This window comes from Perca fluviatilis, chromosome 13 (genome assembly GCF_010015445.1).
Source record: "Perca fluviatilis chromosome 13, GENO_Pfluv_1.0, whole genome shotgun sequence".
Classification (NCBI taxonomy): Eukaryota; Metazoa; Chordata; class Actinopteri; order Perciformes; family Percidae; genus Perca; species Perca fluviatilis.
In genome coordinates, this window is record NC_053124.1 from 9,310,193 (window position 1) to 9,377,150 (window position 66,958).

The 66,958-nt window shown below is 41.5% G+C and overlaps 1 protein-coding gene across 1 annotated transcript; it reads left to right on the forward strand.

Moving 5' to 3' along the window:
* The first annotated feature begins 22,937 nt into the window (after positions 1-22,937).
* On the forward strand, positions 22,938-53,785 carry LOC120570824 (hippocalcin-like protein 4). The gene is made up of 4 exons (XM_039819392.1): positions 22,938-23,145; positions 50,688-50,863; positions 52,834-53,049; positions 53,563-53,785. Exons 2-4 carry the CDS (start codon positions 50,702-50,704, stop codon positions 53,758-53,760), a joined length of 576 nt encoding a protein of 191 aa, XP_039675326.1. The 5' UTR covers positions 22,938-23,145; positions 50,688-50,701; the 3' UTR covers positions 53,761-53,785.
* The last annotated feature ends 13,173 nt before the right edge of the window (positions 53,786-66,958 follow it).

Sequence of the window (66,958 nt, forward strand, 5' to 3'; positions counted from 1 at the left end):
TGTGTCGGCGTTCTAACCTCCGGTGGATTTCTGAGGACTATGGTTAACTGCTCCTCAGATCTCTGCAGGGTAAATCCAGACAGCTAGCTATAGACTATCTGTCCAATCGGAGTTTTCTGTTGCACGACTAAAACTACTTGTCAACGTACACACGTTCCACCAAAACAAGTTCCTTCCCGAGGCTGTTTTGCAGCGGCTCCGTGCGGAGCTTAGCGCCGCCCATGACGATTGTGATTGGTTTTAAAGAAATGCCAATAAACCAGAGCACTTTTTTTCTCCCATCCCGGAATGCTGTGTGGACTAGCCAAGACCCTCCTCCGCAGTGCTGTGGAGGAAGGTTTGACAAAGCGAGACTACTATCAACCAGACTTTGAGATGCAGATTGATGGAAAAAGTACAAAAACACCTTTTGTGGCATGGGACTCAGTCGTAGCACTCCATAATGAGAACTTCAAAACTTTGGCTGATAAAACTTCTCCATTTATACTTCTGCACAATGCGTGACTTTTACTGAAGGAGCTTTTTCATTTATTGTTGTACTAGTTATTGTTGTAATAGTTAGGCACCAGTGGTTTTTTTGTGCAACACTATAAAAGGCTCCTCAAATGTTACGGTTGGGACACTTCTTTTATCTCTGACAAAAACACCATCACGTCGAATGTCCCGAATCGCACAGACAAAAGCAAAGAGAGCAAGAACCAAGAGATGTGTTGGGAGGGATAAGAAGTAAAAATATATACGCTCTCTCTAACACACACACACACACACACACACACACACACACACACACACACACACACACACACACACACACACACACACACACACACACACACACACACACACACACGAGGGGGACACCTGTGTGTTGCCTGCCACCTGAGGCTCTTTGATTCCCGGTATGCTTTAATCTGTGCTGTGCTTTTGCTCGTCTTTGAAGTGGAAATCCCTGTCCCCTTTGCCTCTCTCTTCCTTCCTTTCACATACACATACACACACACACACACACACGCGCACACGCACGCACACACACACACACACACACACACACAAACAAATGACCACCACCTGTTATCATTGTCATAGTAAATACAGACTTGCAGCTCACCCAAGAGCCCGGCTCTCATTCATATATTCTACTGTACTGCGTCGGAGGCGAGCTCTGCCTAAATTTACCCCAGCAGTTATTTTAGGGCCGTTGTTAACATACATCATCTTCTGTCTGCTATAATACATTTATATCTACAGGAATAGCTTTGTTTCATGTCTGGTGGACGGAGCATGCAGGGTTTTAGGTAGAGAGCACTAGAGAAGAATGACAATGTCTTTGTATTTGTTTGTAACTTACTACCTCTTATAAATTACATACATATAAATATTGATTTCACCATAGGGAAAACTTTGAACGCTTGCTGAGAGTTCGACGAGAAGAAAGAAATTGCTCGGCACATAACCCGCTGCAAAAAGGGCAAATAGTCATTTTTACTCTTTGGTTTATGTACGGAATACATAAGAAATATAACGTTTAGTGTGCTTTAGTGGTACCTTTGGAGAAAGCCAGACTGTTTCCCATGTTTCCAGTCTTTATGGGAAGCTAAGCTAGTGCCAGTGGCTAGTGGTATCGATCTTTTCAATCGGCATGAGTGTAATAAAGGGAATATTGTCAAAGTGTCAAGTATTAATACGATTCAAAAGAAAAAAGGTACAAGCCATAAAATTAAGAAAACAGTGAACACTTGTTCTGAATTAGTGTGTGTGTGTGTGTGTGTGTTGTGTGTGTGTGTGGAAATCTTTTCATCCAACTTTGGAAGAAAGCAAATAAGCGCATTTCCCAAAATGTCAAACTTTTCCATTGAACTAGTCTGGATCAACAACAGTACAATGACAGGATAACTGCCTGCATAAGTCACTAAAAACATTCGGGTTTGATATTGGTTTAATGAATTTCTGCAAGAGCCACATATAGCTTGCTTCCCTACGTGCACATGTTGCACCAAAACAAGTTCCTGCCGGAGACTATTTCGCAGATCCACCGTTGCTTAGCGCCGCCCAAGACAATTGTGATTGGTTTAAAGAAATGCAAACAACCCGGAGCGTTTTTTTTTTTCTCCTATCCCAGAATGTATGTGTGGAGGAACCAGACCTTACTCCACAGCGCTGTGGAGATAGGTCTGGTAATGCGATACTGGGGTCATATATACACACACACATATATATATATATACATATACAATATATATATATATATAATATATATATATATATACTATATATATATAAATATAATATATAATATAAATACACACACACACACATATATATAATATAATATATAAACATACATATATATATATACACACACATATTATATATATATATATGAACATACATATATATACATACATATATACATACACACACACACACACACACATATACAACATAAACAAGAAATAAATCCCAGCCACGACACACAGCCTTCATTTTCACAGCTGGATTTGGATGGACAACAGAGCCAACACTGGTCCCAACCAGCAACAGACACGAACACAGCTGACCACATGGAGTGGGGTTGGGGGACTGCTGGCAGGCCATTCCATCCCTCTCCCCACATCTCCCACATTCTGGAGAGGTTGGCTGACCAGCATGAAGAGGAGGTGCAAACGTTCATGACAACCCTCTAATAGGTAACTAATCCATCATATACATACCCCATTTTCTGACATTTTTTTTTTTTTTTTTTTTTTTTTTTTTTTTTACTTTTATATTTTTTCTTTTTTTTTTTTTTTTTTTTTTTCCCCCTCTTTTTTTTTTTTTTTTTTTTTCTGCCCAACTTCCTCTGTCCCTCTTTTTGAACTGCTTATCCCTCATCATTTCTGCATGTGCCTCTCTTCAACTCTTCCATCACTTCATTCCTCTGGCTGCATTTTACTGTCTCACTTCCATCTCTCCATCTCTATCTCTCTCTGTTTTAGTGAAAAAAAAGGGCGTGTCCTGGGGATCAGCAGCCAGAAACCGACCCCTGTTTCTGTCGCCATGGAAACTGGGTCAGCTTCACGGTAGCCATGGCAGTGAAATGTGCGTGTTCTCCTGTGACAGGTATGTGTGTATGTCTGTGTGTGCTCATGTGTGTTTGAACAGTTAGGTGTGTGTGTGTGTGTGTGTGTGTGTGTGTGTGTGTGTGTGTGTGTGTGTGTGTGTGTGTGTGTGTGTGTGTGTGTGTGTGTCAGTAATTGACGTGTGTGCAGGTTGGGGCATTCTGGAAATAGACAGGGAGATGAAAAGCAAGTGCGTGAACACGTGTGTGTGTGTGTGTGTGTGTGTGTGAAAGTGTGTGTGAAAGTGTGTGTGAAAGTGTGTGTAGGTATGCTTATTTGTGTCCATATGTGTCCGTTTGAGAAAATGTGAGTACACATTGCATCATAATATAGTAATTTCTGAGGATATTGACATCACATTGCAATCACATTATTCTAACAATAATAGATTATTTCATCATTTCATCACAATACCATTGGCTGTTGTAAGAGAGATACTAGGCATTTAAAGAGTTTTAAAGGGTGGCATATTATTTTTTTAATTCCAGCCTTTCCAAGACCAAAAAAACGAGCAAAAGTGTAAGGAATGGGTTCAACAGTGAGTTTATCTGCTCTAATGTTAACCTCAATTGTGAGCATGCCCAGCTAACTTTACAAGCTTACTACCTTCAGTCGTAAGCAAGCGTAACATCCAAGTTCAAGTTCATTGACTAACTGGGTTATATTCGTTTTTGGGGTCACAAGTTGCGTTCATGACTAGGCCGAGCTCCGACAACTAGCAAGGCTACCGTGAGCACCATGAGAAAACCGCATTGACATATATATAATGGACCAATAGACCCCGTTGCTCTGGACGGAGACCAGTGAAGGATATTAGAAGCACTTTTCCGGTGATCTCTTGCTTTACTGTGCAAGACAACGTAAATGTGACGTGAGCGACGTGTCTGAAAGTTGTAAGTCTTCTAGTAGCTGTGCCAAGAGAAATCTCAATCATTCCCAATCTTAAAGAGACAGAGAGTGTAGGTATATGTAAGGAGATAACATAAGCACAGGCTAATTATTGCTAACTAACATGCTAGTTAACATTAGTAATTAAACGTCGAAAGTGCCTGCGAGCTTCTTCTGTACTATACGGTAATTCTTCTACTGTGCGACAGTAAGTCGCTTGGTTATGACACAATCGTTAGCCTATTTTTACAAAAACGTCTGCTACCCGAGCCATAACGTGAGGTACAAGGTAATGGAGCCTTTTATACATTGTCGTGTTTCTTTAGAACTAAACAATGGACAAATAGAGTCTTTAAACATTTCTGATGTAAAGTTATTCGCTGTCAAAGTGGCGCCAAAATGTATGCTAGTCAGTGGAATGCTAACGGGAGGTGATCTCTTTGTAGCGTCAAAATGGCGCCATAGGAGGTTTGAGTTCTGAAGCGAAGCTTACCCCCTTGGAAAACCGCAGCTAATGTTAGCGGAGAGAAAGTTACGTTCACCAAACACACATGCTTTTCATCCTGAAAGCATTTTCTCTTGTAACAATAAAAGGTGAAAACATTCTGCTCTGCATTATTACAATAGGACTTACTGTACTAGCTCTATACAGCAATACAAGAATAATACGTTTCCATGTCTTCTAAATGGATAATCAACAGGTGGGGACGCTGACTTTTTCCTAGGACATGTTAGCTTTAGCTAAAACTTTTTGCATACTATCATGTATGGAGACGTCATTCGCAGACCATTTAACAGGATTCTCCTTTTAACAAGTCAGCTAGGAACATTTTAAAGTAAACCAGGGACAGCTTTTTCACTCAACTCATGGAGCTAGCATTAGCTCAGCCGGCTAGCTACAGCTAATAAAATCTGCCAGCAATACGCTATTATGGATCTAGTCTTTATTTACAAGGTTTTATCTCTTAGCGCCGCCCATGACGATTGTGATTGGTTTAAAGAAATGCCAATAAACCAGAGCACATTTTACTCCCATCCCAGAATGCTGTGTGGACTAGCCAGTCCCTCCTTCGCAGCGTTGTGGAGGATGGTCTGGCAATGCGAGGCTATTATGGATCCAACTGCAGTTCTATGCAAGACCTGACCCTTGTCTATGCTTGCGCGAGGTAACGGAAGCTGATGTAGGATAGACCAATCGGCTATCCTAACCTTAACTACTCAAGGTCAATGCCTAACCTCAAACAATCGGGCTGCTTCGTAGGACGGGTCTTGCCTAGAACTGCAGGGTCATTACGGTCGACAAAAAACATTACAAAGAAAACGAGAAGCCTGCTTTTGTCTACCTCTGTCGGAAATCAAGAACTCATTGTTACACAAAAACACGTTTGAAAGGCGTAGCAACAGTAACAATTGTAGGCATATGGCCTGCTTGAATTGTGCATAGCAGATTCCTGCAGATTCATGAAGGTGTTGAGGATCCCACTGCCCCCCCCCCCTCCCTCTCTTACTCATTACCACAGCTAATTAAGGATCTGTCAGACTACCGCTGTCTCCTCTCCCTCTTTTTTTCTTATCACCCCCTTGCGCTTCTTCTCTCTCCGTGTGACGTCACTACAGTGGAAACATTGTCCGATTCGAGGCGATTGTTATGGGTGCCTAACACTCCCCCGGCCCCCACCCCTTCCTTTCCCCTCACTTCATCTTTCCCTGTCTGCTTCCTTTTTATGTCCCCTTATGATTAAGTGGTTCAGTGCCCAAGGTGGTACATCCATTTGGTCTGCTTACAGACAGGGTCATTAACACCAGCAAACTCCGTCCACAGAGAGGTGAGAGTAGTTAGCCGTCTGGAGAAAAAGTTCATACTGTAATATGAATTACCAATGTAGAAAGCCAAAGGTAATATTGGATTTATAAGGCCGGCGGTGATGTCAGAGCTTTTGGACTGAAGGTGCTCATAGCCAACATTTTGTACTTTGCACTCATAATATATTTAAATGTAATTTTCGTTAAGAGGAGAACTTGCCTGTGACACACAAAAACCCACCTAAAAGAATACGTTAGATAAACAGATGTTTGCTATAAACGGCAGCTATTTCTGTTTTATGTGACACCTTTAAGGGAGGTGTTGTAGTGGCATGGTATTGGTTTTCTCAACAGAAATGAAATGTGTGTAACTGGGATAGAGACATTACTAAGATAATGAAATGCAACAAGTGAACTGGGAATTGCCAACAGCTTGTATTGACTATTATATTGTGGATTCTGCCCACCAATGTGCACATAAACAACAAACATGCTGTCGGTAGACTGTAGGTGCAATTTTGTTTACTTATGGTGATAACGGCGCACAATTTCTCTTGGAAGACATTCATAGTGTTGCACTCAGTTGTACACTTAAAAAAGTGACGGAAACACTTTAATGTAAATAATGAAAAAAGAGAGCCAGAGTTGGAACCCTGGCTCCTTTCTCACCTCAGTGGCTTGAAGTGGGTGTTTTTGTCGAATTGTTGGGTTCGGAAACGGTCAGACACAGCCCCCCCCCCCACAATCCGGCGTTGGAAAGGTGGGCAGGGAGGGGTGTTCCGGAGCTATTCTACCGTCCAACAAGCAGCTCTGAGGCAGTATTCTGGCAGCTTATGGGCCTTATTTTAACGATCTAAGCGCACAGCGTGAAATTAGGGCGTGTCCAAATCTACTTTTGCTAGTTTGACGGCGGAAAAAGGGTCTGTGCGCCGGGCGCATGGTTCAAAAGGGTTGTACTTAGGGTCTTCATTAATTCATAGGTGTGATTTGGGGGTAACATGCAATAAACCAATCAGAGTGTCCTCTCCCATTCCCTTTAAAAGCCAGGCGTGTTTGGTGCATTGGTATGATGATGGCGGATTTGCACTGTAACATTTTTATTTGTAATCTTTTGCATGTTTGTGTGCTGCTGCACTTCCCTGTGTGTGTGTGTGTGTAATAAGCATATTGTGCGCGCGCTGTGCATAAGCCTAGGCGCATTTTACTAATGCGCTGTTAAAATAACAATGAAATGCTGCGCTATTGACTTTAGACCAGGTTTTTGTTGGTCAATGGCGTGATCACTTCCCGCTGCCTCAAGATAGCAATACGCCCAGAATGCACCTGAACACACCTCCCTGTAAGACCAGCACGGGCGCTGGATGGGAAATGGACAGCAAAGACACTTGAGTCAGGCTTTGTGCCGCGCTGCGCCGGGTGCAAGATAGGGCCCTAAGAGTCTTCAGTGAAAGATGCCTTCACAGCCCTGCCTCCTAAAAATTACATTCCCACACAATGAAACTGCATCCTCAGCTACGTTACTTTTCAAAGTCTGCGAAAGTCCGCGTAGGTAGGAGGTCGAAGTGGATGGATGGGTCACACAGACAGCACTTTCAAACAGGAGACTGCTGCTTGTGTCCCTGTGAAACCAAAAGTCAACGTTGCCTTGTGTACGTATTTATGTCATGCATAATTTACTTAAGTTAATTTGATAGCATTTTGTAAAATACATACCGATTTGAACCTGAACATGGTCTTTTTCTAAACCTAACCAAGTATTTTGTTTCAATTCACAATGTTAACCAAGTGTTTACAACAGCGACCGTTTCACAGCGTGCACCAATGGAAAATACGTAATTGAGAATGCAGTTTTGTTGTATTGGAACGGAATTATTAGGAGACAGGGTTGCTTTTAAAGAATAACTTAATAATAGCACAAGCTCATCAATGCATTTGCATTTCCGTGGTCAAACCAGCCGCTGCTAAACTTGGAGACGGACACAGAGCAGAGCGAAGTCTCAGTGACATTGTCCAATTATTTAAATGAAATTAGTTGTTTTGAACATGGACATGCAAGGAATTTGCACTAGTCTAAAACACAGGACCTTCTACTTCTTGTATTTACTTTCTTGCTCCTGCCCCCAGACACATCCGACCAATAAGAGGAGTGGACGTTCTTGCGTGATTCGTAATGACGCATTTTGGTACACTTGGATTTTTCTACGTGTGAAACGAAACTGAACGAAGGTGAAATCATTCCAAGTTTACAAACTCATCAACGGATTCAGACAAGAGCAAACGAACTATACGCGTGAAAAAGCCCTTAGGTGTGATTGATCCTCCAGCGATTTAGTATTGCCCTTCCAAAAAGTTGGGGGAGAAGTATTCAAAAACAATTGATACAGCAGTGGTATTCCACATGCTTTGCATATGAGAGACGGTTTCCATGCTATACAACATAAATGTTGTCATAATGAACGAATGTTTGAGCACTATTTGAGCACAAAACAGTCCTCAGTATGTATTTGCTTTAGTATACTTTGAGATCTTAAAAGCGGGTTTTGCTGCACATGTTATAAATTTGAGAGACTTAGAAAACACTGGAATGAGTTCTCTCGTTAGCAGATTTAGGATTCCAGCTCATTTTAAATGACTCCCCCGCTTCTCCTGCCTATCTAGAAGAAGGAGGCTGAACTCAGTCAACATAATAATACATAATAACTTCTGCTGCTCTGATGCTACAGTACTCATATTACCTAAGGCAGCATGACTCAGTTTGTATCTATACCAAAACTCTCAAACAAAATTGCAGATGTTAAAGGTTTAGTGCGTAACATTTTTTATATTAAAGGTCCAGTGTGTAACTGTGTGTGTTTAGTTGTTCAGTATCAAAATCTGTGGACTTATTCATGAATATTTACCTCCACCATCAATTCCAAGTATTCCTTTTGGCTTAACATTTTACATTGGCATTCGCATGAACTGGGGTAGACGCTCCATATTCATGCGCCGTCTTATACAGGACATACTGTTCACGTTTTCGCTGTCACGTGATAAACTCACAGGTGCTGCTAATGCTGCTAATGGGTATCGTAGCTTCCCGGCCCCGGCAAGTTTGAAGAAGGAAACATGGAGGACCACACGCATTCAAAATCCAAATTTCAGGAACAGGAGTCTTCTTCTTCGCCCAGAAAAAGAAAAAGGCTATTGAAAAGAGCAAGAGACCGGCTTTTTGAAGGGTGAAGGCTACCGTAGTTGTAATACGTACTTTGAACTGCGTGGCGATATACGATCTCAACGCTAGATGGGAGAAATTCCTACACATTGGACCTTTAATGAGCGTCCGTTACATTCAAGCCATTGCCAGATGAGTTGCTACAAAGCTAATCAAGACTATCAGCTCCACACAACTCTCTCTGGATTTCTCAGTATGGCTGTGTTCAGAAACTGATGTCCTCCGTTGACTTTCGCGTGCGGAAACTCGAGTGAAGATAATGACCTTCATGCTTTTTTCAATCCTCCGTGTCCTCCTTGGCTACTAGCAACTGCGTGGAGGAGGGGTGGTGGGGCTGTGCGCGATCACTGAAGGCTTGTATCACGACAGTTTTGTTGTCATTACTTAGAATTCCTCATGGGGGGAGACAGAAACTACGCAGTATAGGTTTAGCCTGCGATGGAGAGGTCATCACAGGACATTTTCCCTCATCTCACTACAACGCCACAGACAGGAAAGGGAAGGAGAAGTAAAGAGGAGAGAGAGTAAAGGAAAGAAAAGAAGGAGAGATGGCTTCCGTGTTCTTTGAAAGGTCACTGTTTCACCTAAAAGTTGTCGTACACTGCAGGCTTATGTAAAGCAGACTGACAAAGCCTTGGGACTTTTTGAAACACACACAACACACACACACACACACACACACACACACGGTTTAATCATCAGAGCTGGTTATTAGCTGTTAGGACACATTCCTGTCTCCTAGACACGCACTCATCATCCCTCTCACATACCCACTCTCTGACAATCTGGAAAGCCAGTGAAAAACAGATGAAAGAAAAAGCTGAAAGAAGATTTTTGGGGGGCATTTCTTTCCCTGTGGGTATATAGACAGACAGAAGACAGAAACAAGAATGCCAACATTGGACAAATGCTGAAATTCTTGGAACAACCCGGCTACAATGCCAATGTTTTAAAAAAAATCTTGCTTTCTATGATATCCATGCATGGCAACACCAATAGGGTTAAAGTTGGGAAAAGAGAGTAGGTGTGGCAAATACCAACACATTCTCACTCCCAACTCGTCAAATATGGCAGCTTGGTCAGTGGCCCTCAGCTTTTGATAGCGACACACAAGGCACCCTGATGTGTCACTGAGATGTACCAGGATTTGACAGCCGTGCTGCGAGAAGATAGCCTGGGTGAACCCTGAAGAACTTCCGGCAAATTTCAGATTTGCTCTGCAAGTCAGTCTGGCGAAGAGCCCGTTCAAACCCATTTCCAATGTCCCCAAAATCGAGGCACCAATCACAACCGTTGAGGCGGGCTTTACACCAATAACAATCGTTGAGGCAGGCTTTACACCAATCACAACCATTGAGGCGGGCTTTACACCAATCACAACCGTTGAGGCGGGCTTTACACCAATCACAACCGTTGAGGCGGGCTTTACACCAATCACAACCGTTGAGGCGGGCTTTACACCAATAACAACCGTTGAGGTGGGCTTTACACCAATCACAACCGTTGAGGCGGGATTTACACCAATCACAACCGTTGAGGCGGGCTTTACACCAATCACAACCGTTGAGGCGGGCTTTACACCAATAACAACCGTTGAGGCGGGCTTTACACCAATCACAACCGTTGAGGCGGGCTTTACGCGACGACGATAGCGGAGCGACGGCGAGCAGCTTTTTGTTTACATTTAACATGACGGCTACCGAAGCGCAGCTTCACCCGGATCGTTGGTCTGATTGGTTGAAGGACTATCCAATTGCGCCCAGAGGCATTTGAGCAGCATCCGTTGGTGCCGCCCCTTTGGAAATGAACTGTTAGAACTGAGAGGGGTCTGGTGTCAACCAGGCTAGCGAGAAGACGTAGTATGAAGAGTAACGAAGACTCACTGTGTTCCGGACACTTTCGACACAGTAAGCACAGTAAAAGTCCCATAAGTCTCTGGGGGGACAGGTCTTACACACATACCAAAGTTTGATTGACACATTTTGGGCAAATTAATCGGAAGAAATCTTGAAAAAACAGTCAGTAGACACGATGTCCGGATTACCTTGAGGGCTCACAGTATTCTGGACAGCTGGGAATTTTACGTTGGCCAAAATGCCTCTGTAAATGTGTATATCCCTTTAAGAAGTCAAAGTATAGAGAAATAACTAAAATATTATATGAGACGTTAAGAACATTTCTGTCATTTTGATGGCAGGTTATCATACTTTGAACAGATCTTCCCATCTGCCTGTCGTCCTGGCCGAAAACCTTCCCCTCGCCATTTTCTCAACGCTTATAGGCACACTTTGGAAACGTTGATTACTCCTAAACGATCGGCTCTGGAAACTGGAGGTTGGTCCTAGTCGAAAGAGGAGGAGACAAAAATGGCATATATGTATATATTGCCCATAAATCTAAGTATTTCTTTATAGAATTTGCGGTCAAAAGGTCAAGTGTCCAGAATACCGTGATGCGTCCAAAGTATCCGGAATACCAACATGGCATCAGGACTTTGCGTAAACATACAAGCCACTTTCCTAAAGCCAAGTGGTGTGTTATCTGTACGCATTATGAGCTATCCACGTTTATGTCTGGCGATGCCACGTGGCGTCTTATCGCGAGAACGTGCAGTACTATTGCGAGAACAACGTCACACACGTGTAAAAAAAACAAAAACGGTTGGGGTTAGGAACAGAACATTGGGAAAGGCTTTGGTAACACAAAAAAACGACAAAACCACGAAAAACACGACGGTGACCAACGTCATATGCTTAGAAAAACAATAAATTGTTGGGTTTAGGAAAGAAACATTGGGGAAGGCTTAAAAAACGGTTGAAAAACGCCACACGCGGGACACGATCCCAGCTTTCCTGGGTTAAAGTCCTGTGTTCTACCCATCCTCCACCCCAACCAACTTCCCTCTGCAGACTTACGTCCTTTCAGACTACTCGCTATGGCGAAAATTCACACGTAATGTAGGTCAATGGCGGCCGAACGGCGTTGATAAACACGCTAAAAAGCGAGTATACATCTTGATAACAAGCAAAGACGGCATACGAATTGGCGTGTCATACATACGCCACTTTATGAGATCAGTCTGGGAATACAGTGAGCCTACGTTAGGGGGTTGACCCCGAATACTCGATGCTTCGATCGAAGGAGCCTGATTCGACTGCCAGTCTCCCAGTGGAATCTTCGCAGAGGTGTATAGCTCCAGTTCAGACCAAAGATTGGCGATGAGAAAAGTTAAAACTTGCAACTACTTGCAACGCGCCAGTCTGCAACTTTTGAGGAACCTGCCAGTTCACACCAATGAGACGAGACGGTGCACGTGTATCATCCCCATTGCAATGACTCTTTGTACTTCCGTTTTAACTTCCGACTTTTAGGCTTTTTTTTGTAGCGGGATATGTCTTCTGTTGCATCGGAATATGAATGTGAATTCCGTGAGTGAGAGTGAGATGCTTGCTACGGTTACATTTCTGCGACTCATTGCTTTGTTCTATCGCCGCTCACTCTCTTCAGTCACTCTCTACCTCGCTCGACCACGATACCATGCTCGTGGGCACTCAAAGCTTTAGCTAGCCTCTGTCCAAAACTGACATTTCAACCAGTTGCCAGTTTGTAACATAACATAACATTTGCATAGTTCTGAAACTAGGGCTTTTTTTTACCAATAAGTTAAGATACAGCCTATTATGATACACAGTAAATAACATATTGCTGTAAATTAAAATGTGAAAAGAAAGAAGTTTAAAAAAAATTTAAAGTGCCTGAATAAATCCAACCGCACCATGACAGATTTAAAGGTCCCATGACATGGTGCTCTTTGGATGCTTTTATATAGACCTTAGTGGTCCCCTAATACTGTATCTGAAGTCTCTTTTATATAGACCTTAGTGGTCCCCTAATACTGTATCTGAAGTCTCTTTTATATAGACCTTAGTGGTCCCCTAATACTGTATCTGAAGTCTCTTTTATATAGACCTTAGTGGTCCCCTAATACTGTATCTGAAGTCTCTTTCCCGAAATTCAGCCTTGGTGCAGAATTACAGCCACTAGAGCCAGTCCCACAATGAGCTTTCCTTAGTATGTGCCATTTCTGTGTCTGTAGCTATTGAGGAGGAGAGAGGGCGGGGCAAGGTGGAGAGTGGGGGTGTGGCCTTGACCAACTGCCACTTTTCTCGTTTGAAAGCCATGATGTCTCTCATGGGTTGGCCAAATTCTCTGGGCGGGTAAAGCAGAGAAAGGGGAGGTAACCTTGCTTGTTATGACCTCATAACAAGCAAGATTCCAGAACAGCTCATCTGAGCTTTCATTTTCTCAAAGGAAGAGAAGGATACCCAGCGCTCGGTTTACACCTATGACCATTTCTAGCCACTGGGAGACCATAGGCAGGCTGGGGGAACTCATTAATGTTAAAAAACCTCATAAAGTGAAATTTTCATGCCACGGGACCTTTAAGTTTCACTATCCATCATCTGTGACCGAGGGGCTACAAAATAAAAGCCACCATTTTCACATTCACCCATGCAATAGTTACAATAGAAAACATTTCTACATTTGGAATCCGATCAGCAATGTCAGAGATATTGTACGCACCAACGACGGAATGAGTGAATGCTGAAGAAGGGTAAACATGAAGGGGAGAAACTAGAGGACAGGAGGAGCGGAAGTGTCAAGGGAAAATGGAAAAGGAGGATGGGAGAAAGAGGAGAAGGGAGGGAATAGCAGCCGGAAGGCGGCGGGCGGAGTTGCCGTCCTTGTGCAGCGTGCAAAAGGTCAATTAGAGAGTTTACAGGCCGCCATGGCATGGAATTACACACAGCACACATGCGAGCTCGACGCACACCGAGACGTGAATGGAGGTTTGAATTTCATTATCGGGCTGTCAACTTGCCCATTAATTAGCATGAATAAGATTGTATCTCTCGCTGAGGGAATCGGCCTGAGATCACAGCTACGTGCTGTGATCCACATGTACTGTATACTATAGGTCTGCCATCCATATTAATGAGTCATTTTACTGCACTAAATCAGCCTGTGAAGTAATGATTCCACTTGTTTCTTGTGGAAGATTCATTTATTTGGAGAATAATTTGAAATCAATGATATGAAGCAAAAAAAAAAAAAAAGCTGCAGTGTCAAAAGAATAAAAGAGGAGTGGAGGCAATTACAACACCGAACAGTGCCTATGTGCGGAGATTAGTGGCAGGATGGTGACAGAGGACTGGAGAGATGAAAGAGAGGAGAGAGGGATGAGAGGATGAGAACAGGCCCGATGGCATGTCTCCCGTGGCAACCCTCTGTTGCCGACGGACACACACACGCACACAGCCATGAAAATTCACTGAAGTAAAAGGGAGAGAGAGCTTCATACTATATTCATGCCATTTTCAATAAAGCATATTTCAATTAGAGAGTGAAAGATTAATTTTATATCAAGTCATGTAGTTTCAATTATACATATCTGAATTAGAGAGTGGAGGAGAGAAGGAGCGGCAGAAAGACAAATTGGAAAAAAAAGGAGAAGAATTTGCTATAATACTTAAAGGAATAGTTCTTCATTTTGTGAAATACACTTATTTGCTTTCTTGCCTAGAGTTAGATGAGGAGGTTGATGCTACTTTTGTGTCGATACAGTAAATATGAAGCTACAGTCAGCAGCGGGTTAGCTTAGCGTAGCACAAAGACTGAAAATGGTGCAACAGCTAGCCTGTCTCCAGCAGGATCTCACAGAAATATGTAAAAATGACCATGACCTCTTAACCGCATTACGCTAGGTTTTCACTGGCGGCTTTTTTTCAACTGCAATTCCAAGCGGCGTTGTGTCACCACAGCATGATGCCGACGGTGTACATGTTTTGCTAACAATTTGTAGTTGATGTTGATACGTTTCGATCCATTTCTATCTAGCCTATCACAAAGTATTTGGTACATTTTATACTCCAGTCACACAATTTGAATGTTGTGTTAAGTTTAGTTCAAATTAACGTTATGTATTGCCAGCAACCAGCTAGCTAGTCATTGCTACATTGCTAACGTTACTACAATGCTAATACTGATAAAACAAATTCGTAACGTTATAAAAACCCACCAGGAATACCAACTCCCTCGGCGACCCTCTGCCAATCTAGCTAACATCCATAGTCATACAGAGACGTATCATAGTAGGCTTCATGAAAATGTTTTGATTTGATCGTAATTATAAATATAGCGTATATATGTGTGTATACATGGGAGAATATATTTGAGCCGTTATTTCAGCTGCCAGTTAAAACCCAGTGTTACGTGGTGGTGGCACGAAATGTGTTTAATTACGGGCCGACACCACGGAAACAATGCCAATGGAAAGTCAATTAGGATGCTTTGTTGTGGTGGACACATGTATTGGGGTTTATGTGTTAAACAAACAATATAAAATGTGTTAATTGGTTGTTTTGTTTAGTGTTTGAAAGTGCTGGCAGGCTAGCTATTTCTCCCTGTTTCCAGTCTTTGAGCTGAGCTAACGCCAGCTAGCTGTATATGTATCCTACAAATATGAGAGCGGTATTAGTCTTCTAATCTAATAAGTGTATTTCTCAGAATATAAAACTATTGTCTGTCTCTGAATACCACTTATTGAGCTTTGGTACTAATCAGCAGCGACCATTAGAATATTTGGCTTTGTGAGTTGGCTGTTAGCCAGCGCTGTGCCAGAGTGGCATAAAACACGGCTGTTCAGTGTTTATTCTCATTAAACTGTTGGAAAACAGCCTAACCACACAGACCTGTACACACATCAGACTGGTTGGTTATAACTCGACATTTCTCCGTTCTCCGCTGAGATGGACGGCGCAGCGCTTTAGTGTTTCAATGTTCCCTGTACACTGCATTAATTAGCCAGCGGCTAGCGGATGTTTATATTAATGAACGCACGTTAAGTCCGTAATCAAGCCTATCAGCTCCACAAAACACTCTGTATTTCGGTCATTACTTTGAGTTCCTCATGGGGCTGACAGAAACTACGCACTATAGCTTTAATCAGAACCCCACAGTGAATTTCAACGTGCACATCTTTTTAACCAGGGCAGCTCAGGCCTTGACCAACTGCCACTTTGCTCGTTTGAAATACATGATGTCTCTCTCTCATGGGTGGGCCAAATTATCTGGGCGGGCAAAGCAGAGAAAGGGGAGGTAATCTTGCTCCTTATGACCTCATAAGGAGAAGATTCCAGATCGGCCCATCTGAGCTTTCATTTTCTCAAAGGCAGAGCAGGATACCTAGGGCTCGGTTTACACCTATCACCATTTCTAGCTACTGGGGGTCCATAGGCAGGCTGGGGGAACTCATATTAATGTTAAAAAAAACTCATAAAGTGAAATTTTCATGCCATGGGACCTTAAAAAGTGTTCCTTGAACTACACTTGGTTTCAGCACAATTCCCCTTTTATAATGGATATGTCATAAATACTGTGTGTGTGTGTGTGTGTGTGTGTGTGTGTGTCTGTGTGTAAAAAAGCGACCGTAAATGACAGCATAACGCTGTAGAGACTGTCACACTGAGCTAAAAAGGAAACACCGTGCTGCAACATGTCTTTCAGTGAAATAAAAGCCATTCATTTGTAAGGATTCTGTACAGCATTTAAAGAAAAAGACATTTGAAAACCAAATACCTGCCCAATGAATAAATATTCAGGTCCTGCCCTTCAAACTATTCCTATTAAAATGATAGAATGATCATTGTATCCTGCATGAATTCATTTGCCTGCATATTGCTGTGTTACACATTCAGGCTGCAACTGGTTGTTTTATGTGGTTGTCTGAGTCTCTTTCAGAGTGACTCATGCTTACCTTGGATTGAAGGACACACCATGGCATCCAATAAGTGTGTGTGTGTGTTACGGTGGCCCCGCAGAGTGATGGACGTCTACCTTGTGCTCGTAACGGTGTAACTCCCAACGAGCGACTAACCCTGGCTGACCTTGGCTAATCAGACATATTTTCCCTCCTTTCTGTTATCTGTCTTTCCACTATTGCCTCTACAATCTTATGTAGGCACACACGCACACACACACACACACACACACACACACACACACACACACACACACACACACACACACACACACACACACACACACACACACACACACACACACACACACACACACACAGGCAGGCCCACACTAACATATCCTTGCTGCAGAAACAGATACTATCACAAGGAAGGATTTCTTGTTTTTCTCTTATTAAAAAGGTGATATGCGTTTTGCTCTTTAACTTAACTATAAATTGCAAAATATGAACAGAAATCAAACTGTCCTTGTTGTCTCAGTGTTGTTTATGAGAATAGGGTTAGCCCTGTTCTCCTAAACTGACCCTAACCCCATAAACTAGCCCTCACCCCACACACCAAAAGCCAACAGTGAAATCATAACAGCTGAGATTATCTCAACCATCATGTGCACATTAACTGTGTTATCTCATAAACGCCATGAACTCAAATTTGCTTTATTGTTTTAATATCTACTGTATATTATATGATATCTTGGATACAATAATAATGGCTGCTATAATCAATTGATGTTTGCAAAATAACCAACAGAGTGTGAAACCATGTCAGCACTAAAGAAATCGATACATGCACTACAGTTGAAATCATTAAAGGTCCCATGGCATGAAAATTTCACTTTGAGGTTTTTTAACATTAATATGAGTTCCCCCAGCCTGCCTATGGCCCCCCAGTGGCTAGAAATGGTGATAGGTGTAAACCGAGCCCTGGGTATCCTGCTCTGACTTTGAGAAAATGAAAGCTCAGATGGGCCGATCTGGAATCTTCTCCTTATGAGGTCATAAGGAGCAAGGTTACCTCCCCTTTCTCTGCTTTGCCCGCCCAGAGAATTTGGCCCACCCATGAGAGAGAGACATCATGGCTTTCGTGGCAGCGATAGAGGCAGTGATCTTTACCGTTTACTGTACGGGACGCTCTCCCACCGCCTCAAACCACACAGACCAGTCCGATCGCTGGTTACATGATTGGCCACCCCAGCGTGACGTCGGGTTGCGCCGGAGGCTGCCCCCCCCGTTCAAAATGATTGGAAAGACCTGTGTTTTCGCCGCACCGTCCGGCGGCTGACGCAGGCAGTGGGAATGCAGGCTTAGTCTTTGTCAGTTTGACTTGCAGTGGAAGTCATAAACATGTGAAAAAAATGTATTTGAGTTCTGAGGTTAAAGTCAGAATTCTGAGAAAAAAAGTCAGAATTGTAAAATAAAGTCAGAATTCTGAGAAAAAAAGTCTGAATTGTAAAATAAAGTCAGAATTCTGAGAAGCAAGTCGGAATTCTGAGATTGACATTCGTCTCTGAAGTAAAGGCTGGACTACAACAGAGCAGTTTGGAGCAGTTTGTTTTCTGTTGGAGATGGTCTTTTTTCACTTTGTAAACCTATAACGTGCACAAAAAAGATATATAACACAATAAAGGAAAGGGGAAAACAACCAAAAAGCATAATATGAGCACTTTAAATCATATACAAGTCCCAAAAATGGTGTGGAAGATTGACATTGCAGGCCAGTAAATACACTGTTTTTGGTCCACTCCCTGTATTTGGATCGGATCGCGTTCTCACCTGAAGCGAACCGAACTCTGGTGCACCGTTTGTTTGATCCACACCCGAGTTGGGATGAGTTTTCGCACCAGCCCAAACCAACCGGACCATCCGACGAAACGCTCCAGGGTTAGCTTTAAACGGACCGATAGAGGTAGGTGTAAAAGCAGTGCTGTAAGGTAACAAACAAGGTTCAAAATTAGCACCATCTACCAGACAAATGCTTGTTAAATCTGCAAGTGGCTGGTAGATCTGTTTCACTCACCGGCCCAAAAAAACCCAATGGTAATCCATTGAGTGGCTGCTGAAATTTGAACATTCACTAGGCATTTGGCTGGTCAACGAAAAAGTTAATTTTGAACCCTGGTAACAAAGTACAAATACTTCACTACTGTACTTAAGTAGAATTTCCACGTACCTGTACTTTACTTCGTTATTTATATTTCTGGACACTTCTACTCCACTACAATTCCTAAAGAAAATGTATACTTTTACTCCACTACATTTCCCCTAAGCATCTTAGTTACTCGTCACTACAAAATAAAATCAGAAGAAATTTGTTACACCCAAAAAAGTTTGGCGAATCATTGCTCCTAGATTGTAAGTTAAAGCCCGTTCCATTCCAGTTGGTGACCTGATGCCTGTTTGTGGCCAAGCGGCAATAAAAAAACAAACCAAAGGCCAAAACTAAAGAAAAAGAAGAGGAGGAAGCATAATGACTGACAGTGTCATGGAAGCACCTGGTGCAGGCTCTGCCGCCATGGTAACAGACGATGACCACCCCGACGACAGTGGTGACTAAGATTAACGTTACACACCTTTGGCCATAAAGTTCATAATCAATTTACTTTGACTTCTAATACTTAATATCAGAAAATTGCTATGGATACTTAAGTACAGTGAATGTCAGATACTTTGAGACTTGTATTCAAGTCGGGCGGTGTTGGCGCAGCGGATGTGACACACGCCTTTGGCGTGGGAGACCTGCGTTTGATTCCCACTGCGATACATCAACCAACGTGTCCCTGAGCAAGACACAAGCCACATATAGCAACTCTAAGTCGCTTTGGATGAAAGCGTCTGCTAAATGACATGTAATATTCTAAAAGGAGACTTTAACTTCTACCAAAGTCATTTTCTGGTAAGGTACTTTTTACTCAAGTATTGCTTTCGAGTACTTTGTACAAGGCTGTGTAAAAGCAACATAAGAAAAAAAAAAGTGTGGCACACTCTGGCTCCATATGCATTTGATTTTGATGACGTTTTCGGCCCTCAGGCCTTCTGCAGAATCAACAATCAAAGTCAAACCGATGCACTGACCTTATATATAGGTCACACCCTGGTCACATATCTGACGGTGGTTAGATAATCCTGTTCCACCATTCGGGTCAGCCAATCAAAACTTCAAGCAGACAGTGACAAAAGCTGCAGCCAATCAAATGACTGCAAACTAAATGACAAGAGCCAATACAGTGCCTTGCGAAAGTATTCGGCCCCCTTGAACTTTTCGACCTTTTGCCACATTTCAGGCCTCAAACATAAAGATATAAAACTGTAATTTTTTGTGAAGAATCAACAACAAGTGGGACACAATCATGAAGTGGAACGAAATTTATTGGATATTTCAAACCTTTTAAACAAATAAAAAACTGAAATATTGGGCGTGCAAAATTATTCAGCCCCCTTAAGTTAATACTTTGTAGCGCCACCTTTTGCTGCGATTACAGCTGTAAGTCGCTTGGGGTATGTCTATCAGTTTTGCACATCGAGAGACTGACATTTTTGCCCATTCCTCCTTGCAAAACAGCTCAAGCTCAGTGAGGTTGGATGGAGAGCGTTTGTGAACAGCAGTTTTCAGTTCTTTCCACAGATTCTCGATTGGATTCAGGTCTGGACTTTGACTTGGCCATTCTAACACCTGGATAGTTTATTTGTGTACCATTCCATTGTAGATTTTGCTTTATGTTTTGGATCATTGTCTTGTTGGAAGACAAATCCCGTCCCACTCTCAGGTCTTTTGCAGACTCCATCAGGTTTTCTTCCAGAATGGTCCTGTATTTGGCTCCATCCATCTTCCCATCAATTTTAACCATCTTCCCTGTCCCTGCTGAAGAAAAGCAGGCCCAAACCATGATGCTGCCACCACCATGTTTGACAGTGGGGATGGTGTGTTCAGGGTGATGAGCTGTGTTGCTTTTACGCCAAACATAACGTTTTGCATTGTTGCCAAAAAGTTCGATTTTGGTTTCATCTGACCACAGCACCTTCTTCCACATGTTTGGTGTGTGTCTCCCAGGTGGCTTTTGGCAAACTTTAAACGACACTTTTTATGGATATCTTTAAGAAATGGCTTTCTTCTTGCCACTCTTCCATAAAGGCCAGATTTGTGCAGTATACGACTGATTGTTGTCCTATGGACAGAGTCTCCCACCTCAGCTGTAGATCTCTGCAGTTCATCCAGAGTGATCATGGGGCCTCTTGGCTGCATCTCTGATCAGTCTTCTCATTGTATGAGCTGAAAGTTTAGAGGGACGGCCGGGTCTTCGTAGATTTGTAGTGGTCTGATACTCCTTCCATTTCAATATTATCGCTTGCACAGTGCTCCTTGGGATGTTTAAAGCTTGGGAAATCTTTTTGTATCCAACCGGCTTTAAACTTCTCCACAACAGTATCTCGGACCTGCCTGGTGTGTTCCTTGTTCTTCATGATGCTCTCTGCGCTTTACACGGACCTCTGAGACTATCACAGAGCAGGTGCATTTATACGGAGACTTGATTACACACAGCTGGATTCTATTTATCATCATTAGTCATTTAGGTCAACATTGGATCATTCAGAGATCCTCACTGAACTTCTGGAGAGAGTTTGCTGCACTGAAAGTAAAAGGGGCTGAATAATTTTGCACGCCCACTTTTTCAGTTTTTTATTTGTTAAAAAAGTTTGAAATAGCCAATGAATTTCGTTCCACTTCATAATTGGGACCCACTTGTTGTTGATTCTTCACAAAAAATTACAGTTTTATATCTTTATGTTTGAGGCCTGAAATGTGGCAAAAGGTCGAAACGTTCAAGGGGGCCGAATACTTTCGCAAGGCACTGTATGTTTTTATACCATACGTAGAGATTTCAATTCTGTATGCAACGTTTGAAATAGCCTACGTAGATAAGCTATTGAAAACAATTCCTAATCTAGCAAAAAGTTAAACAATTTGTCTGAATATGCAATAAGTTGAGGTACCTTACAGAAAACTTTTCAAGTCATGACCAGTTTCGAGCTCAGTCGATCTTTTGTATAAATGAGGTGAAACTGAAGGAGAGGTGACTGGCAACGACAGATATTACTTATGTAACGCGAGGGCTCGATATGTGGTGGTTTTCTCACTCTAAACAAGAAGAAACAGCTGGACGGTTTAGTAGTACGTTACTGTTGACACGTCACACTTCATCAGCTCCACAACAACAACAGCACTTCCTTGTTTTACTTAATCACATGTAGCTGGACTAACCAATCATGTGCTAGCAGAACTTAGCCTCAGGTAGGCTACATGTGAAGAAGGTAGATTCTTAACTGCTGATGTAAATAATAAAACATGTATATATATATATATATCATTATAGTAAACTAACTCAAATATATTAACTTGTAAATCTTACAATTATATTGAGCAATTATCATTTGTATTTTCCTGTTTTGACTGCTGTTTGATTTTCCTTTTTACAATATTGCCCCTCTCTCTCTCTCTCTCTCCCTGTCTCTGTCTCTCTGTCTCTCCCCCTGTCTCTCTCTCTCATATTTCTCACACCACTTCCTCCCCCTTCCTTGCTCTTTTTCTTGGAAACCCTCATTATTGCTTTTCTTGATTCTCACTTTTTTATTTTACAGATAGAACAGTTTCCTATGCAGAACAGAAAAAGAAAAGATAAAAAGATTAAAAGAGGCAAGCAATGAAAGACGTTGAAGGAGAAAGGAAACATAAATTGTTGGTTACACTGATGTTAAGACAGACGCACGCGCGCGCGCACATACACACAAAACTGACCTTAATTGAGCAATTAACATTTGTATTTTCCTGTTTTGACTGCTGTTTGATTTTCCTTTTTACAATATTGCCTCTCTCTTTCTCCCCCCGCCCTCTCGCGCGCGTGGTCGGCCGCGCCACAGAGAGGACGGGAGGGCACAGGCGCGCGCTTTTTTTCTTGTCTTTTTTTGATTGACAAGCCGCTCCGGCGAATCAGAAGAAAAAGTATCCACCTTTAAACAGGCATCCTAGCTAATGGTCGCGCGGGGGGGAGGCGACCTCTATGCAAATGTGTTGGCAAGGGAGACGCAGCGGTTCATTCATCATCTTCTTCCAGAGAGAGAGAGAGAGAGAGAGAGAGAGAGAGAGAGAGAGAGAGAGAGAGAGAGAGAGAGAGAGAGAGAGGTGAGCCAACGCGAAGGTTATTTTACATGAGGGAGAGGGAGGAACTGCTCTGGACCAAAAACACTGCCGCGAGAATATCCGCAAAGCAAAGAACAGGCTTTGGTTTCAGAGCTGCAAAGGAGCTTATTCTTCTTCCAAACACTACAGGGTAAGTGGAGGACATTTCTTTTTTATATGTGAATGGAAATCCTCTTTGTAGCATCATGTTAATGTGTACAAGTCTTGGTACAAAATGTGTCAGCCATGCCTCATCTTACCTTTAGTCCCCAACTAGAGCAAAGAAGTGATGAAAGAGGAAGTGAGGAAGACATTATTTTACTGCTCTGTTATCAAAAGGTGTCTCACCGTGAATGTAGCCCTTAACCCGGCCAGTTGTAGTGTGTTACACTTATATATTTAACACTACAAATGAGTCCAGGTTTTTTAAGTCTACTGACAGTTAGGGTTCTCGGTGTCTTACTCAAGGACACCCCAGCACTGTAGAGTCACTTGAACCTGGGACCATGATCTCCTGTTTCAAAGCAAAAAGGGGGCACTTTGTTAATTCCCATCTGCCGTGGTGGCAGCAAACATCATCATGCTGGTGTTGTGCTGCGATTTGTTACATCTGGTGGTGAGTAATTTGTAGAGAATTCCCTATATACAAAAAAATAAATAAAAAAATACAGCCAGGGAAGTCAGTGACAGGATGTCCTTCATGCTCTGGGAGCAGTGGTGTAGTCTAATGTATTGTAGTGGGTATACTGTAATGTATATGTATATGTATGGGCTAGAATGGGACTTTAGGGGGGGGGGGTCTGGGTATCCTCCGCCAGGAAAATTTTGAGCGTCAAAAGACTTCATTGCCTGCATTTTGATACACTTTTATGCACCAATTCACAGCTGAAATACCTTTATTTAGCCTATGCAAAGAAAGAAAAAACACATGACAATTCAAAATATGTCAAAAATTATGATGGAAAGTATGTTGTTGTATGTCATTGCGCATTTTTAAGTGGGTATATGGAAATCCTGGAGCTGTCTTAGTGGGTGTACTGCGTATACCTGCGTGTCACGTAGACCACACCACTGTCTGGGAGCAATCAGTGGATGAACAAAATAAGGCTCCCTGTGTGTCGCATCACTGAAACTGGACTCTTGCTCCCTGTTCTGCACATGCAGCGCGTGCATAAGCACGCGAATTGAATCAAATACGCGTTTCTTTGTGCGTGCCTGTGCTTGAGGACTGCAGTTGTAGGGCTGGAATGCCTTCAGAGTGGCTGGGAGTTGTACCAACTATAATAAGTGCATAATGACTAGGGCTGCACAACATATTGTCTTTTCAAATAGTCATCGCGATATCAACTGGCGCAAGATACACATCGCCAAAGGCCGCGACACCTCGTGAAAGACACCGATTTTTTGCTAGTTGAAAGAAAATATCAGTAAAAAACTGCACTTTGAAATGTAGTTCTTTTTTTTAGTGGTGCCTTTTATATTCAATTCAATGTTCAATAAAACAAAAGAAATTCAACAAGCAATTTGTTGCATTTAAGCAGAATACTGAAAGGACGGAGTACACTTTAATATCTGCTCATTTATCGCAAGTGATTATTCAACAGCGCTATCGCACATCGCATATTTTTCTTATATCGTGCAGCCCTAATATAGAGTTAGTGACCAAAAGGAGCCTGTGGCTGCAAGTCTCACCGTTTAGCCTTCCGCATCATTTTAAATTTGTATGGATAAAGAGTGAGGAAGATACAGACAGCGAAATAAAACAGGCCGAACAAGTCTTATCTGCATAAACAGGCTGAACAAGTGGTTTAGTCCTATCTGCATAATCCAGTCCTCTGTGACTGACACCAGGCCCCAGACAATCAATAGGACCAGCTTCCAATGTGTGCTGTGTGTGAGCTTGTCCACATTACCGGTGGCCTTCAGGCAATGGGCATCAGATAGGATCCTATCACATGGGTTATTACATCATAGCAACTGACCGTATGTGTCTGCATCTTTGTATGCCGTGCTGGGTCTATACAGTACATCATGTTCATTGATTGCGTTCTTATGCAATACAAAGCAAAGCAATGTGCCTTGATTATGGAAAGACACAAACAAATGCACAAACACACACACACACACACACACACACACCGGTGATAGGCACATTTGAGAGACAGCTGGTCTCAGTGGCCCTTTGGCTGCCAGCCTTTAACTGAACAGCAGCAGATTTTTAGTGCAGGGGTGTCTCGTTTTACTGCATGGGCCACATACGGCCCACTTTCATGTCAAGAGGAGCCGGATCAGTAGAACCATTGCATAATAAATAATAAATGAATAAACCATGTTCATACCATGAACATTTTATTTACAAAACAGTTGATGAACAGGCCTAGGTGTCTAGAGCAATAGAAGTGCAATTTCAACAACATGTCTCGGTTTTCAACTGTTTTCTGGTCGGGATGGAACAGGAAGTGAGTCTGATTGTGGCGATACATATTCCTTGAGGACTGAAAGGTGCTGTAAACACACCAAGCCCGCTGGTCACTGGTCACACGGCCCATTTACCTCTGAAGAAAAAGGAACTGGTGTTTTTTTTCTTCTTTTTCTTGGAAAACCCGACACTCTATGTCCACTTTTCTCTTCTTTGGAAAAGACATTTTGCACCAGTGGCTTTGCAAAGTCAGCCAGTGGGCCGGGTTGGACCTTTTGGCTGGCCGGTTCTGGCCCTGGGGCCGTATCTTTGACACGCCTGCTTTAGTGCATGATGGGTCTGGGTGCCGACGGATACACGTTCACTACTCAGTGTCACATTTGTCTAGGTTAACTTTAAGTGATGCTATCAATACAGATGGGTCTGTTCTGCTTTACTTCTACTGCAAGCCACTTTTACACTCAGCAGACCGTGGATAGTTTTCAAGAGTAAGGCAGTGGTCTCAAGTGGTGCTGAGCATCCCACAGAGGGGTGGGGGTGGGGGGGGGCTCTGCCATATTTCCTTTGGTCACCAGAGACACTAACAGAAGTGGTTGCTATTGGCAATGCGCACCCATGAATCTGGGGGGGGCGGGGCATTTCAGTTCAAATATCAACAATCTTTGCGCAGCATCGCTTACTGCACCTTTAAAAGATCGGTCGATCACTTTGGCAGTGACATCATGTTCCAATTTTGTCTTTTGAATGTTGATGGTGGAGCTACCCCTGTTATTTATATATTCATATCATGGATTGTGCCTCTAACTGTTGAGAGCGTAGACTGCAAATCAGGCCCGATTGTTGCCTCCAGTCCGCGCTAACACTCCAAGTACACTCTGTTGAATGATAATCCAAATAAAGAGGGTGGAGCTTCCACTAATATGTTTTAGTGTTTTCTTTTTTAAACTATACTTTAAGACTTTATATAAACACTACCATCGCTATATTCTCATTTATGCTATCTCGAAACAGTACACTGTTATTGTATACTCTCAATCAATCTTAGCAGGATTTACAAAAGTGCCTCTCCGTGGTTTAGATTGTTTAGCTTTAGAGCCTGTACAGCAATGATTGCTTGGTCTGTGCAGTAATGTTAGACCTAGTCATAACTCCCTGTTATTATACAATCGGAGGTGGGAAAGAAGCTACAGTTACACATAACAGCTGACTGACAGATCACTGGAATGGAAAACCCAGGATAATAGCTACTTCCTCTAATCTGGAAAGACCTATTGATCCGTATACTGTGGAGTACAATAGAATTGGCTCGGAGCAACATATTACGCTACACTTTCCTGTCTGTGCATGTGTGCGTTTGTTTTTCCAGTCTTTTTCTTTTCACTTTTTTGTTTACAGCAGTAGATGAATGATGCTACGACACCCACAACCACCCCACGCTTTCCAACTCTTCCTTTCCCTTCCTTTGTATCTCTTCTATTTTGTCGTAAGCCTGTGGCCAGGTGTACTATGCATCTGTCTCATGCATCACCGGCTCATTGTGTGCGCTCGCGTGTGTGTGTTGGGGTGGCTCGCATGAGGTACTGCATATGTATGTCCCTTAACTGATTGATTGATTGATTCATCCATTCCTGTCACATGCTTTATTACCCAGGGAGACAGATGTTGGAATATAAGGATGGATGTGTGTGTGTGTGTGTGTGTGTGTGTGTGTGTGTGTGTGTGTGTGTGTGTGTGTGTGTGTGTGTGCGGCACGCACTGCCAGCTGCTGTGAGCCCGTGGACCAGCTGATGATGGTTGAGCAACAACAAAGGAATGTTGAGTGAAGGAGTTTGGCATCACTGGCGGATAACTAATGACCACCCACAGTCATCAGTGGACACCCTTGACGGAGTGTACTCCAGTGGCTTGTCAGATACAATACAGTAAAAATGGAAAGGTAACCTACACCAGAAACTGTGGCGAGGAACTGATCTCGGAACTGAGATAGTGTACTGTGTGTGCTCCTTTTTTTCCATTTTCTTTGCATAATTATATTGGTCGAAAGAAAGGTGCGTCCAGTTGTTGCCCCACTGCATTTGACACGAATACCTGTATTTAGTATTCAGTCGGCCAACAGACGGCTGTGTGTTTGGCATGTGATGCATAAGATGAGCCTCTCTGTTGGCTAACTTATCAGAGGTAGTCAGCTGCAGCAGTCTTAATTAGGGTTGGGTATCGTCTGGATTTTTACGATTCCGATGCCGAACCGGTACTTTTAAAACGATTCCGATTCCTAAACCGATTCTTGAAAAACTGAAAAAGTGTAATATGTTTATGAGCGATCACATTCAGTGAATGGTTCATATGTTTTTAAGTCCGTTCTGGTGAGCCCAGAGGGAAAATATGGCATTTTAAAGGTAGTTAGCTAACGGTAAACTACAGAGAAAGGGTGATATTTTTACGTCCATATTGGAGCGACAGAGGGAAAATATTTCAGTCGACACATTAAGTGGAACCGAAATGAGGAACCAAAATTTGCGTTCTAATCTGGTCTGATTCCTACCGGTTGAGTAGGAACCGGTTCCATAGTAGAACCAGGTTTCGGTACCGAACCCTAATCTTAATAGGTGCAGAATCGATGACCGGCGATTGCCGCCCAATGCACGCCGGTTAGATTTGTGTCCTGACTTGCTCTGACGTCATGCGCAATGATAACCTCACGAGATGCAGCCGCAGTTGTTAGAGCCAGGCGCCGCAGTTGCTCACCACTGACTGCAAGACCCAGGGCATGATGGGAAAGGCCTGGCTCTCAGCTGATCTAACAGCTGATTGGTTCTGAATCGACTCAATACTGTGACGTTTTATATAAAGGCTTATTCTGTTAACAGGATACATGTGTGTCTGATAGTGACGTTTAGTCGTCAGAGAGACTAAATCCGTTCAGTCTGTTGTATGTTAACATCAGCAACAGATCGCATGTGGAGCATTTTGACAGCTACTCTGTCATAAACAAAACTGGAGACTGCGTACAAGCTGATATATGGGTCTGATAACATTTTAATAAATCGTAATCGGACCTAACAGGATGTGAGTGTTTCTGTGACTTCCTGTTCTGCCTGAAGGCTGCTTCAAACGGCTGGAAACTGTCCGACTTGACCGCGGCTTTTTGTCACCTGCTCCCATTCACTTTACAGGCGAGGCGCAGCTCATCTCGAACGAGCCTAATGTGCGTCACATTTTTGTACTAAAGACATTTGCTGGGGATTACTACACTTTTACCAGAAGCGGAATTCGAAATAAGTCAGGGCCAATGTTTGCAGTGACCATATCAGTGCCAAAACAAACAGAGACGCTGGCAAAATTTGTCTATCTCAAGGATGTAGACTCTAAATACATTAGCCTTCAAATATGAAAATAATGATTAAAGAGTTTGCACTAAAAAGGAAACATTGTGAAAATCTACAATAGAGATATGTGCTACACTTATTTCTGAATTCCATACCAAAAACCATATCCTTTAGTGCTTTTTACACATTTTCCATACACAGCCTATTATATATTTATTTTGCATGTATTACAGAGAGCGCTATGAAGATATGGTCAGGTTTGTCACTGTCTGAAATGCAAGTGGTTCTCGCATTGCCAGACCTATCTCCACAGCGCTGTGGAGCAAGGTCTGGCTCCTCCACACATACATTCTGGGATAGGAGAAAAAAAAAAACGCTCTGGGTTGTTTGCATTTCTTTAAACCAATCACAATCGTCCTGGGCGGAGCCAAGCGCTGGACGCAGAGACGCTGGCTCTCTATTTTTGCCAACGAATGTTTCTGGTGATCTGTGTATAGCTTGCCGTGCGTAATAAGGCTTTTCCATATCAGGCGGGCATACGCGCTAGCACGTCCCTGTTAGATAGTAAATGCCGTAAGCACATTCTTTGTAAATCTTTCCAATCATTCACCAAAAGAACCAAGCAGGCCTGTTTTATTGCATTATTCAACTTTTTGTCAAAACTTTTCATTCAGCAGTTTTCAGCATGTAGCCAAAAGGTTGTTGTTGCTGTAGTGAAGGGATTTTGAGAATGGGAACACACAGAGAGCAGAAGGGGAGGGACAAAGCCTCTGTTGCGCCAGACTAGCTTCTAAAGCGCTGGCATTTTTCATACAATGGTCTTAAGTAGGGCTGGGAAATATATCAATATTATATCGATATCGTGATCCAAGATTAGATATCATCTTAGAGTTTGGATATCGTAAAATGGCTTAAGTGTCTTTTCCTTGTTTTAAAGGTTGCATTACAGTAAAGTGATGTCATTTTCTGAACTTGCCAGACCGTTGTAGCTGTTCTATTATCTGCCTGTAATCACTTAGTCATCTTATCCACATTATTATAACATATAAATCTAAGATATTTTGTCAAAGCACCAATTGTCAACCCTACAATATTGTCGTAATATCGGCATCGACGTATTTGGTCAAGAATATCGTGAGATTTTCTCTAGCCCTAGTCTTAAATGACTTGTAACAGCAAACTAGAACGAGAACAGTGAAAAGAACGCTATTTTTATATAGGTTTTAGAAGGCATCTGCCCGGTTTCCATTTTTCCCACGAAGTCACAGAATGATTTGCGGCAGGTAGACGGCGCGACAGAGCACACATTCTGACGGGTCACAGATTTCTTTGCCAACACCAGAAAAGCCTGTGTTAGCGTATGCCAGCGGAGCCAGGTAAAAGGAAGCAGGAGATTTCTTTATATAGGCCTAATTATATTTGAATGTTATTGTAGAAGTTATCTGTTGTAGTTGTGGCTGATACTGGGGCAGGGCCATCACAGGAAAGAAGGAAATTAAACGAAGAACAACTAAAAGATAAGAGGGAAAGAGAAAGTCACACTCTGCCGGGCTATTAACAGATGGAGACAATTACGGGATTGTAAATGATTCAAAACCGACCCCGAATTGGCCCTCAGGTATGTAATATGTCTATTTCATTCATAAATTAACTTTAGATTGCGCGATATGGTTGTACATCAGTAGCCAACATTAAATGATGCCCCCCTTCCATTTAGCGTGGACGTTTTATTCCTTTTATTCCGTGTTTGTGTTGGCCTACTATTGTCTTTTCCCTTGTCCCCCTGCACTTGTGTAAAGCGTCCGTGGGTTTCATATAATGCGCTATATTAATTAATCAAAGTTATTATTACGTTGGTTGCTTCAACAAACTCCTAATGCTTTGGCTCGTGACACAGTGATACCCGGTTTAGCTCACGATATAGCCAAAGTAGTTACCGTACGCAACATTGAAATTCAACGATGCATCTGTAACTTATTATCTTATTGTAAATGAATTATTATCTGTCTGAGCAAAACATTCATCGCAACTATATAGACGTCCCCGTAACGCTAGCTCAGTAATCTACAGTGGGTGATACAGCACCGTAAAGAAAAGACCTTTGGGACAGCAGGTGTGGTAAAAACACTACCGCTTTTGTCCAAAGCGGCTGCTAAAATCAACACAAACTGAAAGTTACATATAGGCAGTTTAAAATGACGCAAATAGCAGCTTTGAACACAATGTTCTGACATTATTCTGTAGCTTGTTGGATGTTGATTGGCCACCTATCACCAGCTTTTGTTTCACAACACATTACATCTTCATGTCAACAGGGGATGGTGATGAGAGGATAGCGGAGGAGAGGTAAGTGGCGTGCTGCAGGCATTTGTCCCATGCTCCCCTGTTCTCTCCGACAAGCCTTTCAACACACAAACTAATACTGTGTTTGTGTGTGTGTGTGTGTGTTATGGCGCTTTTCCATTACCTGGTACCTGCTCGACTCGCCTCTACTCGCCTTTTTTGGTTTTCCATTACGAAAAAAAGTACCTGGTACCTGCCAACAGGTAGGCTACTTTTTTTTAGTACCGCCTCAGTTGAGGTTCCAAGCGAGCTGAGGCGATACCAAAAGGTGACGTGAAAGCGACAGAGGGGGGGGGGTGTCCTGAACAAACCCGCCATTTTTAAATAGTTTAGCCAGCGTTTTTTTTTTTTGCTGCCTCCAGCTTCATTTGAAACCAAATGTGTCTTCTGGCTGTGGCAACAACAACACACCTTCGACGTTCTGTGTGTGTGTCGCGTTAGGTCACGGCAGTTCACCGCGGCGCCGCTATGATGACCAGCCACGCTGAGGCGGTACTAAAATCTGCGATGGAAAACGGACGCACAGCGCGGCGAGGCGAGTAGAGTCAAGGCGAGTCGAGCAGGTACCACGTAATGGAAAAACGCCATTAGTGTCCGGCGCTGGAACACCTGAGCCCTAGATCCAAACAACTCTCCACCAGGGCTTATGCAATATAGAAAGTGGGTTGTTGTGTGTTTGTGCATATGAGTGTGTGTGTGTGTATGTGCGCTGGCATCTTTCCACTTCTGCCCAAGTATAAATGTGTCGCCGGAATATTATTAGCCACATTTTACAAGGCTGTGCAGGTTCTGGTAGGGCACTGACGGGAACAAAAGGCCGCAATTAGGGCAGCACTCAGACATGAGTCACCCAGACTTCAGTACATGTGTAACAGTTGTGGCAGTAAAGAAATACCCAGGTGAATGAATGATGTTTTGGAGAGAGGGGAGATAAAGGTTAGAAGAGAAACTGACTCATAAGGGCGTGCAGCCGTTTTGTCCCCCGTGTTTTCTCCCCAGGCTAGACATGCTGCCAGGTCTTAAATTAGAGTTTGAACTGCACTGAGGTGAGCTGCGTTTCTATAGCGATGCATCCTTCCTGATCCAGTCACCAGAGAGATATATGTAGATAAGAATAATATGGAGATCATAATGATAGGAGGCGACACCTTAGCACCAACGTGTTTTTTTTTTTTCCAGAACTCTGTAATTACTTACAGTACACAACCATCTATTTTTTCCACTCGATATTAACAAGGAATTCACCATTTATAAAGACATATATGATGCGGACATTGTTGGTTATTATCATCGATTGCGGATACTTTTCAAACATTCAAACCATGCTAACACAATTACTATAATTTCTACTACTATTTCTAACACTTTTACATCTACTAGGCTACTACCACTATATTAGAACTGTTACTATCGTGGCCGGGTTGGTTCAGTGGGTAGAGCAGATGCACACATACTGAGAGGTTTATGCCTCGACGCGGAGGTCCAGGGTTCGAGTCCGACCTGTGACGATTTCCTGCATGTCTTCCCCCCTTTCTTACTTAGCTGTCCTATCAATTAAAGGTGGAAAACCCCCCAAAAATAATCTTAAATCACTACTACTTAGGGTTTTAAGATTTTTTTATTTAGATTAGGATAATGCACATTGATCAACATTACTGTAAATGCGCCAGTGTTAGCCAGTCAGCTAATTTTCAACTTTAGTCCTAGTTGCGTGCATGTCTTTATGGTGGGAAGAAACTGGAGCACCCGGAGGAAACCCACGCAAGAACTGGGAGAACATTCAAACTCCACACAGAAAGGCCTGGGACGACCTGGGTTTGAACACAGAACCTAACACAGAAATGCTAACCACTGAGCCACCATGCTGGCGATATAGTTGAAATCAATATAATAAGAATATTTTCCTGATAATTATACTTCCCAAAATAGCAAAAATAGTGGGCGATATGCATAAAACCTTCTATTGCAGTATATATCATGTTAGATTGTAATTGTGATATTGAATGAATGAAAATGTAATACAAAAAAATGTTTATGGATAAAAACCAACGGGATTGACAGTTTTTGGTTAATCCAGTGAAATAAATACTCGGTATGTTATCATATTGATACGAAAATACTAAGAATTTAAAATGGCTAAAATTACAAACACCTAATAGAAGACAAAGCTGTTTTAAGTCTTTTGGGGTAAAAACAAGTCTGAGGGGGCAGCTCTACGTCAAGTCACAAGCAGGTTCAAGCCAACTGCAAGTCAATTGCAAGTAGTTTAGGTTCTGTAGCTAACTGTTTATGATGATCCTCTCATCTCAGTGTTTATAGAGTTTTTACCAACATTTTAGACTCAAGCTGTGGCTGTGGAAAACCTCTGTGACACTACTGACTTATTTACTACATCCGGCAAGGAGGTTCCGTTTTCGGCTCGGTTTGTTTGTCACCAGGACAAAACGATTTTCATGAAACTCGTTGGAAGGGTGTAGCATGGGCCAAGGACGAAACCCATCACATTTTGGATCGTATCTGAATCACAGGGCGGATACTTTAAACTTTTGTTACCATTGCGAGCATTCAAGTGGTGTGGGAATAATCGGTGAAATTAGTTCCTGACTGGGAAAATTCACACTGCAATAAGATACTGTATAGGGCATGTCTTGGTGGAGGTCTGTGCTCTCTGAGTGCCATTTTAGTTTGTATTGGTTTACTAGGTCAAAAACTATTTTTTCAAATCTCAATCCAAGAATTTTAGTTGTCAACTGTCATGTAAATTAGGTGCCACAGCAGTCAAGTCCAAGTCAAGACTCAAGTCCTCATTTTCGTGACTTCAGTCTTGCTCAAATCGAAGCCTCAAGTCTGCAGCTCTGCAACCAGAGATTCAAGCAAGAACACATAACTTGTGAAACAAGCAATGACACTCTTTCTTTTACAAATTAAAAGCTGAATTCATAAGCAATAAAACACACACTTGCTCAGATCAATACAGTCAGGGGTTAGGGCTGGGGCAAAATAATTGATTCCCCAACTAAAATCGATCTCTGTTTGACTGATCTGATATTGATTTATACAATCCCCAAATCAATATTTTAATGTATGCCTTTCACCATGGGTGTATAACCCACCACACACTGTTTGGGGGTCAACTATTAATGTAAACATCATGGGTGTGTGGACCCCCGGAAGAGTAGCTGACTGCTACAGCATCATCTTATAGGGATCCTTTTAATAAACAATAAAATAAATGGTGCATTACAAAAAGTATTTGAGGGTTGCTTATTACTTGTACAATTTACAGCTTGAGTTCTCTGAGAATCGCTTTTATATCCAAGCAAAACTGGCGTTTTCCCTAACCTAACTGATAGCGAATCGGAAATGTAATCGAATCGGGACCTTGTGAATCCGAAATCGATTCGGGAAATCATTGGCGGCACCCAGACCTATCAGGGGGTTTGCTGCTACAGGTCTACTTGGTCTGGTATAACAATAGATAGATAAATAGATATATAGATAGATAGATCTTTATTGTCATTGTATGCAATACAACAAAATTCTGTTGGAGCCATCCTCTTCAAAAAGCAGTATAGAGTGTATATATATATATATATATATATATATATATATATATATATATATATACACACACACACACACACACACACACACACACACACCAGCACATTCTCACCCAAGAACATCTCGCACATACACATTCATCTTGCACATACACATTAATTCCATGTTTTCAATAAATAGCTAGAAAACAGTAAATACAGCAGTTATCGCACGGAGTCTGATTGCACTGAGGGGGTAAGGGATGTGTGTACGTTTTTATGTTTGTATGTGTGGATGTGTGTATGATTTCTGTAATATGTTCACAGCTCTGGGAAAGAAGCTGTTCCGGAGTCTATTACATATAACAAGTAGCTTATGTTATAAACATAACAATAAACTATAGATAGGTATTGCTGTGTAAAAGCTCTGAGCGCTTTCAAAACCCATGTGACCTACACAAACACATTGCCTGAATGCATCCTCTGTTGACACAGACAGACTCAAGCGGCTGCTGCTTTACCAACGTGCTGCTTAAGCCAGAGATCTTCTTCGACCCTTGGGGGTCCTCAGAGTTACTCCAGGGGGGCCGTCAAATTTTTGTTTGCCAATTCTTTTTTTTTCTAAAATGAAAGTCTGAAAATATACATTGATACATATTAATCCAACATATTATTAGCAAAGGTAAATTGGCCTCTACATGAAAAACAACATTGATGATGCTTAATAGGTAAGGTAGCCACTATGGTTGCCATCTACATATTTAGTTCAGCTTAAGGATTCACTACCGGTCAAAAGTTTAGAGTTCTTTACTTCCATTTCCACTCCAGTTATATGACAGGAACGGGCAGTTTTCAGATTACATTATGTGCTTACATAATTGCAAAAGGGTTCTCCAATGTTTTGTCAGTTAGCCTTTTAAAATGATATCAGATTAGTAAACAGAACGTGCCTTTGGAACATTGGATGAACGGTTGCTGATAATGGGCAATGTAGATATTGCATTAAAGATCAGCCACTTCTTTCTACAACAGTCGAGAACCCTTTTGCAATTATGTAAGCACATAATGTCATCTGAAAACTGCTGCCCTGATTAAAAAAAACAATGCAACTGATCTCAGCTGGTATTCTGTCTGTAATGGAGTGGAATGGAAATTTCTAAGTGACCCCAAACGTTTGACCGGTAGTGTATGTTTAACATTAAAACATGTATAAAGAATGTATCCACCCAGTTTAATATGCAATTCAGTTTTATGCACTATATGTTGCAGGGGGTCGCAGCTCCATCTCTCATTCAGCTAAGGGGTCCTTGGCCTAAAAATCGTTGAAGCTATTCAGCATCTGTAGACATTCTGTATTACTAACTGATATCACTGAGTCAGTTCCCTTCTCTCCTGTCCCACTATGTTTCAGCAAGTCTCAACAAACATACATATTACTGGTTTTATCACAAAAGCATAACAAGAAGTAAACACTGCGTCCTTTCCTGTTCCCCGCTTGTGGCGTCAATCCACTTTTTCTCAATCAGCTCTCTCAATGCCGCCGTCTTTAAAGACACCCTCTGGAAATAAAGAGAAATGTCAAGTAGCCAATGTATGGCAACATCTCTGATATTTGAAAATGTTCTATTGTCTCAAGGTATACTATGTTGTCAAAGCATTAGATAGTTCAATTAACAACTACCTTTTCTTATCTTCAACTGGATTCTTTAATTTGGACTGCAGAATGTTGTGTAATGTCACCACGATATGATCATATCACAATATAATACTGTTACTTTTAATACTAATTGACATTGCACGAAATTACATTTAAAATCAGGTTGTTTCCAGCAAACAACCAGTGTAATAGTTTATTGGATCTAATCAAACACAGAGCATCATGTGGGTTAACACTGGCCAATATTTAGATTTTCAATAACCTTCCCCCCATATATATATATATATATATATATATATATATATATATATATATAACCCCCCACAGTCTGCCAATTGCTCAGGTCCAGTTGGCAGATAGACTGTTTCGATTGGCTGAAAGCATCATCTGCTGCTGGGGCGGCTGTTTGGCAGTGAGCCAGGCAACTGTTGTCAAGAGAAACAAATTGTTCCATTTCACTTTTGATGGTTTTGGTGAGCTGCCATGAAGATCATTCAGGGTGTGGTTTATCATCCACATATCAATAACGCTGTCCATCCACCTCTCATCAGATTTCTTTACTCTATCATTTCTTTTTCTCTCTCTCTCACACACACACACACACACACACACACACACACACACACACACACACACACACACACACACACACACACACACACACACACACTTCAGTGTAGTCCATGGCCAGGGTTGGTATTGGACTGGTATCCTATTGATTGTTCTCCTATTGCTGCTATGGTCCGTTGTACTTTTTCCACTCTCACAAAGGTTATTGCAATTACACACACACACACACACACACACACAGGAAATTACTATTGTATGGGAGGCCTAGCTTCCCATTTTTGCTCGCTTTCCAACTCAATTACAGCTTTTGCCAACTAATCATTTTCAGTGACAGGGACGACAACACATTTTCCCCTCTGGGCTACGTTCAGTTAAACCCTGAGTGGCTGAGCCTCATAATGATGACAGTGTAAGCCCACTGCTTTTTAACCTTGCTTTGCTCCTTGTGTTGACTCTTGCTGTGAGTGTCCAGAAAGGAAAACTCTTTTTTTTGTCATAATAAAAAAAGTTGAATAATTGCAGCGCGGGTTTCGGTCCTATCCTGAATACCCCTTACTGTTTCACACCATTAGATTGCTTTACAGCACATGTGTCAAACTCAAGACCCGCGGGCCAAATCCGGCCCCTTGCAGGTTTAGATCTGGCCCGTATATAAATTTGGGTTCACGATACATTTTGGCCCTCCTAGTTGTGGACCAAAACAAGAACACAAGAAAGTGTTTTTTAAACTGCAGTTACCTGACATTCAAAGCCGAATATGGCAGATTTGCCGACTCTGAGACTCAGAAATTGCCCCAGAAGGAACTCTTTTGATGACTTTTGTAGGGCTTCATGTCAACAAAAATGTCGGAAAAGCAAAAAATTTACCAAAAAGCCACAAAAAAGTCCGAAAAAAATGAGGAAAAAAGCTACCAAAATGTTAAAAAAGTGACAAAGCATGCAGTAACAAAAGCACGTCAATAATATCTCCATGTCTGGCCCTCGGTGGGATGCTCTTTTTCCAGTGTGGCCCTCTGGGAAATTGAGTTTGACCCCCTGCTTTACAGGTTTTAATCACATTAGTCGAATCAATGTTATGTTGTTATATTTCATTTTTAGGCTTCAAGGAATGACAATTTTCATCGTCACGGATTGTGACCAAGTGGGCAAGATTCCCTGCACCCCCCACTTCTCCCCTGTGTTTGTCTTCATACATTTGTCCACATTTATTTAGTTATTTTCATATTGCATTCATTTTCAGCTTCGTATAATTTTACCATTGCTTTTGTGTAACATTTCAGCACCTACTATCCCAGTTTGTTTGTGTTGGAAGTGTTTAAATCTTTACATTGAGTACTTGTTTAACTTGACGTTTAAAATGACGTCATCGATGACATCCGAAGCCTGCCACGTGACTGGTTTATGAAGTGGTTTGAATCTACACGTTTTCATATACATCCATGATCTACACGAGCACATTCAATGCCCTCTGCCCAGTTAAACCACAGCCACTTTCCAGTTTTAGAATACTAATATTGCCCCTCCTGCTATTATTATATTATGACCACAGAGGTTTGAACAGTTGATTGTTTGTTTCTTCACACTCACCTTTTCTCTGTTACTTTGTCCAGTCCACCATTCAAGGAATGTTTGGGGAGGAGCCGCCGAGCTTTTCCTGTGTATTTTATGTTGATGATGTCATCACTGACATCATTGGACTGAACCAACTGTTGGGGTTTCTTGTGTGTAGAGATATTTCATATTTTTGTTTGATGCATTTGAGGGGTTATCATGGGACTTACTTACCTTGTAAAGTGTCTGTGTGTGAAGGGCACAGACATGTTAAAGTTCCATGGTAACAGCGAGTTGGACCAATCAGAGACGTCGCTGTTACGCTGAGGATTGCGTATTTTCCATAAGATTGCGAATAAAACATGTTTTTCTTAAAGTGCTCATATTATGCTTTTTTTGCCTTTCCCCTTTCCTCTATTGTGTCATATATCTTTTTTTGTGCATGTTATAGGTTTACAAAGTGAAAAAGCCCAAAGTCCCCCCCAAAGGGGCTTACCATCTCCAACAGAAAACACTGTTCACAAACTGCTCCAAACAGCTCTATTGTAGTCCAGCCTTTACTTCAGAGACAAACATGGTCACTTTGTAACACACGTTATAATGCTCGCCTAGCTGCTAGCGTGGCACGCCCTCATACTCTGCTTCTGACTGGCTAGTAGTCCTTACCTAGCTACTGCGCATCTGCGACTCCCAACAAAGATGGAACAGAAGTGAGATGCCTCACTCTGTAGCTAAAACAGAGAGCTCAACACACAGGGTGAAAAGAGGAGCTGCAGCAGTGGACAGTACAACAAATATATGGTGTTTCTTGAAAATGAAACCATGTAAACCTATTCTGGTACAACCTCTAAATACAATTATGAACCTGAAAAATGAGAATAATAGGAGCACTTTAAAACAAGGTTGGTTTCATGAGGACTTCTAGCTTCTACAGGAGCAGAAACTTTCACTACTCAACCTCGTAGCTCGTGGTCAGTCTACCTCGGATGGTTTAGACCTCATGGCTACTAATTATAATCCTTATGGAGAAAACCAATGGGACACCACACTGTAAAGGCATTTGCATTTTGCTGCTCAGGGAGGGAAAATAAGAATTGATTGCTTGTACAGAGTATAGATGAGAAACCACGCTGCCACCAACACATGCTTGGTTTATCGGCATGGTACGAGTAGATTTTGGTATTTTGCTCAGGTTTTCTTTTGATTGTTTCAATTTTTTTTATTTCATTTTAAAGGTCTCACTTATAAATGTATTTGGCCATACTGTAAATTAATATGCACTCGTTGGAATTCAAGAAGTCTGGCTCCCTATCAATTGTGTTGACACTCTGGCTATACGCTACATGAGACTCGTATCACAAAATAATGAAAAAATGTCCATCACAATTTCCTGGTGATGATATTCAATTTACAAATAATTCTTAAACATTGAAATCTTCTCGAGCTGGAACCAGGAAAATGTGTGCCATTTTTGCTAAATAACCCACTTTTCATTGACTAATTGGTTTAACAACTCATAATGTCAGCACTATACCCCATTCATCAATCACAGGCAGCACTCACTTTTTATTATTTCATCTTCGATGCACCATCCACGACGACCAGCCATACACACATCACTGGACATTCAGCCTCAGCCCAACATACAGTTATTACTTTACTAGTCTATATCCTCCACGTTCCACTTCTGGGATTGCTCCGTTGGCGACGGAAATTCTGCCGGATTTCACTTGTTTAGGCCAGATATCTGTTGCCTTGGGCTTCCTTTCTGTTGTCATTTTAAACTCCGGTGGATTTCTGAGGACTATGGTTAACTGCTCCTCAGATCTCTGCAGGGTAAATCCAGACAGCTAGCTAGACTATCTGTCCAATCAGAGTTTTCTGTTGCACGACTAAAACAACCTTTGAACGTACACACGTTCCACCAAAACAAGTTCCTTCCTGAGGCTATTTTGCAGCGGCACCATGGCTCTGTCTTAGCACCACCACCCAAGACTGATTGGTTTAAAGAAATGCCATTTTAAGATTTATCGTATTCTCGTTTTTCGGTCAAATGGCCTTTTGAATGGGAGTGCTAGGGGCACTACTATGATAGCATCAAAATCACTATTTTTAAAACACTAAGAAGGCTCGACACAACATGAGACTTTGCTCCGAGTATCATCAGGGGCTGTACACTTTAACAAAAGCATTGACAACATTGTTTGTGTACACAGAGTTTACTAAAAAGAAAGGTTTTAACAACTCACTGTAGCAATTGGTTTTTCCAGTTTCCGTTCGCCGCCATCTTGCCAGTCAATGCGATAGGAGGAAATGCCATTCTTATATGAGGCCTTTTTCAATTACAAGGTCAACATTGTTTTTCACTAACGACAAAACAACAAATTATCCGTGCATTTATATGGAACTAAGCTTTAGGAGCTTTCCATCTTTACTCTCGTCCCGGTTACGTTGCATTCGGAGATCGACTCTTTTTGACTGGCAAGATGGCGGCAAGCGGAAACAACAACTGCTAAAGTGAGTTGTTAAAACCTTTCTTTTAGTAAACTCTGTGTACACAAACAATGTTCTCTATGTTGGAGTTCATGTGGAGAGCCCCTGGTGATACTCGGAGCAAAGTTTCATGTTGTGTCGAGCCTTCTTAGTGTTTTAAAAATAGCGATTTTGATGCTATCATAGTAGTTCCCCTAGCACTCCCATTCAAAAGGCCATTTGACCGAAAACGACAATACAGTAAATCTTAAAAGTGGCGTTCCCGTCCTAATTATGCTTTTAAACAAAAGTTTGACTCGGGTACATTCACAAAAAGACCCTAGGTTGCATTTTGACGAGAGTTACGCTTTAACACTTCCTCATGCCATTTCAGAACAGGGGAAGACCCTGTGACATCACACCTGACCCTGATGTCACTCTGTCCTGGAGTACATACCATGTAGATACATATAGTTTGATGTTAAAGCCGTGCCAGTGCATCTCTCTCACATACTCCACGTAACCCCTTCAAACTGTCAGCGTTCTTTCTAACAGCATCTAAAGACTGGAATATGTCGCCAATGCAAATAAAAGAAGTAAATACTTATCGTTGTTTTAGCTGAAGAAATGGCTTATTGGTAATCAGATATGTGCACATTAGACTGCCTGCCTGTTGACTTGATTTGTCTTGTTTTGTTGCTTGCTGTTCGTTACTTGTTGTTGTGCATTGTGCCTGTTTGAATGTTGGTCTGTGTATGTTGCTTTTACGTGCTGACTGTATTATTAAGTCATTGCATTTTATTTTATTTAGGTTGCCATTTTAAAACTGGCCAGGGACAACAGATGAAGAAATTAGCCTGCGGAGCTAACTTTGGCTCATTTACAGTTACTTTGCTGTTGATTAATGAGCACTGTCCCCGTCAAATTTACAAATAAATGAAATGGAATGAAGCGCTTGTCTGAAGTACATAGCTTTATTTTTAATTAGGATTTTTCTTCCTGAAAAATAATGGACATACAAGATTTTGGACATACAAGATTTTCACCCAACAGTGACGATTTGTTAGTCCTCAGACGCCACTGTAAGAACTGCTTGATGAATAGCACTCATGGCATATATCAGCCTAATAACAAGTGCCTTGACTTTAAGAAAACTGCCATCCAAATGTGAGCTTTATTACTACTGACTCTGGCACGCAAACATGTTTAACTATAGTTTATCCAATCAGTTAGATTGCCATCAAGCTGGGCTGGCACAACACACACACACACACACACACACACACACACACACACACACACACACACACAGTGACACATACAAAGTCTCCCATGCATTTACAACTCAGATTAGACTTTGAAAGAATTTGTGTTTACTCTTAGTCTCACAGCTGGAATTAACATGCGTTAAAGCCCTTCAGACTTAATAAGATATGTCTTTTTCTGTGCAACGCCTGTTGGGACAATTTTCTACAAGCTCTGCTTACCCATCTCTCTGCTGCCTCCCATCTTTTTCCGTCCTTCCATCTTCATCACCTTTTCAGTCGCTGTCTCTCTCCCTGTCTTTCTATTTGTCTTTTCCCCAGAGGTGTGAGTCCAGATTGAGTCATCCCCCTTTTTCACAGACAGCCTCTTCTCGCTGTGTCCATTCTCCTCCTATATTATATATTTTTTTATGTCAGTGTATGAGTGTCTATAATATGTAAATTCCAGGGACCGCCTGTGTGTGTGATGGAGCTAAAAAATCAGTTTGTCCCTGGTTGAAAGCTGGTACTTAGTCATTGTATCCACATTACTGATGATTATTTATCAAAACTTTTGTGAAAAGCACCAATAGTCAACCCAGCAATATCGTCGCAATATCGACATTTATGTATTTGGTCAAAAGTATTGTGATATTTGATTTTCTTCATACCGCCCAGCCCTACGCTAATTGTGGGGAAATTGCAGCATTTGGGGAATAAAGTTATTTCATATTAGCACCAGAGGGAGTGAGTTTGAATGCACTGGCATGGTTTTAATCCTGTGTAAGCTGTTATGGGTTTACCATTGCCAAAACTGAAATTGGTAATTTTCTGCTAAAGCTAATGATAGTTGAACTATACCAGACTATTGCTGTCTCAAGTCTTCTATTAATTCCAAACTTACCTCCTGTGAGCAAGCAAATATTAAAATTTAGTTCCAGAGATCCACAGAAACAGGCAGCCTAATAATCAGAATGAATGTCCATTTTCTTTTACTTAAAGGAGAATTATGCAGTTTTTTTTTTAGCTTAATTTACCTTAACTGAACAGCTTCAGAGTCATTGGAATGGTTATATGACTTTTTTTGGGGTTGAATGGTGGTTGTCTCGCTCCTCCCTAGCCCCTGTGAGCAGAAAAACCACCCTTGCAGCTTTAGGAGGTCAGGAAGGATTGCGTGATATGTAACAAATTACTTTAGGCACTGCACACATACACACCCCCATCCAGGAACCGGCTAGCTATAAGAACAAGGTAGCGATGGAGTTTTTTACAATATATATATCTATTCTGAAGCTGTAGGGGGAGCTCTATAGAGAAACCTGCGAGCAAAAAGTGAGAGAACAGCGAAGAAATTGCCCAAACTGCATAGCGCCCCTTTAAGTTATTCAGACTCACATCATGTCCATGTTAACCAGTTTCTGGTTTGAAAGGCGGTCGTATTATTTTGCCTTAACCAATGAGTAGTGAGTTATATAACACAGGGTGATTGCTAGGAGCAGTTAACTTACTCTACTGATGATTGAAGAAAGAGGCCAATTTGAAGCAATATTATTGATTTCTTTGGCTTCTTGGAAGCAGCAGAGCAATCTATAAACACAACACTGGCATATTATCATCGTGATATCATTACATCCAGCAGACACAGAGAAACATTGGCATTCATTTGGGGTGGTGTTGGAGTCCACCCGACAAACGTGAGTCTTCTTTTGTCTCTATTTTGGACTCCTGGGAAAAAATATCCATCTCTTTAGGTTCTAAATGCTCCACTATGTTCACCAACTAGTCGCTTACTTTCCCTGTCTGCTGTTTGGTGCTTGGCAGGTAGTGTGCAGTGAGTTTAGCAGAGCTTTTATGTATGTCAAAAAATGAGATGGATGAGAGTGCTGAGAGTGAACCAAAACAGTAAATATGCAACACCAAAGCCTGAGGAAAACGACAGTTTTGCAGGGTTGCAAAATCTCTGTGGGTTTGTCATTTGGAATGACCCCTTTCACATTGCACATAGTCATTTGATCCATTGTTAATTGAACTAATATTGATTACTATAGCTGTAAGAGTTACTATGTCTGCTTTAAGTCCATTTTCAGTGACCTGTACAGCCGCGTTGATCTCATCCACGATTGTGCACAGAAAGTTGACGTCCCCATTCTTAACCCTGCCTACCAAGCTCTGTTTTTACAACTGCTATCTGCAAACAGCCATCAGTGAGCACATCACCAGACTTTATTAAATCATTAAATAAATTGTAATGTAATGTGGGCGGCGATTCAGAGAACCAGTCTATAAACAGCAGGGGTGTAAAATTTCCCCGGTCTCACGATTTCGATTGCGATTATCCTGTCAACGATTCAAATCAATTCGATATCACGATGCGTCACATCCTCAATATTATTATATATTGCTTCACATGGTTTTCATCAACAAATTCTTAAAAAAGACAGTTACTGAATGTAGTGGACTCTGAACACAAACAAAAACAAGCAGCTCCCGGAGACAAAAAATTGATTATGGTCTGTCACTGCATTGATGCAGAATCATCCAGTTCCGCGTTGCAGTGCATCATTGCAGTGATTCATTTCAACACCCCCGATAAACAGTAGGGGTGGGGGAAAGAAAATCAATTCTTGGATGCATCGCGATTCACTCTTGAAAGATTATGACTCGATGCAGAAAATTCAACATCCAAATTTTTTGTGACTGTGAGCAAATGTAAATGCATATATATATGTATATATATATATATTTTTTTTTTTTCTCCATCTGTTTATTTAAATTACGGCTATTTACACATACTCTATGTTTTAAAAGTAGCCTATAAACACAGTGAGAAAAAATTAATCATGTATAGAAAACCATTTTTCGATGCATCAATAATCGTTTTCATCATCGTATCATAGCCCTCTAAATTGGAATCGACTCGGAGGTGCCTAAAGATTCCCACGCCTGATAAACAGGTACACCAAGAATCCATATTCTATACATTCATATGTCTGCCTTTTCATTCTTTGTTTCTCTCAACACAACGATCACATCTTTATTGCAACACACGCATACCCTAGTTTGACATACATGTGCACCCATATATGTGTTAATGCACTCATTTAGGCATCAGCCTCTCCAAGGCAGGCAAAAAGACAAAAAAAACGGCATCGAAGCCAGTTGATTCCACAGAGATTTGATTTATATGCTAATCCAAGAAAAACAAACACGGAGGCTTAACATCCAACACCTGAATAGTCTCCCACAATAGATTTGTTTGCCTCAGTAAGATGAACTGGTAGAGTGAGCACCTGACTGGAAGACAGCATGCGACCCGGGGACGATTAGAAGGAACCTACGGGTTGCCTGTTTCGCTGTAGTGAGCGGTGCTTATTTTGATTCTTTCAGATGGGATACGTTTCCAGTGGGTTTGCTCGCCTGGCTAGTCACGCCTCTCCCTGGCTTCCACAGGATACTCTATTATCTGCTACGTTTGCTTCCCTAACGGAGGGATAAAATCTCATCTGCCTCAGTCAGAGACAATACACAATGTGTGTGTATGTGTGTGTGTGTGTGTGTGTGTGTTTGTGTGTCCAGGAGGGTACAAGCCAAAATTAACCCACCGCTTGTGTGTGTGTCTTTGTTGATGCAGTGAGTGATTTACTGTACAGAACTAGACCTAGGAGGACACTATCAATGATTTAGATTCAAAACACTGGGTTACTGGTAACATATTCTTTGTAAATCTTTACGGTAACACTTTATTTGATGGGGTGTGCATAACACTGACATGACAACGTCATTATTATGACATGACATCTGCCAAGAACATGAAGGAGTCATTTTGAGTGTTCATGACTCACTGCCATTAAGTGTCATTGGGTAAATGATGACACTTTTAATGCAAAGCTAGCATTGTCCGAGATGTCTTTGTCATGACAACTTGACTTTAAGCAAGACAGTACAACCTGTCATAAATTTGTCATGACAGGCCCAATTATCAAAATTTAATAAACTATTTAGCTTTATGTGTTAACATTACATTAAAATGTCATTAAAAATGACATTAAAATGTCAAACTGCTCTTATAATGTTAAAGACATCTTAATGACAAGTCCAAATGGTTCAACTTTACTTGAGGTTATGGATATTATTAATGACACCGTCATATAAGCATTTGATGCTGAAATCAAACTTCATGACAGATTCAAATTGTTCCACTTTACTTGAGGTCAAGTTAAAATATTCATGACACAATTATAACGCTCTCACGACAGACAATGCAAAAACTAACCACTTAATGAGTACAAGTAAAGTTGAACCATTTGGACTTAAAATGTCTTAAACGTTATAAGACCAGTTTGATGACCATGTAAAAACCAACCTCTTAATGACATTTTAATGTAATGTTAACACATAAAGCTAAAGAGTTTATTAAAGTTTGATAAATGTGCCTGTCATGACATATTTATGACAGGTTATGTTGTCTAAGTCAGGGGTCTTCAATGTTTTTCAAACCAAGGACCCCTTAACTTTAAGAGACGGAGCAGGGACCCCCTACTACATATATTGTATAAAATGAAGTTGCATATTAAACTGGGCCTACAATAAACATGCAGGGCAGCCTAAAGCCTTTATACTTACCTTATTAGTGCACAGAATACTAAGATATTAAAATAGCCTTATAATTGTTGGCATGGTTTTATAAATCATGTTTTAGTGTTAAACATACATGTGGCAGAGTGAATCCTTAGGATGAACTGCATCTGTGGACGGCATCTTACTTTAAAAAAGTAATTAGTTACAGTTACAAATTACTTCTCCCAAAAGTAATTGAGTTAGTAAATCAGTTACCACATTGTAAAAGTAATTAGTTACTCAGCAAAGTAACTGTGACGTTATTTTTCATGCTCTATAACGCTATTACGTTCTATAACATCTTTAACATCAAATATGTTCATATTAACTGATTGAAGAATAAAAACACTATATACAGTATTTTAGAACATTTGGTATTTAGGATAGATCTGAATGACTCAGACTCCAAAGTGGACAGGGGTAGCATGCTTTTAACAACATACCTTGCAATCAATGTGTTCAGCTCGGCCTTGGTCACCTGTTGCTGACCCGAAAAATCAAGCGTTGCTTGTTTTAACAGAGTGGCTGCGTCTCCTTCGCTGGAGCTCACGCTAGCTGCATTTGGGCTTGGGCTTGGGTTAGCAGCAGCAACAAGTGTCCTGTTAGCATGTGCTGATGTGAGGTGCTTCATAAGATTCGAGTTGCTTGAGGCAGACGTGGATAAAGTCTTTTTTCCTGGGCATAGCGTGCATGTTACATAAACATTCTTGCCTTTAATTTCAATGAGCGAGAAGTAGTGCCGGTACTTCCAGTTCGAGAACGCTACCTTTGAATTTCCCTGGCTCGTCGCCATTGTCGCTGTCTTGTGTTTAGTGGTAGTCAGAGCGTGCAGTGAGACAGCGTGAGCAGGGCATCCGCCCACCCAGCCAATCATCATCGCATTTGCAAGGGTGTCATCATCCTCCCCCCCCCCCTGCTCTCTCCAGGCAGCTGATGTGTAGCCAAAGCCTGACACCTCGCGCTTCATTCAACCAAATTGTAGTAACGCGCCACTTTATATTCTCAGTAACGATAACGGCGTTGCAACGATGGGAAAAGTAATTAATTAGATTGCTCCGTTACTGAAAAAATAACGCCGTCAGTAACGCCGTTATACTTAAACGCCGTTACTCCCAACACTGGTGGACGGCTACCTTACATACAGGTCAGTAGGCATATCGTCACTGGGGATTTATATTTGCTAATAATATGTTAGATTCATGGCTTTTTAAATTTTTCTAAAAAAAACTTCAAAAATGAACAATAATTTGGAGGCCCCCCCTTCATTGACTCTGAGGACCCCCTAGGGGTCCCGGACCCCCTGTTGAAGATCCCTGCTCTAGGTTAATGTCAATCTGTCGTTACAAAGACATCGACAGGTTGTACTGTCTTGTTTAATGTCATGTTGTCGTAACACAGGGTTGGTTGTCTTCGTTAATGTCAAGTTGTCATGACAAAGACATCTCGGACGATGCTAGCTTTGCATTAAAAGTGTCATGATTTACCAAATGACACTTAATGACAACAGTCATGAACACTCAGAATGACCCCTTCATGTTCATGACAGGTGTCATATCATAATAATGAGTGTCATGTCAGTCTTATGAACACCCCTTCACATAAAGTGTTACCATCTTTACAATCATTCTTCGAAAGAATCAACCTGGCCTGCCAAATTTTCTTCTAAACTTGCCATTTTCAGCGTGTAGCTTCCTACTTCGAAGTTTGATGTTTCCCGAAATTTGAGAACGGCGACACACGGAGAGCGGAAGGCGATGGACATCCTGGAAATGTACTTCCGTTGATCCAGACTAGGGCTAGTTCAACTTCCATTCTAAATGCCTGCTGCTTGAGGCAGAGAGTCATACGAGAGCAGGCGGAGTGGAATACCTTGAGTTTAATATGATCCCCATCCACGGTGACCTCCTGCCTCTCAGGGGGAAATGGCGGTGCAGGTGATGCTGCCACAACATGAACACCTTTATGTAATTCTTCTCCACACTGCTGCCCCAAAACATCTGTCTGCATCCATCCTGCAGCCGTTAACCGTGTGAAACTGTGTGTGTGAGCGTGTGTCTAAGCACGTATTTGTGTCCGTGCAAAGACAAGCGCTTGCTCATTACACAAATAGCTTCAAAGAATGTTCCGAACCAGTCATCTCTGATCGTTTGTGCCACTGCACATTTCAAACGAGTCCTTTGTGAAAATGGAACACTCACAAATGCTTTTTTTTTTATTTATTTTTTTATGGTTGACACATGCTGGTTTCTGCTATAAATACGATCAAAGTGGAAGCTATTTTCCGGCAATAACTGAAAAAAGTTGAAGACGTATAAATGTTGCCAGACTGCACTGAACAGATGGATACCCAGCTGACCCGGTCACTGAAACGGCTTTGATTGCACCTGCAGTTTCCAGGCATATTTCTTTCCTTTTCTGTCTGCACAGTCATTCTTTTCTTTTCTCAAACAACCATAACAGGTTTCTCTGGGAAGAGAGAACTTTGGTTTTTGTGTTTCAACTTGATAAGATCACAGGTGACCTTTTCAAAACAAGTTAAAGCTGGAATGTCCTTTTGTTGCTCTTCTTCTGAGCTCTGGGCTCTCCTACAGTGCGTCCCACTTGTCACGGGAATACAAAGTCCAAGATATTTGCGCCGTTTGCAGTGACTTGGGGTTTAGTTGCCTCTTTCTCCATGACTCACTCGGCATAAAGCATGACAGGATTATGTTTCGGCCTCTAAACTGTCCCCGCACACTCTCTCTCTCTCTCTCTCTCTCTCTCTTTCTTTCTCTCTCTCTCTCTCTCTCTCTCTCGCCACAATTTAGAGGAGGTTTTGTGGCCGCTTGGCTTGGCTGCATCCCTGGTGTCAAAGTGCGAAAAGCTGTCAGACAGGGCTATGAGTCAGGGATGGCGTCATGATAAAGGCACTGCAGTGGTTCTCAGCCATGTGGATATGTGTGTGTGGTGAGGAGCCAGGGTAATGGGCCATTTTATGGCCCATATAGCGGTGATGTTATCATGGGCTTTGCTCACACAAGGTGATTATGGTGGTAGAATGATATGAGACATTAGAGTGATATGAGGCATTATACAAATGGTAAGACCTTTTGTAGCCTTTATTCTACTTGTCCAATGCAGATTTACTTTTTATACTTTTTTTATATGAAAAAGGGAAAAATGCACATGAACTAACACTGGCATTAGATCAAAATCAATGTAAATGTACCGGGGTTAGCACAACGGCCATCTTTTTCAACTGTAGTCTCGACACAACTAAAAGCTGACAAAAGATAAAAACCATAAGCACAAAGTGAAGTTGTAGAGTTGGGTCGTAGGTTTCATGCTTCTTGCGTTCAGCGCGGTCGGGGCGCTGCGGTGCGGCGCGAATGGTCACCGCGGCGCGAACAGTCTGACCTTTCATACTGATTGCTGTCAGAGCGCCCAGAACGGCTCAAAGAACGGACCTCTTCTCTCCTGTAGCCAATCACTGCAATGCGGTCTATGCGACCGCACGTGTTGTTACAAAATCCTGAAGGTGCGCGGTGCGGCACCAAACGCCCAGCGCATGGTCGCCTAGCACGCGGTCGCCAATCGCTCCATGCCGACCGTGCTGAACGCAAGAAGCATGAAACAGCTTTTAGGGTTCGGTTCATTTTTTATAATAAGACTAATTGACTTGCTAAGATTTTTTTTGTAGTGTGTATATGTGTGTGCATGTTTTATACTGCATATTTTGCCACATGAAGACAATGTAACTCTCCTGCGTGTGTCACTGTGCAGGTGATTCCTTGTTCCCAAAGAGACCAGTGCTGTTGGAACAACACAGGGGCATAACTGCTGTTGCTGTGGTTTGTTTAGTGCCTCCTCACCTGTGTGTTCACACTGTCGCTCCCCCTCTCTCTCTCTCTCTCTCTCTCTCTCTCTCTCTCTCTCTCTCTCTCTCTCTCTCTCTCTGTCCCCGTACCCCCAGAGAGGTGAAGCATCATGGGGAAACACAACAGCAAGCTGGCTCCAGAGGTTCTGGACGACCTGACCAAGAACACCGAATTCAACGAGGCAGAGCTCAAGCAGTGGTACAAAGGCTTCCTCAAAGACTGTCCCTCTGGCATCCTCAACCTGGATGAGTTCCAGCAGCTCTATGTTAAGGTGAGGCTGAGGCGGAGGGCAGGAGACAGGCATGAATAAGCAAAGGAAGCAGAGGAAGTGAAATCCTGGCAGTTTATCATGTAGTAATAAGTAGGGCTGGGGTCTTTACACAAAGTTAGGTTATGCAGTGTTTTCTCAAAGCTATTTTCTACAGTGAACATTTTTTTTCAATAGTTATATAAATGAGAGAGAAAGCTTATGTTTCCATGGCTGACTAATGGTCCTGTGCTTTGGGTATAGACTGTGACTCTGTTGATGCCTAAAACTCCCTCAGAACATTCCAGAGCCTTTGAGATGGCACAGCGCCACAGCAACCCCATCATCACTGACTCCCAAAAGGACATATATGACGTTTCTGACACATCACATGTCATATATACTATTAAAGAGTCCCAGTTTTAAACACGTGGTTAACGTGAAAGAGTCAAAGTTTTAATCATATGGTTATTGTTTGAAACGGAACTACTTTGTCAGGTTTAAGAAAAGATCACGGTTTGGGTTAAAATTAGTACATTTGTTACGTAACTTAAGTTACGTACGTAAGCTAGGTATGCTATGTAGTTGTCTTGACTGTTTTTGTTAAGCACTTTGTAACATGGATTTTAAAAAAGTGCTCTATAAATAAGAATTATTGCTATTACAAGTTACAAAAAGTCAACGTTGACTTTTGGTTTCACACCGGACACAAAAAGTTTGTTTGACCCATCCATCCACCCCGAGCTCCTCCCTACGTAGACTTTGTCGCTCTTTTTACTACGTCACCTGACTTCCTCTTTTGCTGCCGGCCAGTGTTGTAGAACTCAAGATCGGTCTTGATCTCGAGACCAGTCTCGAGACCACTTTTTGAAGGTCTTGGTCTCGTCTCGGAATCAACCGCATTTGTCTCGATTTAAGACAAAAAGGACTCTGAATTTTATTTCAAGACTGGTCAAGACCATAGCTTGATTGTTTTATTAAAGCATTTCTTGTGATACATGTATGGCAATTGAAGGGGTGAATATTAAGAGAAGAATATTAATTTGTGTTTTGTGGGTGTTCTTCTATGGGAATGTGGATCTTTCAGATCAATTTGAGGAGTGCCTATGGTTAGCATTAGCAGTTTATCGTGGCATGCAGTGTGGGACTCACACTGGTCTGGTCTTGGTCTTGACTCGGTCTCACCCTGCCTTGGTCTTGGTCTTGACTCGGTCTCCATACACCCTGTTCTTGGTGATGACTTGGTCTTGGTTTAGGGATGGGAGAAGAACTTTAAACCAATCACAATTGTCTTGGACGGCACTAAGCTCCGCGTGGAGCCACTGTGCCGCTGCAAAATAGCCTCGGGAAGGAACTTGTTTTGGTGGAACATGTGTACGTTCAAAAGATCTTTTAGTCGTGCAACAGAAAACTCGGATTGGACAGATAGTCTAGCTAGCTGTCTGGATTTACCCTGCAGAGATCTGAGGAGCATTTAACAGGGGCGTAGCCCATAATTCTGGGACCTGTAGAAAGGTATTTTCTATGGGCCCCTCCCCGCATCCACAGCTATTCATTCTAGCATCTTTTTGGGCCCTCCTCACATGAGGGCCCTGGGTACTCGGTCCCCTTTTTCCCCCCAGTCCGACGTCCCTGGCAGTTAACCATAGTCCACATAAATTCGCTGAAAAGACATGCATCCGGCGGAATTCACGGAGCAATCACGGAAGTGGAACGTCGTGGATATGGACTAGGGTGGTCTTGACTACAACACTGCTGCCGTCATAATGACTATGCCCACTAGAGGTGCCCACCTAACATTATACATAAATATGGGTCATAATAAGCTGTTGCCCAGACAGCAGACATCAAGATATCCGGACTTTAAATCCTTAGTATGGGTCAAATTCTAAAAACACTGGATCCCTCTTTGCCCATAATGCAACTCAATAGGGCCTTTTAATGTGATGCACAATGTAACTGTCACCTCGATTTTCTCATATTCCACTCTCCAGTTTTTCCCATATGGTGATGCCTCAAAGTTCGCCCAGCATGCGTTTCGGACATTTGACAAGAACGGCGATGGGACCATCGACTTCAGAGAGTTCATCTGCGCCCTGTCCATCACCTCCAGGGGCAGCTTCGAGCAGAAACTCAACTGGGCCTTCAACATGTATGATCTGGACGGGGATGGGAAAATCACACGCATGGAGATGCTAGAGATCATCGAGGTATGCATTTGTGAGGAGGGAGTTAATGTGCGCCTGAGAATTTTTAATTTTATTTATTTGTAAAAGCCGTGTCCTCCACATAATGTAATCTGGGCTTCCTCCAGCAGTGAACATGTTCTCTCTTTATGGCTCTCTTTGTGATTTCTTCAGCTTTATTTGAATGCCAGCTACAGTTTCAGTGGGCCGAGGCAAAAGGAAATGAACGTTTGGCATTCAACTTCACATTACTAATAGTATTGGATAATAATTACTAATTTTATAGGAATGACAGGAAATCACTACACCAGCTTGTCATAATTAAAGCCACCGTGTGTAGAAATGATTATCTTTACATTTTACTGCTCGCATATGTTTTTGTTTGCAGGAATAAAATGTTAAAAGTCTATGTCTTTTTAGTGCAGTGCATCGCCATCTCCACTTGGTGACACCACTTTTTTTTATATAGAAGAAATCCTTTCTGTTATTCATAAGTTTAAAGAAAAAAATCTAACTTTTTTTTCTCGCCCTGTGCAGGCCATCTACAAGATGGTCGGCACTGTGATCATGATGCGTATGAACGAGGACGGGCTGACCCCGCAGCAGCGCGTGGACAAGATCTTCTCCAAGATGGACAAGGACCACAATGATGAGATCTCCCTGGAAGAGTTTAAAGAGGCCGCCAAGTCTGACCCCTCCATCGTCCTACTGCTGCAGTGTGACATGCAGAAGTAGAGAGAGGGATGGGTGGAGAAACAGAGGGGGGAGGGAGGGAGGGAAAGGAAGGAAGGATGGGGAAGAGTTGAACTGAAACAAGAGAAGGAAGGAGGATGAGAGAAAAGGGGCTGGGGAATGAAGGGAGGGACGCAGTTTAGGGAGGAGGAGGAGGAGGAGGTAGGGAAGCTTTTTTCCTTCTTTTTTTGAGGCAGTGATGACTGGCAATTAGCCGTGTTTGAAACACAGTGGACCGCCGATTGATGCCATTCTTTTCTTCCAGACCATCCCACTGTGCAGTACCATACACTCCTACAGCATTTCTGCTTCAGTCTAGTCTTTATAAATCCAATCTGATGATCTGTGAAAAGAGGAAATTCCCCCAGCTCAAACACTGTAAGGATTTACACCCTGCAGTGCGATATATACTGCACCTTCGTCTTAAAATTCACAACCTTCTTCTTTGTAAAACAGTGAATGGTTTGCCCACCCTTTTCAAAATGTTAATATTAAAAGACAGAATTGCAAAGCAGGTTGCTTCCAATTGATGTAAGTTAACATGGATTCCAAAGGTCATGAAAAAATAGTTTTAAAAAGTATGCGTATTCGCTTTTTTTCCTGAATTACATCAGAAGATTGATACCATTAGTATATCTGTTAAATATGGAGCTGCAGACTTAAAACGGGGAGAGAGCTAGCTAGGGGGTAAATAAACCTATTAACCAGTACCAGCACCTCTAAAACTCACTAACATGATAGATATTTTTTCTGAAGTATAAAAACGATTGCGGTTTTGGTGGAGTTCTCGCTAGTTGCTCGGCAAACCCACCGTGACGATGCTTCCAACCAAGAAATGCTCTTGCTTATAACCCCGGTACAACTGCAACTCGTGATTTTTCGCACTTTAGCTGTTTCTAACTTTTGGACAGAGCTAGGCTAGCTGTTTGCTAAGCTAAACTAAGCTAAGCTAATCGTCTCCTGGTTGCGATATTACGAATCCCACTATGGCCACGCCAAGACCCGCCCTTCAATAGCATTTATTGGCCAGGCGTCCATGCTTACGCAAGGTAACGTAACCCCATTTGTACAGGTCCTATCCCCTGACCAATCGGCTGTCCTAACCTTAACCACTCGAGGTCAAATGCCTAACCCCAACCAATCGACCAGACTAGTGGGATTCGTAATTTCGCCTCCTGGCTACAGCTTCATATTTTCCGTACTGAAGAGTGAGAGTGTTATTGACCTTCCCATTTAATGCTTGTCAAAAAAAGCACATTGACGTATTTCCCAAAATGTTAAACTATTCCTTTTAATGTCTTACTCTTAAGTGTTGATTCTGGCACCCAGAATGCCAATGTGGAAACACAGCCGGTGTTTGGATGCTTTGCACCATGGGATAGTTTGGGAAAAAAAGGAATGGCATCAAACCAACAAAGGGCCTGTTGTTTGGTCCACCTGGTCCATCTACAGCGACAAGAGAGAAGCAAATGTTATGCTGGTATGATAGAGAGAGAATTATGTAAATGAACAATAACGTGAGTTTGTGCTCCGGTGTCCATATGTCTGTGATGTACTGTATGTGAGAATGTGCGTGTGGACATTTTACAAGCAATATATACGTTATGAACCCAGATCAAACTGCCCCGTGCGTGTGTTTGTGTGTGTGTGTGTGTGTGTGTGTGTATGTGTGTGTGTGTGTGTGTGTGCAGTTACATTTCATTTGTTCCTCTACTGCCAAATTGTACCAGTTGTACAGCACGGTGTCCACATGCTTTACCCTCAGCGTAGAGAGGCACACTGATCTGCTGCTCATTGAGTTCTGGCTGCGCCTAAAGCTTTAACACACATGCTAACAGAAATCAATATCTTATCAAAATGATTACGGGCTTCATTAAAAGGACAACTAATTAGGTTAGACTAACAGCCTTGTCCTTCACATAATGTAATCTGGGCTTCCTCCAGCAGTGAACATTCTTCACTCTTTATGGCTCTCTTTGTGATTTCTTTAGCTTTATTTGAATGCCAGCTACAGTTTGAGTGGGCCGAGGCAACAGGAAATGACTGTTTGGCATTCAACTTCACATTACTAATAGGATAGTATAATAATTACTGATTTTAGAAGAAGAATGACAGGAAATCACTACACCAGCTTGTTGTAATTAATGCCACCGTGAGTAGAAATTGCATGCGATTATCTTTACACGTTTCTGCAGGCAGAGGTTTTTGTTTGCAGGAATAAATTGTTAACAGACGATGTGTTGTTTTTTAGTGCAGTGCATCGCTATCTCCCAGTGTTTTTGTCTTTTTATAACACTTGGGGACACCAAAGTTGGACATTTGCAAATATTACACGCTGTGGCTTTGAAGCCCCTGAAAACTTGTTTTTTCAAATCTTGAGAATTTCTTTTTATCATTTAATTTTCATGACTGAATAGAGCTACAATCAAGGTTCAAATTTGGAAAATAACATCCTTAGTTATTATGTATTAAGAGTTCAGGGTTGCGCCCGAAATTGCGTACGCTGCACTACATACTCAATATGTGTACTATCTTCCAACGTACTTTTGTGTAAATAAACAGTAGTGTGAATCTTTTCGGACGCACCGAGTTGTAATTTTCAACGTCGCTTCCTGAGAGCCTCCTTGCTGCTGAATACGCGTAACCATGGTAACCCCTGCCGACCTCCGCTTTAGCAGCATTGCCAGATAACGCTTAAATTACCGAAAGGGGTGACTAACTAGACCGACAGTCGTTTAAATATGTAGAAATGTAAATTAGAGCCTTATTGACATTACAGAGCTCCTTGGTCTCTGTCAGTTATGATCGTTGTCGTACCTACCACATTGCATTGTGGGATATTTATGCCAGTGTAGTGTCCAGTATTGCATACTGTAATATTTTTCCGGAAAATAGTATGCATTTCACGTACTATTGGTTCATATACTAAGGTTTCGGACATACTAACAAATCTCACGTTCTGTTTTAGCCTACTAAATAGCACATTAATATGGAATTTCGGACGCAGCCCAGGACTCTGTGGGTGTGGTTTGGTCAGATTCGACAGGCTGTGGCATGGCAACATAAGAAAACAACCCCACAACTGTCACCGTGTTGTGAGTCAAATGTCGCTAATCTGTGATTGGTGGACAGAAATAAGTGACCCCATCTTTTTTTCAACACAGACCCGCCCACTTCGAACCACTGAGAAGAGCACAGTGAACGCAGTACAGACAGAAATCTCTCAATTGAAACAAAGTTAACTTTTGTATCTTGGACAAAAAAACATGTCTATGTAGAACTCCATCACTCAAAGTAAGAAGCTTATTGACAAAATGTGTTTGTAACTTGTCTACTTAACGATAACCACTATGATTTGATAACAATGCAATAACTCATTGTTATGAGTTGTTTCATTAATTATTATTAGATAAGTTCATTAGCTGTAAGAGATCACAGCTGATTGATAAAAAAAAAAATATTGCAATAATAATTGCTACATTATTACAGTTGGTATATGTGCATTGGAAACATTTGAACGGTGTCTCAGCACCAAAAGAAAAGAAGCTTTGTATTCTCTATTGTGCAGCAAAACTGAACTAACTCTTGAAATCTTGGCACCAGGCTGACACAAATCATGTGATTTAAGCGGAACGAGAAATAAAGAAAACATACAGAATAATATTAAACATGATTTCGCTTCTCTAACACCAGCAATTTGAGCAACTGAAGGAGCCACTGGAACAATGTGGAGTGGGGATAATCACGACAGTAATTACAGGCCAGATGACAGAAACGGTATTTCTCGGAAAAGGCCAAAGCTGCCTTCGTGGTTCACTGTTCACATTAAAAGCTGAAATAGCCGTCTCTTCTCTTCCCTCCATTCCTGCTCCCTCCCCCACCCCCCTCCCCTTTTTGTCTTCTTCCTCCCTAAATGTCAGAGAGGAAGCGCTTTGATAATAGGTGGAGGTAGAGGAACTTTGCTGAACTCAGCTCAGATCTAAAATCAATTTGAAAAAGAGCAAAAGGTTGAAGAGGAACCCTGGGTGGTACGTGTGTACATGCGCTCACCTGTTTGTGAATGTGAACGATGGCAGATAGATAAGTGTTATGCTGTCAATAAGTTCCAGTTTGTAGCTTATGCTGCATTCACATGTTCCTCAAATGCTCCCGTATCCTGAGTCGGGAAGTCATTCTTCCGACCTCGGTGTGTTCATGAGCTTTAAGTCGTAACGTGGAGGAAAAAAAACAGAGAAGATGTGTTGTATTTTCTTGCTCAGCATTTAAACAACACATTGTAAACTGTTTCCAGTATTTATTCCCAGTTGGAAGCTTTACGTTTGTGATTTGTTACTGCACCAGGGTAACTGCTAATAGGCTGCATACCATTTGTAACTAATCTAAGTTACTCTACTTGAAATGATGGTTACAAACAAATTTACCAATGTACATTTCAGCAAAAAATGTAAATGCAATACGTGAATTAATACAAAGTTTCTTACCATCAACCTATTCGATAATTATGTCTGCCATTTTACTACATCATATGACACCAACTGGTGTAACCAAAACCTTCGCGGACTTTCTGAGTTGTTGTTCAGACTTGAGGGGGCATTCACATGAATTTTCATAATTGGGAGCTAATTTTTTCTCCAATAATTCCAACACCATGCAAATGCAGCATCATGATAACAACACCTTTGATATATATTTCAAATATGGAGCCACAGCCAGGAGACGGTTAGCTTAGCGCTAAGACTGAAAGCGTACAAAAAACATGCTAATTCTCTTGTTTTTTGTACATAATGAACAAACAAGCTATAATGTGATAATTAATGATTTAGAGTGCTGTTTTATTTTGTTTTTTAACCCTTTGGACAGTGCAAAGCTCCCTAACTTTTTCACCCTTGGCTTCATTCTTTGTGCTTAGCAAGCTAAGCTAACTGTCTCCTAGCCCTCCCTATTTAGCGTACAGACATGAGAGTGGTATCGACCTTCTCATCCAACTCCATAAGAAAGTCAATAAGCGTATTTCCCAAAATGTCAAACTAATGTTATCACTGTTAGTTAATGTGGATGTTATGTCAATCTTGAAAGCTCACTGTGTTAGAGAAACAAATACACCCAATAAACTCAGCATTGGCTGCAGTTTTTCTGAGTAGGAGGAAGTATAGGAGAGATGTATTCATCTGACTTTCTCAGAGTGATGGTAAACTAAATTATAAGGTCATGAAAAGATTTGAAGGACTAACTATAATTTAGGAAAAGAGAATCAGTGCTAAGAATTGGACTCAAGTTATAGTACAACAGTGCAGTTACAGTTTTAGAGTATGGGATTGTGAGACGGCTATCTCCTTTCCTTTGTGAAGAATGGACCTGTGTACTGTTAGCATGTGTTGCTCTTTACTTCCACTTCAGTTGTCTCAGTGAGGAACCCCACATCTCTGCGAGTCCTGTATTAATAATTCTGAGTCACTGCGAGAGATCGTTGCGTTTTTTTTTTTTCCTTGTGGATCAGTCAAAAATGTCCGACTTTCTCTGCATTGCAGCAAAAACGTTTGACTTACCTCCTGTCCGCCAATCGGAATCATCTCCTCCTTCTCACCCAGCCAATGAACACGCTCCCTCCCTAAAACTAAAGAACGAGCCTCCTTTGTGCGATACTGTAATGATAAAAGTACATGTACATTATGATACGACTGTAATCTTATTTATGAATATAAACAGATATAACATGTAAATGTACCACTAGCTTCGACCTTATTTCATATGATGACGCAGCCTCTGTGTGTGTGTGTGTGTGTGTGTGTGTGTGTGTGCGTGCGTGCGTGCATGCGTGCGTGTGTGCGTGCGTGTGTGTGTGTGTGTGTGTGTGTGTGTGTGTGTGAAAGAGTGAGAGAGTGAGCATGAGTGGAAACTGTGAGTGCCTGTAAAAGCTCAGTGTGTGCTGTATGTCGGGATACTTTTGCGAGTGTTCACGTGTGTTTTGTATTTGTATCATTTGTGTAACAAGAGATGCCTCAGTGTAGTATAACTGTAAAAATTTAAATGTGTAAACCCTGACGCCGAAGCACTATTATGTGTATTATTACCCACACCCACACTTGCTTTTGTGGTCCGCTGGTATACGGTTCGTACCGTCTCCAATATGGGACGTGTGGTTTCGTTTGCTGTTGCCTACTGTTGCAGTTCTCTAAGTATTACTCACATAGATGTTAGTTTTCACCAGGTGACAGAGTTGACGGGCGGAGAGGGGGCTTTTCTGAAATGGATGTTGTTGAGAAGTTGTTGGCAGGGGAATCCTGAGGTGTGATGAGAGGGGTGCCAGTGATAATAATATTAAAAAAAAAACTGTCCTGTGTCACAGTGTCACCCAGTGGATAGAAGTATAATGTCGTGCCTCGCAACAACTCAACAACTGTACAGCTCCCCTTTGTTTATGATCCAATGAAAGCCCCAAGATCAAAACAATATGGACAATATTCAATGTTATATTACGATATATTAGTCCTTGTTCAGTCTTGTGTTTCTCAAAAGTGCAGACATCTGAAAGTGGAGTGAGATAATTTCATCGTTGTACAAGGTGAATCGGATTTTTTTTTTTTTAAGTATACAGCAACATAAGTGAAGCCACTTGATAAATGGGCTTTTTCTGAAATCAAATAGCTTTTATGGAATGAAGATCTCTTATGTGAAAGTGAAATTAAGCAAAAGAACAGATGTAAAAAAAACAACACCAAAAGCTTCATTTACAACAAACTGTTTGTAATGCAAGTTGTGTTATGCTATTTGGGTGAACTGTTGGAATAATTTAAAGCTGCACTACTATTGTTTATAGTAACCATTTTTAAAAGGACTATGTGTGCCGCAGAAAATAATCACCTAACTCTGCAGTGCCTCTAAGCTCAATAGTGCTCCTTTTTTTCTCCATCAGCCACAGCAGGCAGCTGTCAGTGAGAAAGCTTTGATAACTCCACCACCTGCCCAGCTCCAAACAGCTAACAAATTCATTTAGCAGCTACTAGCGAGTTAAGAGAGGGGGGGTTTTTGAAGAAAAAAAACAAAATTTTTTTTGAGAAGGGGGGGGAAAACAAATTAGGATTTGTTCTGTAGGAAAAAAAAGGGAGATTTTGGCGAGATAACAGGAGGGGGAATATCGGACTTACATTTTGTCGGGGGGAGGTTAGAAGGATGACTGCAAATGAATGCTAATGTTGCTCTCTATTTGCTAGATGTGTAAATATACAATTCTATTCACCATAGCAAATGTAGAATGTGATGATACGCCAATATTTATTTTTGGCTTTTTTTCCCGGCAGACCCCAAGTGGCAAAAATAAATAAACACACAACGAAAAAGGTATTCATGCAGCTTTAAAGCTGCTATAAAGTATGTTGGATTTAAAATACTAGCAACAAAAAAAGACAATAAAGCCCCAAAGCATTTTAATTGGGATCGTCAACCAGCATAAGAGCAATTTGAGTAGGGCTGCAACTAATGAATATTTTCGTTTAATTTGATTAATCTGGCGATCATTTTCTCGATTAATCGATCGTTTGGTCAATAAAATGTCAGAAAATGGGGAAAGAATCTGTGTTTCCCCAAAGCCCAAGATGACTTGTTTTGACCATTCTCAAATATATTCCTTTTGCTGTCACAGAGGAGAAAAGAAACCAGAACATATTCACATTTAAGAAGCTACAATCAGAGATTTTTTTTTATAAAATATTACTCAAACCGATTAATCGAATATATATCAATCGAATATTAATCAAAATAGTTGACGATTTAAAATGAGTTCACAACTGAGCGATGCATCTTTGAGATCTTTCAGCTCTATATTTGGGGGACGCAATATATAATCCTAAACATTTGTACACATAGGGGTTTAAATGAAAATGTAATTTTGTTATAGTTAGATTATCTCACTCCGCCGGCAGATCTCTTGGCACCTATTTTAAGAAAACCAAAGACACAAGATTACGTTTGACACAACGAGAATGACGATCTTGCAAATAGTTTGCAATATACAAATAGTCACCCATACGCTTGTTTTGACTAACTACATTATAATCACGGGCTTGGTTAATCATCCGAGCGCTATGGAGTAAAACAGTTTGCTTAGAGCAGATTGGCTTCAAGAAGTGGCTTCACAAAGTGTTGATGTCTGCTGATTAGATTCTGTCCATTCTTATAAGCGCCGGTTCAGAGCGAGAGAGACACTTTGACTTTCCTCCCAAAAATTGCAGACGCAAATGTTTTTTTTTTTGTTTTTCCTGTTTTGATTGCTTTTCTCATTGGATGTTTTTCATGCAGTATCCAATTCCAAACTACTTAGACACAATTCAATGTTCACTCCGTAGATTGCATGTGTCAAAGATGGGATCGCGTGATGGAACTGAAATAATATACGTATATATATATATATATATATATATATATATATATATATATATATATATATATATGGATATGATATGAAATACGGTGTGGTTGTATCAGGTGGAGGTAAACATGAAGTGATGCTGTGTTGCAGTTCACCAGCTCTCAGAAAACCCCTGGACAGATGCACTGAGCTGTGTCACATAATTAAGAACATGGATATTCTACTTTCATTTTGACAGGGGATCATTTGTGCTCGGTTGTGCAACATGAGTCTATTCTTCAACATTACGCTTTGATGTTCATGTAAATGTCTATTTGTCCCGTTTGATGATTTTTCTTTTGATTTCTTTTTTTGTTTTCAATATTGTTAGGCTCCTAGAACAAAGACAATGTAATTATTTTTGTTACATAGAATAAAACACATGGATGTCCAGAGTTGTTGTTGTCGTCTTGCCTTGACCGCATCTTCACACATTTAAACGCGCGCGCGCGCACACACACACACAGTAAGCCAAGAGTATGAGTCACCGTCTAGCAATGATGTCACACTGCTACAGTGATGTCACCATTAATGCTGTTCTCATGGTAACCCTGCTGAGGCCACAATGTAGGGAGAGACAAACACATAAACACACAAAACACAATCTCAAGCCTGGGTTACTACACGTATTTACACACACACACACACACACACACACACACACACACACACACACACACACACACACACACAGTTATAATTTACAATTAAATTTAATGACTGTGGAAATTAATTTTGCCCCTGGTATCTGCGGACTCATTTACTCAGCTGGACAGCAATGGAGAAATAGTTGAACACAATGAAGTGACCCATGAAGATTAAGCTTTGACCTCATTAATCAATATGGACATTTACTTCCCATGAGAGACGGAAACCCTCGCAGACTTTTATTGTGAAAAAACAAACACATTTCCTGTTTTTCAAATGCTTTGATAAAAGGACAATACCCCCCAATTTAAGCTCTCCTTTGAGTTCATGTGTTTTTACCTAGTGTGACAAAAGTCTAATAGGAAAGCCCAGAAACACAACCCTGCCATATGATAAAACATAATTTGGTTATAAAGAATACATTTTATATTAATTAATCCATGTTTCTTATGTCACTGTAGTTATTACAATTTTGGGTGTGTCGGCGATACCATTGTTTTCCATTGCCCCTATCTCCGGCCGTGCATTATGGATCAACATAAATCTATTCTGAGCCTGGCTGTATCAGGCTTCAGCTCAGTAGAAAACCAAACATCACAAACGTGCACACAGAGGCCGCGCAGCAGAGATACAGTGAATCACACTGCAGCAATAGAGGTCATGTTGAAGGGGTGCAGTTTGCAGAGTGGCCACAGGGTGGGGCTGTCAGCTCAACTCTAATGTCCCCACCGTCATGTTACTGACAGGCCATGCAAAGACCATGTCAACGTCAGTGGTTGACTTTACCAGGCAGGGTAAGGCTGATTAAAGATGCTGCTGAGTTGCATTATGGCATATGTGTCAAACTCAAGGCCTGTGGGCCAAATTCGGCCCCTCGCAGATTTTGATCCAGCCCGCATGTCAATTTAGGTTCACAATAAATTTTGGCCCACCTAGTTTTTGTCGCTTTTTCAACGTTTTATCGCTTTTTTCTGAAGTTTTGTTACTTTCGCTGATGCTTTTTTTTGACGTCTTTGCCACTTTGTTTGTTTGATGTTTTTGTCACGACCTTTTATGGCTTTTTTTCTGACTTTCTTAGGACTTTATGTCGACCAAACTGTAAGTGAGAAGACTTTATAAGACATGCAATATTATGGTTAAAGACATTTTACTTTTCTCTTAAAACTTTAGTGCGTAACTTTTTGATATTAATAAACGTCCGTTACAGGGCTAGTATCATGTGGACGCACCGACAGTTTTCTTGTCATTACTTAGAATTTCTCATGGGGGCGGCAGAAACTACACCCTATACCTTTAAATAAAAGCATGTGAATAAACTAAACGTGTCTGGCCCTTGATGTGATTCTTATTTTCCACTTAATGAATTTGAGTTTGAAATGTAGGATCCAATGTTTTTGGAGCTTGACAGATACTATAGGGACTAAAAGTCAGGATATCTTGGCATGTGATGCTTCAATTGTGACCATTCATTTTTAAATGTGTCTCTTGCAAGCCTCCCAACTTTGTGGAAGTGCAATACTAAACACAGGAGTACCCCTTTATATTGTGGTACAGAAAGAGATAAAGGAATCAAACAAAGCATTTTAAAAGTAGTGCCGCTACAGCCAGGACTAAATAATGCTAATAATACTATAAATTATATTATTTTCACTGCTACTACTACAAGTACTTCTACTATGAATAATAATAATGTTGGTCTTAAGCCTTGCGTAAGAACAAATCAGATTTAAAGCTATGGCAATAAGTCCAAAATGAGATTACATTCATTTGACGAATTAACTACTACATGTATTTGCAAAGTTTGAAATCAATCTTTAAGTGGAGCTAGTGTTTGGGTACAGTGACAGGCTTTCACCTCCCTTTTCCCTTATTTATATCAGCAACTATTTGATGTCACAAAACTTTCTTCATTTGAAAACGTAATCAAAGATGATTGCTATTGGCCAAGATATCTCTGGCCTTAATACAATACTCATAGATCACGTGTTCAAATGCCAAACTGTGCTAAACAGCGCCGCTAGCAGCTCTGTGGGGCTGTACTGAGGTACCGCGGTGCTTTGAGCCGGTAGCTATGTTTAGCAGGTAGAATCTTTACATGTTCACTGTCTTAGTTTAGCGGGTTGGCATGCAAACATTTTCCAATTAGCACTAAACACAAAGTACAGCTGAGGCTGATGGGAATGCCACTAGCTTTGCGGGTATTTAACCATAGAGCATTCATAGCATTCAAGTATCGGAATTCTATTCTATTGTGACTTGATGATGATGATGATGCTAGATGAAAAGTCAGGGGATCATCACAAATTTTTACAATTCATCCTGCAGGGGGATATAAATGTCTTAACCAAGTTTCCATCCAATAGTTGCTGAGACATTTCACTCAAAACTACACATGTCAACCTCATGGTGGCGCTAGACGAAAAGTCAGCAGGCTTTTTCCTCTGCGCACCATATATATCTTTTCAAAATGTAAAAGCAATTGTTGAGATACATTTCAGTCTGGAGCGAAGGCGAGGACTGACTGAACAACCGACAGACAGACATTGCCATACCTAGCAACACTGCTAATAAAGCATTTCAAAAGTAGTGCAATTAATAAGTTCTAAATATTACTATTAATACCAATATATTGTTAGTAGTAATTTTAGGATGACTCGTATTACAAGTCATCCTGCTGCTTCTAGGTTACCACTACTGGTATTACTAGTATTGGTATTAGTGGTAATAACACACACTAATACTGGTATCAGCAGTAATAACAATGATATTATCCTCCAAATATTAAGAGTGAATGATGACAATAAACAGAAATATAATTAAATATTGAAAGGCAAATGCACATAATAATTAAACCAAGCATAATGATGTCACGAAACCCATCCCCTTGAGCATGTTTTCCCTGTCTGTCTGGTCTGTTTTTGTGTTGTGTGTTCCTGAACGTACCCTGTTCCGGTTGTTCCGGGCAACGAGTGCAAGGCGGGAATTCCAGGATCACCTGAACCTGCCCTCACCTGTTCCTCATCGGCGATCTACACACCTGGTCCTGATCATCATCACTACACTATTTAAGCTGTGACCTGACATCCAGTCCCTGCCCGGATAGTTAGCCAAACTCGTATGTTGTGCTCGCGTGTCAGCCTAAATTGTTTGCTGGTCAGTCTCTGTTGCTTTTGTGTGTTTGCTTAACTGGTTCCTGTTCCTCTGTCTGCTGTACCTTCACCCTGGAATTCCCTTCACCCCTGCCTGGCAACCAGAACCATCTACTACATCGTTCCATCAAGACTCCCGTCCACCAGTACTCACCTCCCAACCCGTTCGTCGCCACCATCAGCATTCCACCACCCGGACTCACCTGGCTACACGTCTGGCATTACCTTTTTGTCTTCAATAAATACTCCCCTTTTTCACCACCTACCTTGTCCTGGTCTGCGTTTGGGTTCAGAACCTGAGAGTCTCTGACAAATAATTGATGTGTTTTGCCGCGTTCACAGAGTAAGAAGCTCCATCAGTGTTCATCTTTTAGCCTTGAGTAGCCTACGGACAGATCAGAGTCCAAAATGTGCCGCAAAGATGAGTGCGATTTAGAAATAAATCCATAACTGCGCTGGTAGGCAATGAAGTGAAGCCAACATTCAGGTACACTATGCCTTCTCTTTTTTTTTTTTCCAAGTATAATCATACCAGTAATGACAAACTGTAGATCATTAGGGAGTAAGACCAGTCACGACGGGACAAAAACACCCATTTCCTTGTGCTTAAAAGATAAACAAATTTGGATGAAACAAATGACAACAAACCGCAAAGGCATTTGGCCGTTGTAAGCCCTGGCACTGTGTTGTATTCACCATGCACCACTGAGAACACTAATAGCCCTGTTGTACATTCAGTGTACAACCTTGGTTTTAAATGAAGGTTACATCCATTATCTGCTACCTTTAGGCTAATATAAGTCCCCTTACCTTACTCTCAGCTGACATTGGTTTTGACTTTAGTTAGTTAGTTATTTCCATTCTGTTACATTCAAACCGCTATAGATGACTGAAAAACCTCATGTGAAAATGTGTATAGTTAATTTAAGTCTACCACGTTCAGATTGAAGTAGTATGAGAGGAAGTGTGTTACAGTGCAACAAAAGTCAATTAAAAAAGT

Excerpts from the sequence above, each read along its gene's own strand:
- LOC120570824 (XM_039819392.1), top strand. The coding sequence starts at position 50,702 with ATGGGGAAACACAACAGCAAGCTGGCTCCAGAGGTTCTGGACGACCTG. Across the intron at positions 50,864-52,833 it reads TCCAGCAGCTCTATGTTAAG|TTTTTCCCATATGGTGATGC; the intron begins GTGAGGCTGAGG and ends TCCACTCTCCAG. Across the intron at positions 53,050-53,562 it reads AGATGCTAGAGATCATCGAG|GCCATCTACAAGATGGTCGG; the intron begins GTATGCATTTGT and ends CGCCCTGTGCAG.